A 55379-nucleotide genomic window follows, 5' to 3' on the forward strand; every position below is an offset into this window, starting at 1 on the left:
GGGCTTGATCGGGTGGATGCAGTAAGGATGTTCCCAAGGATGGGTGAAACTAGAACTAGGGGGCATAATCTTAGAATAAGGGGCTGCTTTTTCAAAACTGAGATGAGGAGAAACTTCTTCACTCAGAGGGTAGTAGGTCTGTGGAATTTGCTGCCCCAGGAAGCTGTGGAAGCTACATCATTAAATAAATTTAAAACAGAAATAGACAGTTTCCTAGAAGTAAAGGGAATTAGGGGTTACGGGGAGCGGGCAGGAAATTGGACATGAAGCTGAGTTCGGATCGGTCAAGGCCCTGTGGGTGACGGAGCGGGCCCAGGGGCTGAGTGGCCGGGTCCTGCTCCTACTTCTTGTGTTCTTTAGATTTGAGGTTAGGATCAGATCAGCCATGATCTTATTGAATGGCGGAGCAGGCTCGAGGGGCCGATTGGCCTACTCCTGCTCCTATTTCTTATGTTCTTATGTTCTCTCAAGTACTCACCCCACTAGAATCTATGGACGCCATTCTGCCGATCGTGCCTGTGCCGGCTTTTTGAAAGAACTATCCAATTAGTCCTACTCTCTCACAAAGACAAAAACCTCGGGCGCTCCTGTGTAAGGGTGTTCTGAGACGAGGGTATGTCAAGAGGAAGGCAGTTCAGTTTTAATCTACTATGCTGCCTGTTTTTCCTTCACGCAGCTGATCCAAAGCACTTGCTGAGAGTTGGCATCGATGCAGTGGCAGAATGTTGTAACATTTATTTGTTTATATCTGATTTGGTACTTACACTCCCAACTTTAGTTTCAAGGCAACCTAGAAAACCGTTCTGCGGCGATGCTCAAGTTGCTTGAGTGTATTTAGCATTCCTGCACTGCCAGCAAGGAGAGAGGTGCTGTTGAAATAACCTTGGTGAGTTGGTGCAATATATCCTGTAGATCGTACACATTGCAGGTACAGTGTAAATATAATTATAGCAGAAAGCCATACAGTAAAATATTGACAGGGTGAGTGGAGCTAGCAAGCTAGGAGAAGTGCTACTAGAAAGAATAGGGAATAAAAATGTTGTTTTTCAAATAGTTGCTATAAATATCTATTCCATCCTATTTTAGCCGGTCAAGTTTGTACAGACTCAGTAATTCAGCACTCTCAGTCCCTCAGAGAGCTGCACTGCAATGCTCAGATCTGCTGGAGATGCTGAGGGGCCCTTTCTAAACCCATAATGAATGTAAGGAGTCGTACAACACCAGGTTATAGTCCAACAGCTTTCGGAGCTTTCCTCCTAAACTCACCTGACGAAGGAGGAAAGCTCCGAAAGCTTGTGATTTCAAATAAAGCTGTTGGACTATAACCTGGTGTTGTACGACTCCTTACATTTGTCCACCCCAGTCCATCACCGGCATCTCCACATCATAATGAATGACATTACCGTCAGTGGAAGTGAGAGAACCGACAGTTATTTGTTGACAATCAAATTAAAGGAGCATTTTTAAGGCAGGGCACTGATTAAAATGTTACTTAGAAAACAACTGGCTACAATTTGTTGTGACCTGTGAACCACTTTATGGGAATCACAAACTGTGATAAAGTTTCAATATACTGAACCCCTTTATAACAAACTGTGATAAAGTTTCAATATACTGAACCCCTTTATGACAAACTGTGATAAAGTTTCAATATACTGAACCCCCTTATAACAAACTGATAAAGTTTCAATATACTGAACCCCCTTATAACAAACTGTGATAAAGTTTCAATATACTGAACCCCCTTATAACAAACTGTGATAAAGTTTCAATATACTGAACCCCCTTATAACAAACTGTGATAAAGTTTCAATATACTGGACCCCCTTATAACAAACTGTGATAAAGTTTCAATATACTGGACCCCCTTATAACAAACTGTGATAAAGTTTCAATATACTGGACCCCCTTATAACAAACTGTGATAAAGTTTCAATATACTGGACCCCCTTATAACAAACTGTGATAAAGTTTCAATGTACTGAACTCCTTAATAACAAATTGTGATCAAGCTTAATTATAATACCTTTATAACTATCAGATTTGTTTTCTCGTACACTTATATATTTTGTCAGGATCAGCATCACTGGCCATACCCATTAACGGACCTTATGTGACCTTTGACTCAGAGTGCACCCTTTCCTGCCCAATCTCTGAGGCAACAATAGTGAGATCCAAGGATTATAACAGAGAACCCTTACTCTGTGCACCAGCTAATGAAATGGATCATTTTCCTCCGCATGGTTCTCCTACCTTTGAAAAGTAAACTAAATAAACACCCTATCAGACCAACATTCAGACGCTAACCCAACAGAATGGTTGTTTACATAAAACATGTAAATGATCAGTATACAGTACAACATAATTAACAATGCATCTACAGGTGAGGTGCCTGAAGATTGGAGGGTAGCAAATGTTGTGCCTTTGTTTAAGAAGGGCGGCAGGGAAAAGCCTGGGAACTACAGACCGGTGAGCCTGACATCTGTAGTGGGTAAGTTGTTAGAGGGTATTCTGAGAGACAGGATCTACGGGCATTTGGAGAGGCAGGGACTGATTAGGAACAGTCAGCATGGTTTTGTGAGTGGAAAATCATGTCTCACAAATTTGATTGAGTTTTTTGAAGGGGTAACCAAGAAGATAGATGAGGGCTGTGCAGTAGACGTGGTCTACATGGACTTTAGCAAAGCCTTTGACAAGGTACCGCATGGTAGGTTGTTACATAAGGTTAAATCTCACGGGATCCAAGGTGAGGTAGCCAATTGGATACAAAATTGGATTGACGGCAGAAGACAGAGGGTGGTTGTAGAGGGTTGTTTTTCAAACTGGAGGCCTGTGACCAGCGGTGTGCCTCAGGGATCGGTGCTGGGTCCGCTGTTATTTGTTATTTATATTAATGATTTGGATGAGAATTTAGGAGGCATGGTTAGTAGGTTTGCAGATGACACCAAGATTGGTGGCATTGTGGACAGTGAAGAAGGTTATCTAGGATTGCAACGGGATCTTGATAAATTGGGCCAGTGGGCCGATGAATGGCAGATGGAGTTTAATTTAGATAAATGTGAGGTGATGCATTTTGGTAGATCAAATCGGGCCAGGACCTACTCCGTTAATGGTCGGGCGTTGGGGAGAGTTATAGAACAAAGAGATCTAGGAGTACAGGTTCATAGCTCCTTGAAAGTGGAGTCACAGGTGGATAGGGTGGTGAAGAAGGCATTCAGCATGCTTGGTTTCATTGGTCAGAACATTGAATACAGGAGTTGGGATGTCTTGTTGAAGTTGTACAAGACATTAGTTAGGCCACACTTGGAATACTGTGTACAGTTCTGGTCACCCTATTATAGAAAGGATATTATTAAACTAGAAAGAGTGCAGAAAAGATTTACTAGGATGCTACCAGGACTTGATGGTTTGACTTATAGGGAGAGGTTGGATAGACTGAGACTTTTTTCCCTGGAGAGTAGGAGGTTTAGGGGTGATCTTATAGAAGTCTATAAAATAATGAGGGGCATAGATAAGGTAGATAGTCAAAATCTTTTCCCAAAGGTAGGGGAGTCTATAACGAGGGGGCATAGATTTAAGGTGAGAGGGGAGAGATACAAAAGGGTCCAGAGGGGCAATTTTTTCACTCAAAGGGTGGTGAGTGTCTGGAATGAGCTGCCAGAGGCAGTAGTAGAGGCGGGTACAATTTTGTCTTTTAAAAAACATTTGGACAGTTACATGGGTAAGATGGGTATAGAGGGATATGGGCCAAGTGCAGGCAACTGGGACTAGCTTAGTGGTATAAACTGGGCGACATGGACATGTTGGGCCGAAGGGCCTGTTTCCATGTTGTAAACTTCTATGATTCTATAAGGTACAGGTTTATTAACTAGCTTAAACCTTGCAGTTTGCTAGTGTTCCGCCATTGGTAAGCTTCTTGCTAGAACTCCCCTATCAATTAGGACTTTGGCTTGTCGGGTTATCGGGAGCAGAGTGGGAAGAATCCCAGTCACTCTAGGTTTCATTAATCAGCATGGTTGTCTGGTCAATCATTAACAGTGTCCCAGAATACTGCATACCTGCTGAGTGCAGGTATTGGATTATTGAGTCTACCACAGAGGGTTGTAATGTTTCTGAGCTGCCATTACCAGGAGTATCATCTTGGTGCCACCTTAGCCTATCCCTTCCCCATGGAGATTAGGCACTAGTAAGTTGTCGGACAACTAATGAGATTTACCAGAATGATACCAAGGGTGAGGGGCTTCAATTATGTGGAGAGACTGGAGAAGCTGGGGTTTTTCTCCTTAGAGCAGAGAAGTTAGGGGAGATTTAATCGAGGTGTTCAAAATTATGAAAAGTTTTGATAGAGTAAATAGGGAGAAACTGTTTCCAGTGGCAGGAGGGTCGGTAACCAGAGGACACAGATTTAAGGTAATTGAAAAAAGAGCTAGAGGAGAGATGAGGAGAATTTTTTTTTACGCTTTGAGTTGTTATGATCTGGAATGCGCTGCCTGAAAGGGCGGTGGAAGCAGATTCAATAACTTTCAAAAGGGAATTGGATAAATACTTGCAAAGGAAAACTTTGCAGGGCTATGGGGAAAGAGCAGGGGAGTGGGATTAATTGGATAGCTCTTTCAAAGAACCAGCAAAGGAACGATGGGCCGAATGGCCTCCTTCTGTGCTGTATCATTCTATAAAAAAATCTAATATCAGTGTAAGAGGTGTTAAACCCTACTACCGATATGATTTAAATAGCACTTGTTTACTGCAAAAAAAAGGGAACAATATATTTTGACTGACTCATTCAATTAAGGCTCAATAACTGTCTTAATTGCCTTTTATTGAGTGGCCCTATTCAATTACAGTTGTGCTTAATATCACAGGTAAACTGTGCAGTTGTGGCAATTACCACAAGTCTTGGATTACAGCCAGCAGTAACATGGCAGAATCAGCAAGAACTGTGCTGGAACATAACTAGGCACAGGATGATCGAGCAGCAAATGTCCTCGGTGTGAGGTTGCTCTGGTGTGTACATCAATCAGTGCACAGGAGCTCCAATGCCCCGCATTAATAAAAGTGATCAATCAATTTTACTTCGGCAATCAATCACTAACAAAACTGTTATCGTGATCGCACGATTAGAATTAAATCCTGTGCGTATTTGCCAATAAATGGCGAGTAAGTGGATTAATAGTCCTAGACCTCTCGTATTGCTCATGGGCAGTCAGCTGATAACTGGGCGAGGTGGAGGTGGAGTGGAACCGGAGTGGTGGTGTGGGAGTGGGAGTAGAGGGGTGGAGTGGAGTGGGATTGGAGTAGGAGTGGAGTGGATTTGGAGTGGTGGAGTGGGATTGGAGTAGGAGTGGAGTGGAGTAGGAGTGGAGTGGATTTGGAGTGGTGGAGTGGGATTGGAGGGATGGAGTGGGATTAGAGTAGGAGTGGAGTGGATTTGGAGTAGGAGTGGAGTGGGATTGGAGGAGTGGAGTGGGATTGGAGGGGTGGAGTGGGATTGGAGTAGGAGTGGAGTGGATTTGGAGTAGGAGTGGAGTGGGATTGGAGGAGTGGAGTGGGATTGGAGTAGGAGTGGAGTGGATTTGGAGTGGTGGAGTGGGATTGGAGTAGGAGTGGAGTGGATTTGGAGCAGGAGTGGAGTGGGATTGGAGGAGTGGAGTGGGATTGGAGGGGTGGAGTGGGATTGGAGGGGTGGAGTAGATTTGGTGGGGTGGAGTGAGATTGGAGGGGTGGTGTGGATTTGGAGTGGTGGAGTGGGATTGGAGGGATGGAGTGAGATTTGAGTGGTGGACTGGAATTTGAGGGGTGAAGTGGGATTGGAGGGGTGGAGTGGATTTGGAGGGGTGGAGTGGGATTGGAGGGGTGGAGTGGGATTGAAGGGGTGGTGTGGATTTGGAGGCGTGGTGTGGGAGTGGAGTAGTGGATTAGGAGTGGCATGGATATGGAATGGTGGAGTGGGAGTGGAGTGGTGGGGTGGGATGGAGTGGGATTGGAGGGGTGGAGTGGATTTGAAGGGGTGAAGTGGGAGTGGAGGGGTGGGGTGGGATTGGAGTGGTGGAGTGGGAGTGGAGAGATGGGGTGGGATTGGAGGGGTGGAGTGGAGGGGTGGGGTGGGGTGGGATTGGAGGGGTGGAGTGGATTTGAAGGGGTGAAGTGGGAGTGGAGGGGTGGTGTGGGATTGGAGGGGTGGAGTGGGATTGGAGGCGTGGTGTGGGAGTGGAGGGGTGAAGTGGGAGTGGAGGGGTGGTGTGGGATTGGAGGGGTGGAGTGAGATTGGAGGGGTGGAGTGGGATTGGAGGCGTGGTGTGGGAGTGGAGTAGTGGATTAGGAGTGGCATGGATATGGAATGGTGGGGTGGGATGGAGTGGGATTGGAGGGGTGGAGTGGAGGGGTGGGGTGGGGTGGGATTGGAGGGGTGGAGTGGATTTGAAGGGGTGAAGTGGGAGTGGAGGGGTGGTGTGGGATTGGAGGGGTGGAGTGGGATTGGAGGGGTGGGGTGGGAGTGGAGGGGTGAAGTGGGAGTGGAGGGGTGGTGTGGGATTGGAGGGGTGGAGTGAGATTGGAGGGGTGGGGTGGGAGTGGAGGGGTGAAGTGGGAGTGGAGGGGTGGTGTGGGATTGGAGTGGTGGAGTGGGAGTGGAGAGATGGGGTGGGATTGGAGGGGTGGAGTGGAGGGGTGGGATGGGGTGGGTTTGGAGGGGTGGAGTGGGATTGGAGGGGTGGTGTGGATTTGGAGTGGTGGAGTGGGATTGGAGGGGTGGGGTGGTGTGGATTTGGAGTGGGGGTGTGGGATTAGAGGGATGGTGTGGGATTGGAGGGGTGGAGTGGGAGTGGAGGGATGGGGTGGGATTGGAGGGGTGGAGTGGGAATGGAGGGGTGGAGTGGGAGTGGAGGGATGGGGTGGGATTGGAGGGGTGGAGTGGAGGGGTGGGGTGGGGTGGGTTTGGAGTGGGGGTGTGGGATTGGAGGGATGGTGTGGGATTGGAGGGGTGGAGTGGGAGTGGAGGGGTGGGGTGGTGTGGATTTGGAGTGGGGGTGGAGTGGGAGAATGGGCCATCTCACCTGCCACTTTATCATGCCCCAGTTGCTGGGCATCTCAGCTGGATAAGCCCTATCTGCATAACAGCAGTCCATATGGTGCCTCCACTGTGGTTGAAGCCCACCATCATTGCTCTTTGTAACTGAGCAGTTAGTCCGTCAGATCTGGCAGTGGGAGACCCGTGTAAGTGGGTGCCCAGGGACTCGATGGTGCCAGTCACAGGGTTTGTGAGAGGAAGTTGTTCTGCACTTGTTCACTTTACGCTCTCTGCAGAAAGGCCATGAAGATGCCACTTGCTCCACGATGATCTGCACTTCCATAAATCCCTCACAAAGCAATGAGGGAATTATCTCCTGCACATTTTCCACCAGCTGCTGCAGGGTGGTCCTGCCTATGAGGTTGTTATAACGGCCAACTGCTCCTGCATTAACTGCCATCTAAGGCCGGCCCAGATGTGCTCCCGATCCCTTGCCCATACAGCAGATATATGGGGCTCGATATTAGGAGGCGGCGGGTTCTCAGCGGGGGGCCGACTGGGCGCGTGGGTAACGCGCCCGGTGAAATCAGTGTGCTCCACATGCAATCGCAGGCTAATTGAAGCCACTTACCTGTGCTTCCTGGTTTCGCGCTGGAAAGCTGCGCGGCAGGCGGACTGCGCATGCACAGTAAGGTCTGTCAGCTGGAGGAACCCTATTTAAAGGGGCAGTCCACCAAGGCTCCTCCTGCAGCAAACGACCAATGCTGAACCATGGAGCAGGCCAGAGGGAAGGATGCCCCAAGATTTTCAGACTCCTCACTCCAAGTTCTGCTCGATGGGGTGAGGAGGAGGAGGAAAATCCTTTTCCCATCCGATGGGAGGAAGTGCCCTCCCTCCGCCACAAAGAAGGCCTGGCTGGAGGTGGCCGAGGAGGTCACCAGCAGCGACAATGTGCCACGAACCTGGGTCCAGTGCAGGAAGAGATTTAATGACCTAACCAGGTCAGCCAAAGTGAGTACACTTACGCATTCTCCCACACTCCGTCTTCCACATCACCTCCACCACCACACAACCCCTTCTGCACTGCCACCACAACGCTCTCGCATCACTCCTCACATCCACTCAACAATCATCCTCACCTTGCCTGCACGTACTCACCGCCCCTGTCCCCATTCGAACACTACCACACAACCCAATCCTCATACAATCTCATGACTATGTTGCACACGCACCCTCCCATGCATCTCCCTCACGCTCAACCCCACCCACACCAATGCATGCAGCGGTTCACCATGCAACCATCACTCAATCACGCCTCTGTGTTTTGCCTTGATAGGAGAAGAGATGCCAGAACGCCCGGGAGAGGGCACGGACCGGAGGGGGCCCACCACACCAGGTGGTCCGAACGGATGCAGGGCAGCAGGTACTGGACATCAGCCGGACGCTGGAGTGCCCGTCCGTGGCGGACACCGAGACTGGGATTGCACAAGCGGCCGGTAACAGAAATCTAACACTCAGCACTCATGATAGCGAATGATCTTAGCATCGCTTGGCATCTGCAGCACCTCAACATCTGTCCACATGCCTAATATTGCTTTCTGTTCTCTTGCAGGCCCATCTGCGAGCGCCGTGACCGAGGAGGGCGATTCCTCAGAGGACCTGCCGGTCTCTGAGGGTCCATCGTCACATCTGAGCCATCCATCCACCAGCGCAGATACATACACCATGGTGGGTCCCCATCCTCACTTAGTTGGGCTTGCACATGGTGAGTCATCATGCACGTGTGAGCACGAGCAGACCCTGGTGGCTGGGGCAGCCGCGGAGGGTCCGCGTCGGTGGGAGCACTCTTCTCCAGGCTCTGCTCAGCTGGACCCAGGTGCTGAATCCTGGGGGCGAGCCATGAAAAGGAGAGTCATCGAGGGGCAGCAGCACATTGCCGAGGTACTGGAACAGTTGCCACGTGCACTCTCCATAATCGGGCAGCGGATGGAGGAGTCCAACTCCTGCATGAGGAGAATGGTGGCACAGGTACAGGAGGGTATCTCCGAGATAGTGTCGCAGGGACGTGAGGGCATCTCTGAGATAGTGTCGCGGGTCGGTGCGGGAATGTCTGCGATGGAGGGAAGGCTAGCCTCCCTCGAGCGTCAAGCACAGCTCAACAATGAATCCATTCAGGCCCTGATAACGGCCATTCGGATTTAGGGTGAGCAACATTCTGCAGCCTTGAACAGGCTGACAGATACTTTACAGGTGGCCTTCCAAGGCCTCACACAAGTGCTCCAAACTGCCGTCCAGCAGGGTGGAAGGAGTGACGTGGGCCTGGGCCAGGAGAGGGATGATGGTGAAAGGGGACATGGAAGTGGGGACATCACTCAAAGCGCTCCCACATCTCACCCGTTGCCCCCCTCTCAACCAGTACCCGCAATGCTGCCCCCTCTCCAGGTAGTCGAGTCTGCCCCTGCACAGGTGCAGGTGGAGCAGTCTTTGGGGGGGCCCTCATGGGCACCGAAACCCAGAGGGCGTCGGCCCAAAGCATCTCATCGGTCAGGGCATGAACAAGAGCAACCTGCCACTACCTCTGCTGAAGCCACAGGGGTAGCACCACGTAGGGGTTCCCGTAAACATAAGGCGAAGGTTTTGTGAGCACAAAGGGTGTATGACGATTTGTCATGTTTTTTATTTATATTTGTTTTCTTTCACTTGCACGATAAATATTATTATTATCATCACTACTGCCATGTCTTGCCCATTCTTGACTGGCTTGTGGAATAGGTCCCTTTCATGGGGTTCACCATGAACACGCACACTTGATGCCACCCATTGTGTCACTGCAGAGTGGGTGTAGGTGTATTTTCAGGGCTCTTTTGTGCAGACGACTGAGAGACGTCGGCGATGTCCCCGGTGGCACCCTGGAAGGATGCGGAGGAGAAGTTGTTGAGGGCAGTGGTGACTTTGACAGCGACGGGTAAGAAGATGGTGCTCGGGCCAGCCGGGAGCAGCTCCGCATGAAGGAGGCTGCAGATGTCCACGACTACATGTCGAGTGACTCTGAGCCTCCGTGTGCACTGCTGCTCAGAGAGGTCCAGGAAGCTGAGCCTCGGTCTGTGGACCCTGTGGCGAGGGTAGTGCCCTCTGCGAAGCATCTCTCTCTGCGGTTGCTCTCCCTCCTGCTGTGCAGATGGTTGTGGGGCTCCTACAGGGTAATGAAGAGAACTAAAGGGCTCATACTTTAATGGCGAGCAGCAGCTCTTTAAGAGCTGCTGGCCCTCCCAGTTTTGCCACAGCCAGCCAAAGCAGGTCTGGCCCCTTGCATACCTATTCCATGTACAGGGAGCAAGTGGAAATTAGCGGGAGGGGTTTTCCTCTCAAAATTTGCCCAAGGCCAGCCCTCCCTGCTGTGTGCGGGTCCACCTACACCAAGGGCCAGAATGGCAAGGTTGGGGCTGTGTAATTTTGGGTAAATGTGTTAGTTTGGCACACTTGAGAGCACTCTTGCCTCTGAATCAGAAGGTTGGGGGTTTAAACCCTATTCTAGGACTTGCTCTCCTTTGGATGAGATGTTAAGTGCCTTGGGACATTTTACTAAGTTGAAAGCAAGAGCTCCCTAGATGTCTAAAGGTGTAGAGGTTAAAATGAAACGTAAAAAGACGGCTTATGATGAACGTAAGGTTTATAATACAGTAGAGAACCAGGCTGAATACAGATAGTACAGAGGAGATCTAAAAATGGGAATAAGAGGGGCAAAGAGGGAATATGGGAATAGATTAGCAGCTAAAATCAAAGGGAAACCAAAATTCTTTTATAAATATATAAATAGTAAAAGGGTAATCAAGGGAAGGGTGGGACCGATTAGGGACAAAAAGGGAGATCTTCTTGTGGGGGCAGAGGGTATGGCTGAGGCACGAAATGAATACTTCGCATCGGTCTTCACTAGGGAAGAGGATGCTGCCATTGGTGTAAAGGAGGAAGTAGTAGCGATATTGGACAGGATAAAAGTAGATAAACAGAAGGTACTTAAAAGATTGGCAGTACTCAAAGGAGAAAAGTCACCCGGTCCGGATGGGAGCATCCTAGGTTACTGAGGGAAGTAAGGTTGGAGATTGCGGAGGCTCTGGCCACAATCTTCCAAACCTCCTTAGATATGGGGATGGTGCCAGAGGACTTGGGGATTGCAAATGTTACACCCCTGTTCAAAAAAGGGGAGAGGGATAAACCCAGCAATTACAGGCCAGTCAGCCTAACGTCAGTGATGGGGAAACTTTTAAAGACAAAAATAAGGGATAAAATTAATCGGCACCTGGAAAAGAATGGGCTAATAAATGAAAGTCAGCGTGGATTTGTTAAAGGAAAATCATTTTTGACTAACTTGATTGAGTTCTTTGATGAAGTAACGGAGAGGGCTGATGAGTGTAATACGGTTGATGTTGTGTATATGGACTTTCAAAAGGCATTTGATAAAGTGCCACTTAATAGACTTGTTTGCAAAATTGAAGCCCACAGGATTAAAGGGACAGTGGCAGCATGGATACAACATTGGCTAAGGGACAGAAAGCAGAGAGTAGTGGTGAACGGTTGTTTTTCAGACTGGAGGGAAGTATACAGTGGTGTTCCCCAGGGGACAGTATTAGGACCACTGCACTTTTTGATATATATTAATGACCTGGACTTGGGTATAATTTCAAAGTTTGCAGATGACACAAAACTCACAAATGTGTTAAACAGTTTGGAGGATAGTAACAGACTTCAGGAGGACAGAGACAGACTGGTGAAATGGGCAGACACAGGGCAGATGAAATTTAGCACAGTTTGGGAAACGCTGGACTAATTGGACAGCTCTTTCAAAGAGCCGCCAAAGGCACGATGGGCCGAATGGCCTCGTCCTATGCTGTACCTGCTATGACACTATGATAAATGCAAGTTTTTGCTGATGTTAAAGTGAGGCCCTTACTGCTCGTTGAGGGATGTTAAAAGAACACAGAGTCTCCTGTTTTGACCAACATTCCTCCCTCAAGCACCACCATATTTCTCTCATTGCTGCTTGTGGGATCTTGCTATGACTACGGCATTTGCACACACACTAGTGACCGCACTCCAAAGGCAATTTGCTGTATATAAAGTACAGGTTCGGAATTTCATGGGACTTTCCGGCAAAAAGGTAGCGTTGCCCCCCTTTTCTTTTTGGAGGAAACTCGCCTGTAAATGAGTTATGCCAGGTTAACACCGATACATCGGTAAGCACGAGTTTCCTCGATCGTTTGAGTCGCTTCCGAGGTAAATTTGCCGAAACCCTCAGCCGCTCATTTACATCGTCCCGCCCTCATGCAAAGGACAAGCTCACACAAATTTCCTGCATTTACACCAGTAATGTGCTGGCGTAGATTTACACCCAGCCATTTATGTATAGCACGGCCTGAAGTCATCTGGTATCGGCATGACCGAGATTTCTGGAGTTTGATCACAATTTTCTTCCAGTTTTTCTTTCTGAAATCCACGCTATAATTAACCAAAGTGAAGCCAGCCTCAGAGCACCAGAAATGCTTTGTGCCCCCGTCCCCTCCCCATTACATTGAGAAGGATTAAGCAGCTGGAATGGGCTTCCCAATGGGGAGTCCCCTGTCCTGCTTATTAACAAATTCACATCGTTCACCTGACGAAGGAGGAAGCCTCCGAAAGCTTGTGGAATTTAAAATAAAATTGCTGGACTATAACTTGGTGTTGTAAAATTGTTTACAATTAATAACAAAAGAGGAAGAGGAGCAGCAGAGGCAAGAGGCTCTGAGAGCGAGGGGCCGTGGGCAGCAGACCCTAGCCCACTTGCGATTTACCCCTTTCGGTGGGGCTGTGTTTGTGTTAATTTTACGGCGGCTTTTACCTTCCGACGTGAGCTAACGAGCTGCGCAGGAAATTTCGGTGTAAGTTCCCATCGGGCAAGATCGGCGCAGCAACCATCGTAAATTTCGGAGTTAACGCGATCCCAGAAATTCCGGTGTTTGAGAGATGAAATGCAGTTTAGTTCAGGTTGGTTGTCAGAGGTTATGTGATTTTCAGCAGAATCGGGTTTCTGAATCCACGCTAGTTGCTGTGAAATTCAGGAGTGCAGTGACGATTCAAGTTCTTGTTTAATGATGAGAAAAGGGTTGAAAATGTATGTGATAAACTAGGGGATACTGGTAAAAGTAACAGATTGCTGAATCATTCATGCACCTTGACTGCATGCTAAACACTTCCCACTCAATGCAGCACAGAGTGTTTACATTGCAGTTTGTCACAACGTAAATTAATGGGTTTATAGTGCGGCTCCCAGTGTTCCTCAGTTATAATACACAAGCACTGACATTTCGGATTTGTAATAAATATAACAAGACTGGAAATGCTGGAAATACACAGCAGGTCCATTCGAATCTGTGAAGAGACCAGTTAACCCTTTGTGGTCCTGCCGAAGGGTTCACACCCCAAACACAGGAACAGGAGGAGGCCATTCAACCACTCGAGCCTGTTCTGCCATTCAATTAGATCCTGGCTAATCTGTATCTTAACTCCATCTACCCATCTTAGTTCTGTAACCCTTAATACCCTTGCCCAACAAAAACCTATCAATCTCAGCTTTGAAATTTTCAATTGTCCCCGAACATTTTGAGGGGGAGAGTTCCAGATTTCCACTCCCCTTTGTGTGAAGAAGTGCTTCCTGACATCACCCCTGAACAGCCTAGCTCTAATTTTAAGGTTATGCCTCCTTTTTCTGGACTCCCCCCATCAGAGGAAATAGTTTCTCTCTATCTACTCTATCAAATCCTTTAATCATCTTAAATACCTCGATTAGATCACCCCTTAATTTTTTTTTTATTCGTTCATGGGATGTGGGTGTTGCTGGCGAGGCCGGCATTTATTGCCCATCCCTAATTGCCCTTGAGAAGGTGGTGGTGAGCCGCCTTCTTGAACCGCTGCAGTCCGTGTGGTGAAGGTTCTCCCACAGTGCTGTTAGGAAGGGAGTTCCAGGATTTTGACCCAGCGACGATGAAGGAACGGCGATATATTTCCAAGTCGGGATGGTGTGTGACTTGGAGGGGAATGTGCAGGTGGTGTTGTTCCCATGTACCTGCTGCTCTTGTCCTTCTAGGTCATAGAGGTCGCGGGTTTGGGAGGTGCTGTCGAAGAAGCCTTGGCGAGTTGCTGCAGTGCATCCTGTGGATGGTACACACTGCAGCCACGGTGCGCCGGTGGTGAAGGGAGTGAATGTTTAGGGTGGTGGATGGGGTGCCAATCAAGCGGGCTGCTTTGTCCTGGATGGTGTCGAGCTTTTTGAGTGTTGTTGGAGCTGCACTCATCCAGGCAAGTGGAGAGTATTCCATCACACTCCTGACTTGTGCCTTGTAGATGGTGGAAAGGCTTTGGGGAGTCAGGAGGTGAGTCACTCGCCGCAGAATACCCAGCCTCTGACCTGCTCTCGTAGCCACAGTATTTATATGGCTGGTCTAGTGTTTCTGATCAATGGTGACCCCCAGGATGTTGATGGTGGGGGATTCGGCGATGGTAATGCCGAATTTTCTATACTCAAGGGAATACAGGCCTAGTCTATGCAACCTGTCCTTATAATCAGCACAGGCACAATAGGCCAAATCAATGCTTTTATGAAACTGGGGAGATCTCTGGAAGAAAATCTGTTTGACAAAACTCCTAGTCTGTCAAGGAGCATGGAACACACTTATCCGTGCACTGACCCTCACTCCCACCCTCTCCACCGAATCCTCCAGTTCCCCAACATGGACAAAGAATATAGAACACATCTGATATCAGACTACCAAGGGAAACAAAACAACACGAAACAACTCTGGACCAGGCACAACCACCAAGGAATAACTCATGCCCAATCCATCAACATTGCCTGGGATCAGAGTCCTTCGATCCCACTGGACTGCACCAACTGTCTCATCACCATCGCTTTTACAGGATTACCACTATCACTGGATTAATCACTGGATTATTACTATTGCAGGATTACCACCAACATTGCCCAGTCTATGCAACCAATCCTCATAACTTAACCATTAAAACTTAACCTCTCTTTTCTCTTTCAGATGCTGACAGATTTGTTGTGTATTTCCAACATTTTCTTACGTTTATTTCGGATTCCCAGTGGGTTTTTTCTTTGCCTGTTGTGTAAAATACATACGGCTCACCGATGCTCAGTTTGGGTTCCGCCAGGACCACTCGGCTCAGACCTCATTACAGCCTTGATCCATACATGGACAAAAGAGCTGAATTCCAGAAGTGAGGTGAGAGTGACTGCCCTTGACATCAAGGCAGCATTTGACCGAGTGTGGCACCAAGAAGCCCTAGTAAAATTGAAGTCCATGGGAGTGAGGGGGAAAACTCTCCAGTGGCTGGAGTCATACCTAGCACAAAGGAAGATGGTAGTGGTTGTTGGAGTCCAATCATCTCAGCCCCAGGACATTGTTGCAGGAGTTCCTCAGGGCAATGTCCTAGGCCCAACCATCTTCAGATGCTTCATCCATGACCTTCCCTCCATCATAAGGTCAGAAATGGGGATGTTCACTGATGATTGCACAGTGTTCAGTTCCATTCGCAACCCCTCAGATAATGAAGCAGTCCGTGCCCTCATGCAGCAAGACCTGGACAACATCCAGGCTTGGGCTCATAAGTGGCAAGTAACATTCGCGCCAGATAAGTGCCAGACAATGACCATCTCCGACAAGAGAAAGTCTAACCACCTCCCCCTGACATTCAACAGCATTACCATCGCCAATTCCCCCACAATCAACATCCTGGAGGTCACCATTGACCAGAAACTTAACTGGACCAGCCACATAAATACTGTGGCTACAAGAGCAGGTCAGAGGCTGGGTATTCTGCAGCGAGTGACTCACCTCCTGACTCCCCAAAGCCTTTCCACCATCTACAAGGCACAAGTCAGGAGTGTGATGGAATACTCTCCACTTGCCTGGATGAGTGCAGCTCCAACAACACTCAAGAAGTTCGACACCATCCAGGACAAAGCAGCCCGCTTGATTGGCACCCCATCCACCACCCTAAACATTCACTCCCTTCACCACCGACGCACAGTGGCTGCAGTGTGTACCATCTACAGGATGCACTGCAGCAACTCGCCAAGGCTTCTTCAACAGCACCTCCCAAACCCACGACCTCTACCACCTAGAAGGACAAGAGCAGCAGGCACATGGGAACAACACCACCTGCACGTTCCCCTCCAAGTCACACACCATCCCGACTTGGAAATATATCGCCGTTCCTTCATCGTCGCTGGATCAAAATCCTGGAACTCCCTTCCTAACAGCACTGTGGGAGAACCTTCACCACACGGACTGCAGCGGTTCAAGAAGGCGGCTCACCACTACCTTCTCAAGGGCAATTAGGGATGGACAATAAATGCTGGCCTCGCCAGCGACGCCCACATCCCATGAACGAATTTTTAAAAATATTGGCACGACAAGTGTAATTTCAATAACGAATGTGAAGTGAAATACTGTTTTTTAAAAAATTCTCATCCTTGTTTTCAAATCCCTCCATGGCCTCGCCCCTCCCTATCTCTGTAACCTCCTCCAGCCCTACAATCCTCCGAGATCTCTGCGCTCCTCCAATTCTGACCTCTTGCACGTTCCCAGTTTTCATTGCCCCACCATTGGCGGCCGTGCCTTCAGCTGTCTAGGCCGTAAGCTCTGGAATTCCCTCCCTAAACCTTTCTATCTGTCTCCCCTACTTTAGGACATTCCTTAAAACCTACCTCTTTGACCAAGCTTTTGGTCACCTGTCCAAATGTCTCCTTCTTTGTCTCGGTGACAATTTTTGTCTGATTACGCTCCTGTGGAAGCATTTTGGGATATTTTACTTCATTAAAAGTTCTATATAAATGCAAGTTGTTGTTGATGTAAAAATGTCCTTTTTCTTTAAACACAAAGAATATTCTCCTCGAATCATAGAATCATGCTGCACAGAAAGAGGCCATTCGGCCCATCATGTCTTTGAAATGGTATCCAATTAGTCCCATTCCCCTGCTCTTTCTCCGTCGCCCTGCAAATTTTTCCTTTTCACGTATTTATCCAATTTCCTTTTGAAAGTTATTATTGAATCTGCTTCCACCGCCCTTTCAGGCAGCGCATTCCAGATCATAACAACTCGCTGTGCAAAAAGATTTCTCCTTATCTTCTCCCTGTTTTTTTTGCCAATTATCTTAACTCTGTGTCCTCTGGTTACCGACCCTCCTGCCAATGGAAACAGTTTCACCCCATCTACTCTATAAAAACCCCTCATAATTTTGAACACCTCAGTTAAATCTCCCCTTAATCTTCTCTGCTCCTGACGATAAAATGACCTCAGTTGCTGATAACTAACCAATCTTGCTGCATCCAATTTAGGACTTCTCCCACAAAAGGGCGCAGCGAGGTTGATTCTGGAAGGGCAAATCGAAAGTAGGTGGCACTGGCTTTGACAGTCACATTGGAAGGGGTCAGAGGCTGAATGGAGACCACAGTCTGTGGACCGCAGAGCGAGAGGGTGACTGACAGCTGTCAAGATAATTGTGGTGAGGAACAAAACACTGAAAACGCAGGAATAATATGGGCAGATATTTAATTTATTAGGAAAGAGCAGTCCGATATAAGAGTTTGGTACAAGCTTGTATAAATTCAGATGAAGCTAGCAGCAAAAACTGATTGATAGATGCATAAACAGCAGATGATCTGAATGATAAATGCCAGCAGGCAACCCTGACAATTATTATAGTATTTTGTGCCTAGCCAAAAGACCAACACTTTCACTTAATGCTTACTAATAAGAAATCTTTATGTTTCATTTCATATACCAAATTTTCCATTTTTAGAATCTCCCTGTCACCCAATGTCATGTGAATGTTGCTCTATGCTGTTCCACGTAAATCAAATCCCCGTTACTGCCTTAATCCAACTGTAATACCTCGACACTCTTGTGTAAAAGCCGTATCTTCCAGAAACTGCACAGCCATCTCCCCAGCTAACGATACCTGTTAAGAACCAAGTGTTCTTGTATCTAGTGACGTGGGGGCCTCCACTGTCGCCTTGGCAGGCGTCTTTACTTCCATCCGAATGTCCGGCGCAGAACATATTTCCTGTCACGCTGAACCTGCTGGAGTCTTTGCACCTACTTCGCTCAATGTACGGGATATCGATTCTCTGCAGGAGCGCCGAGGTGCTCCCCAGATGGAGCAGCGCTCCCCAGCCGCTAACTGTCCCGTAATTTTGAGTCATCAGTACTTTTTCGGCAAAGCGCTTCTCAGGGAGACAGATTGGGATGACAAAGTCATTGAACTCGATTGGTATTTGCAGCTGAATTAGGGCTATGTCGTGATCGTACCTGCTTTTATTGCTATTGTACTTCGGATATAGTACCACCTTCTCCACTTTGTGATATTTTTCTGTGTGTTCAACTTTTGTAACATCATGCTCACCTGCCGTAAAATAAAAAGAGCTGTGTTAAAAAGGGCAAATGTACAAGGAGCCAAGATATTGGAAAAAAGGAAGAACTTGCATTTCTATAGCACCTTTCATTACCTCAGGATGTCCCAAAGTGCTTCACAGCCAATTAAGAAGTGTAGGCACTGTTGTAATGTAGGAAATGTGGCAGCCAATTTGCGCACAGCAAAATCCCACAAACAGCAATGAGATAAATGACCAGATAATCTGTTTTTATTGATGTTAGTTGAAGGACCCCCGGGGAGAACTCCACTGCTCTTCTTCAAAATAGTGGCCATGGGATCTTTTACGTCCACCTGAGAGGGCAGACGGGGCCTCGGTTTAACGTCTCATCCGAAGGACGGCACCTCCGACAGTGCAGCACTCCCTCAGTACTGCACTGGGAGTGTCAGCCTTGAACTTGTACTCAAGCCTCAGGAGTGGAGTTTGAACCCACGACCTTCTGACTCAGAGATGCCATATAAATGCAAGTTCTTTCTTCCTTAGAAAGGGATCATTGGCCGTCACGAGGGACAATTGGAAGCAGGACTGGAACTCGTTATTCTGTGATTTTTTTGGGGAGTTTTGAGCCTTAAAGGCTTCGTTAACTTCACCTGCTTGCTGCTTTAAATTTCTCCAACACTGAAATAAGCTACTCCATGGACCTCACCACCTTTCCAACCCTCCCCTTTAACGCACTATAATCAATGTTTGCTCAGCTGGATTTCTCGCCCTCCCTAACGGCGAGCTACCTATTAAAGGCTGCACGGTTAGCACCGGCAGCTAAGGAGGCCCAACCACGGAAATCGTTCCCGGGCCTCTCACCCCACCCGATGTACACTCCACAACAAAATAGACCCCCTTGATAACCCAACGACACCTATAACATTATAAACACAGGCATTGAGTGCAAAAGCAAGGAAGTCATGCTGAACCTTTATAAAACACTGGTTAGGCCCCAGCTGGAGTATTGTGTCCAATTCTGGGCACCACACTTTAGGAAGGATGTCAAGGTTTTGGAGAGGGTGCAGAGGAGATTTACTAGAATGGTTCCAGGGATGAGGGACTTCAGTTACATGGAGAGATTGGAGAAGCTGGGATTGTTCTCCTTAGAACAGAGAAGGTTAAGGGGAGATTTGATTGAGGTGTTCAAAATCATGAACGGTTTTGATAGAGTAAATAAGGAGAAACTGTTTCCAGTGGCAGAAGGATCGGTAACCAGAGGAGACAGATTTAAGGTCATTGGCAAAAGAACCAGGGGTGAGATGGGGAAATATATTTTTGCACAGCGAGTTGTTATGATCTGGAATGCGCTGCCTGAAAGGGCGGTGGAAGCAGATTCAATAATAACTTTCAAAAGGGAATTGGATAAATACTTGAAGGGGAAAAATTTACAGGGCAATGGGGAAAGAGCAGGGGAATGAGACTAATTGGATAGCTCTTTCAAAGAGCTGGCACAGTCATGATGGGCTGAATGGCCTCCTTCTGTGCCAAATCATTCTATGATTCTAAAGGAACGAGGTACCACAATCAGTAATACTTACCAACAACAACTCTAAAGTTGACAGGGGAAATAAAACAATGAGCTGCTGTGATCACCCACTTTTCATTCAGGATTGTCCCACCACAGAACCCTTCATTCTTGATATCGTCCAGTAGCAAAGCCTTTGACAAAAAGCAGAGATACATCGACAGATCACAAGCTGGACACCGTTTAATATGCACGTTTGTAAATAATGACAGGTAGTAGTTTACGCAATGAAACCCTCAGCCTTCCTGTTCAGTCCCTCCACTGGTAGATTGTCTAATACTGACCCAGCCACTCGTGATTTGCCCACTATTCGCGATGGCAGGGATAATGGGGTAGCTCTATTACTGTACTCGACTAAATAACAAGGACGTTCCTTCTGTGTAGCGAACTTTTACCCGGTTGTTTCCGGCTCCCCTCTGACCCGCAGCTTTATTCAGACTACAGTCAGTGCTCGGTACAAACTGTAACCACCCCCCCCCCCACACCTCTTAGAGTGGATTAGAAGGCCTTAAGTACACAAAAGGTAACTGAACATTAACGAGGTGCTACTGACTTATATTTGTTCTTGCGTTCGGTGCACCTTAACCAGGTGTGAACTAGCGAGCGAGCACAGCCGTTTCTGACCAAAATAAACGGAGCGTTTAAGACGCTACAACCGGCAACTTTGAAATTGACGTTAGTGCCAATGGTCAAGGGTTAGCGCTTTTCGGCCAATGTGAGCGACTGCCCGTTTTAAACGTGGGCATTTTTAAATGGTGGGGACTGTATATTATCGAAGCTCCTGGGGAGTGGTGGGTGAATTCATGGCCTCATGGGACAGGAGAACGCACATCATTTTCCATATAGTGAGGGCGGTTTTGAGCAGAGGTGAGGCATTTTGACACAGGTAGGGAGTAATAACTCAAGAGTAGGTCGACTTGCTTGGCTTCCATTGCATCATGGTAGGTACAGCGGGAGAGGAGGCCATTCAGCCCATCGTGCCTGTGCCGGCTCTTTGAAAGAGCTATCCAATTAGTCCCACTCCCCTGCTCTTTCCCCATAGCCCTGTAAGTTTTTTCCCTTCAATATTTAGCCAATTCCCTTTTGAAAGTTATTATTGAATCTGCTTCCACCGCCCTTTCAGGCAGTGCATTCATTAGAACTTGCTGCGTAAAAAAATGTTTCCTCATCTCGCCTCTGGCCCTTTTGTCGATCACCTTAAATCTGTGTCCTCTGGTTACCGACCCTTCCGTCACTGGAAACAGTTTCTCCTTATTAACTCTGTCAAAACCGTTCATGATTTTGAACACCTCTATCAAATCTCCCCTTAACCTTCTCTGTTCTAAGGAGAACAATCCCAACTTCTCCGGTCTCTCTACATAACCAAAGTCCCTCATCCCTGGCACCATCCCAGAAATCTCTGCATCCTCTCCAAGGCCTTGACGTCCTTCCTAAAGAGTGGTGCCCAGAACTGAAATAATGAGCAATAGGCTCAAGACTGGGATTGGCAGAGGCTTTTAAACAAGCTCCTTGCGCAACCTCTAGGCCAGAGAATAGGGGGCCTAAAGAGGGTGCAAAAAACTCACCACATTTCGAAGAGAAAAAGAATGTAATAGTTTGATTTGTATTGATCTGCCATTAACATCCTGCATTCTAAGTTGATAGCGAGCAACCTTGTCCATCCTTGTCACATGCTTGAAAAAAATTAACCCCCTCGACATATTCTTAAAATTACAGCTAGGTCATTTAGGAGCGAAATCAGGAAGCATTTTTTCACACAAAGGGTAGTGGAAATCTGGACTTTGTTCCCTCAAAAGGCTGTGGATGCTGAGGGGTCAATTGAAATTTTCAAGACTGAGATGGATAGATTTTTGTTGGGTAAGGGTATCGAGGGATATGGAGCTAAGGCGGGTAAAGGGAGTTGAGGTACAGATCAGCCATGATCTAATTATGGGGCTTGAGCACAGTACTGTCGGAGGTGCCGTCTTTCGGATGAGACGTTAAACCGAGGCCCCGTCTGCCCTCTCCGATGGATGTGAAAGATCCCGCGGCCACTATTGGAAGAAGAGCAGGGGAGTTCTCCCCGGTGTCCTGGGCCAATATTCATCCCTCAGACAACATCACTAAAACAGGTTATCACATTGCTGTTTGTGGGATCTTGCTGTGTGCAAAATTGGCTGCCGCATTTCCTACATTGCAACAGTGACTGCACTTCAAAAGATCTTAATTGTCTGTAAAATGCTTTAGGACGTCCTGAGGTTGTGAAAGGTGCTATATAAATGTAAGTCTTTCTTTAAAATATGAAGACCATACCTGCCAGGGACATTGCCCCTTCCTGCATACTTCGCCACCTACTATTTTGGTATTATCGGCTGCTACTACTTGGATCATGGTGTAGTTATAGGTTCCCGTGGTGTTACTGGTATTGGAAGCAGCTGTCCCGTTGGTCCTATTAGAAGTCTCTGTAACATTATACAGATCCGAGGTGACAGCAAGAGTCCTGCCGATCTGGGAATCCGTATTTGAATCAGTATCAAGTGATCGCACTGCATTGATATCTGCGATTCTTCCACACGAGTGCTTCGCTGCCAAAAAAATGAAAGAAATTAAAAAACATATGATGTCCTTCTTTTACTATATGCCAGTGCATGCCCTTCTTTCTCTATATGCCAATGCATGTTCTACTTTCTGTGTATGCCAACGCATGCCCTCTGCTTTTCTTCTAGCTCTGGCCTCTTTTGCATTCCCTGCTCACTCCTCTCCACCTGTGACACGGTCACAGAGCCTTCGGATATCCTGATTCCACATTCTGGAATTCCCTGCCCCGCACAATCTCTCTCCCCCCCCTTCAAAAACCCCCTCAAGACTTGTTCGTTTGACCACGTCTTTGGACATCTCCACTAACTCTTCCACCACTGCTTGGTCTTTAATTTTACCTCTGTGAAGTCAATTGAGACATTTTACTGCATTAAGTGTGTTATGTAGATGCAAGTAGGTGTGCACAGAAATGCTGCCTATAGTAAAACGCTAACATATTATTTTACAATGGTTTTACATTGTGTTTCTCCAAGTACACAACTACTGTAAATATATATTGTGCTGTTGCTGGTATTCACTTGTTCTATTGCTGTTTAATGAACTTGTTTGCAGTTAAAGCCTAAGACATCGTCTCGTGTACTGTTATTTTGTTGTCTATCAAGAACAGGTTGAATCCTATGAAGTCATGGGATAGAAGCAGTAGCTCAAGATAATCAGGAAAACTCTTTTTCTGATTATCTTGAGCTACTAATTCTATCCCATTTCCTGCTTGCATATTGTTCCCAAAGCTCTCCACCGCTGGGGGTTTTCCTCGCCTCATGTCTGGGTCTGTTGTAGACTCATTGATGGAGATTGATTGCTCTGATTAGTCAACAATTCCATTATCGTTGTATCATGTGATTACAGGATGGTAGAAGGTGAACTAGATGGACCTTGGTCTTTGTTCGTCCATGTTCCTAAATTTCTTCCAGATTCGGGGCAAGTGGAAACACTTTGTAGTGTAAGGGGAAACACTCACCAACATGAGTAGTTTAAATCATAAAAGTATAAAAAGGATCAAAGGTGCCAAAAATGTAACATATAAGAAGTGATGCTAAACTTTACAAATCACTGGTTAAACCTCAGCTAGAATATTGTGCCCAATTCTGGACACCACACTTCAGGAAGGATGTCAAGGTTTTGGAGAGGGTGGAGAGGAGATTTTGCAGAATTCTACGATATAATGCACGTGTATTATTCTACCGCTAAGGTGGAATTCTGTTGACCCTGACCTATCCCTTTAATTCCACAAAGTTTAATTGATATAAATAGGCACAAGCCCGATGCCAATCAGAGTTTAATTGCTGTTGGTAAAAGAAGTTTAAAGATTGGATGGCGCTTGTATATTTCAAGCTCTGGGTCAGAAGAAACCAGCATGAAATAATAACTTAGGCAGCAGCTTGTGAATTTCCAGCAGCAGCATGAAACAATTGTCTTTTTATCCTATTTATTTTTAATGCTTCGATGTGGAGATGTTGGGGAGGGCATTAAACAAGAAATTAGAGACTCATGCAAGAAGGGTACAACGATAATCATGGGTGACTTTAATTTACATATAGATTGGTCAAACCAAATTAGCAATAATACTGTGGGGGAGGAATTCCTGGAGTGTGTACGTGATGGATTTCTAGACCAATACATTGAGGAACCAACTAGAGAACAGGCGATCCGAGACTGGGGATTGTGCAATGAGAAAGGATTAATTAACAATCTTGTTGTGCGGGGTCCCTTAGGGAAGAGCGACCATAACATGATAGAATTCCTCATTAAGATGGAGAGTGACGTAGTAGAATCCGAAACTAGGGTCCTGAATCTAAATAAAGGAAATTACGAAAGTATGAGGTGCGAGTTGGCTATGATAGATTGGGGAACTTTACTAAAAGGGATGACGGTGGACAGGCAATGGCTAATATTTAAAGAACGTGTGCAGGAATTACAACAATTATTCATTCCTGCCTGGTGCAAAAATAAAACAGGAAAGGTGGCTCAACGTGGCTTACAAAATTAGGGATAGTATTAGATCCAACGAGGAGACATATAAAATTGCCAGATAAAGCGGCAAGCCTGAGGATTGGGAGCAGTTCAGAATTCAACAAAGGAGGACAAAGAGATTGATTAAGAGGGAAAAATAGAGTATGAGAGTAAACTAGCAGGGAACATAAAAACTGACTGTAAAATCTTCAATAAATATGTCAAGAGAAAAAGATTAGTGAAGACAAATGTTGGTCCCTTACAGTCAGAAACAGGGGAAATTATAATGGGGAACAAAGAAATGGCAGAACAATTAAACACATACTTTGGTTCTGTCTTCACAAAGGAGGACACAAACAACCTCCCAGAAATGTTAGGGAACCAAGGGTCTAGTGAAAGGGAGGAACTGAAGGAAATCAGTATTAGTAAAAAAGTAGTGCTGGGGAAATTAATGGGGCTAAAGGCTGACAAATCCCCAGGGCCTGATAATCTACATCCCAGAGTACTAAAGGAAGTGGCCCTGGAAATAGTGGATGCATTGGTGGTCATCTTCCAAAATTCTATGGACTCTGGAACAGTTCCTACAGATTGGAGGGTGGCAAATGTAACCCCACTATTTAAAAAAGGAGGGAGAGAAAAAACAGGGAATTACAGACCAGTTAGCCTAACATAAGTAGTGGGGAAAATCTTAGAGTCTATTATAAAAGATGTGATAACAGAACACTTGGAAGGCATTAACGGGATTGGATAAAGTCAGCATGGGTTTATGAAAGGGAAATCTACTGGAGTTTTTTGAGGATGTAACTAGTAGAATAGATAGGGGAGAACCAGTGGATGTGGTGTATTTGGATTTTCAGAAAGCTTTTGATAAGGTCCCACACAAGAGGTTAGTGTGCAAAATTAAAGCATATGGGATGGGGGGAATATACTGGCATGGATTGAGAATTGGTTGACAGACAGGAAACAGAGAGTAGGAATAAACGGGTCTTTTTCCGGGTGGCAGGCAGTGACTAGTGGGGTACCGCAGGGATCAGTGCTTGGGCCCCAGCTATTCACAATATATATCAATGATTTGGATGAGGGAACTGAAGGTAACATTTCCAAGTTTGCAGACGACACAAAGCTGGGGTGGAATGTGAGCTGTGAGGAGGATGCAAAGAGGCTCCAATGTGATTTAGACAAGTTGGGTGAGAGGGCAAGAACATGGCAGATGCAGTATAACGTGGATAAATGTGAGGTTATCCACTTTGGTTGTAAAAACAGAAAGGCAGATTATTATCTGAATGGTGATAGATTGGGAAAAGGGGAGGTGCAACGAGACCTGGGTGTCCTTGTACACCAGTCGCTGAAAGCGAGCATTCAGGTGCAGCAAGCAGTTAGGAAGGCGAATGGTATGTTGGCCTTCATTGCAAGAGGATTTGAGTACAGGAGCAGGGGTGTCTTACTGCAGTTATACAGGGCCTTGGTGAGACCACATCTGGAGTATTGTGTGCAGTTTTGATCTCCTTATCTGAGGAAGGATGTACTTGCCATGGAGGGAGTGCAACAAAGGTTTACCAGACTGATTCCTGGGATGGCAGGACTGATGTATGAGAAGAGATTGGGTCGACTAGGCCTATATTCACTAGAGTTTAGAAGAATGAGAGGTGATCTCATCGAAACATATAAAATTCTAACAGGACTAGACAGACTAGATGCAGGGAGGATGTTCCCGATGGCTGGGGAGTCCAGAACCAGGGGTCACAGTCTCAGGATACGGGGTATGCCATTTAGAACTGAGATGAGGAGAAATTTCTTCACTCGGAGGGTGATGAACCTGTGGAATTCTCTACCACAGAAGGCAGTGGAGGCCAAGTCATTAGATGTGTTCAAGAAGGAGATAGATATATTTCTTAATGCTAAAGGGATCAAGGGATATGGGGAAAAAATGGGAACAGGGTACTGAGTTAGACGATCAGCCTACTCTTGCTCCTATTTTCTATGATTCTATGATTCTATGTGTGATGTCTGAAATGTGACAGATGCTCTCACAACTTTTACCTGTGTTGGTTTTGTTTTTTTTAACATTTTAAAACTTTTATTATTTTGGGCTGAATTCTATTATTGGGATTTTGTTTGAGAATGGGAATCTGGTAATGTTAATTTAAACTGAAACTGCATCGTTCTGGTCTCCATATTATAAAAAAGGATATAGAGGCACTGGAGAAGGTGCAAAAAAAGATTCACAAGGATGATACCAGAACTGAGAGGTTAAACTTATTAACAAAGGCTGAACAGGCTGGGACTCTTTTCTCTAGAAAAGAGAAGACTGAGGGGTGACCTGAGAGAGGTCTTTAAAATTATAAAAGAGTTTGATGGGGTAGACATAGAGATGTTTCCACTTGTGGGGGTGATCAAAACTAAGGGCCATAAATATAAGATAGTCACTAATAAATCCATTAGGGAATTCAGGAGAAACCTCTTTACCCAGGAGTAGTTGAGGTGAATAGTACAGATGCATTTAAGGGGAAGCTGGATAAACACAAGAGGGAGAAAGGAATAGAAGGATATGCTGATAGGGTGAGATGAAGTAGGGAGGGAGGAGGCTCGTGTGGAACATAAACGCCGGCATAGACCTGTAGGGCCGAATGGCCTGTTTCTCTGCTGTAGCCTCGATGTAAGTCTATGCAGAAGGATGTGATATAGTAGATTTTCCTGAAAAGTGTAACATAGCAAAACATCACGACCGTTACCTGCAGGATTACAGGAATGCTGATCAGCGTCGAGTTTGTAGGTGGGAGCACACACACACCTCACTGCACTTGTTGGGTCAGATTTGCAGAAATGATGACATTTTCCATTATCCAAACTGCACATTTTCAATGGTTCTGTAGGAGCATGAAATTATTAAGCAATTAACAGCCACTATAGAACATCTTAACATGTTAATAGTTTAGGATGTCACTTTTCAAAAATAATCATTTTTACATTTCCAATATAAAAACATTTGAGCATTTTACTGGAAATGAGGCCCAAACAGCAAGGGGCCGTAGTGGACTAGTAATCCAGAGAATAAATTCCACCACACAGTTTGAGAATTTTAAATTCAGTTAAAAAAAATCTGGGAAATAAAAAGCTGATATCAGTAAAAGTGACCATGAAGCTGTCGGATTGTCGTAAAAACCCAACTGGTTCACTAACGTCCTTACCCGGCCTGGGCCTATATGTGACTCCAGTCCCCACAACAACTTGGTTGACTCTTAACTGCCCTCTGATGTGGCCCAGTAAGCCCCTCAATTGTATCAAATCTGCTACCATCAGCAGTTCAAGAAGAAGGCGGCCCATCATCTTCTCAAGAGTAACTAGGGGATAGGCTATAAATGCCGGCCTTGCCAGCGACGCCCACATCCCGAGAATGAATTAAAAATAAAATTTGGTAAAATTATCAATTGGATTGCTCCCCCACATTCCAGCTCAGAGCCAATGTATAGTTGAGTTGAGGTGCAGATCAGCCATGATCTAATTGAATGGCAGAACAGGCTCGAGGGGCTGAATGGCCTACTCCTGTTTCTAATGTTCTTCAAAATTCTTAAGGCAGTTATTTTTTAATTCGCCGAACCCATCTGTCAATCTTTCGGGCCTCCCCCTCGTTCCCAAGGACGCTGATTCCTCACTGCGATCACCATCCTGCACTTTGCCCGAGAGGCTCTTCTCTCATGTGTGACCCTTGAGTGTCAGCAGAATACACAAACATGAGGGAGCATCACGCTATGCCCAATAAACACTCAAGTTGGTGTGGTAATGTGAAGGCTACTTTTATTTCAGACTCTCTGGAACATCATTTCTGGATATAACTTCAGTATAAGAGGAGACCCTGGAGTGTGATCACTACAATCTGCTTACTCCCATCAGGGGGCCCTCTGATGTTCAATTAAGAATATGCAAGTACATGGCGCATCACAGAAGAACCCAATCAAGTCCTCAAATCACATCCACACATGTTCTTCTAGTGGAAGTCGCTGAAATCATTTAAGAAATAGTTAGATCCCCTCACTGATTTTCAACCTCCCTAAGCCCAGGGATACGGCAAACCATTGTAAAACCTGCACCGCCATCACCAACCTGCTGAGGTGAGCTACAGACCAAGGGACCTCATTGGACTACATGGCTCAGTTACTCATTAATTAAACTCACTGGGCCATCAGGAACGCCCAAAGAGAAGAATCAAAAAAAACAAAATAAAGTAGAGATGATTATTTCGGGCATCGAAATGTGTTTGATGCCTGTCTGCGATGAAGCAGAAGAAAGCTCCTCATTTTAATTCCTCAAATAGTAAAATAATGACTTAAACATTTACTTAAAAAATCAATCGAGCATTAAGTTCAACTAAGCTCAATTTAAGCTGCAGCCCTGATGGCTTCAGCTGTATCTTGCGGTTGACATGCTCAAAACTCGATCAGTCATTAGTGAGCTTTGAGTATTTCAATAAGGCTGTCAGAATCTCCACCACATAATTAGATTAATGGGGGTAAGTTTCTGAGTACACGTTTGCATGGGAACCTCATCTACTCACCATGTGCCAGCCATGATCTCAATGGGTAGCTCTCTCATCCTTAAGTCAGAAGGTCATAGAATCAAGTCCCACTCCAGAGACTTGAGCACAAAATGCTAGGCTGACACTCCCAGTGCAGTACTGAGGGAGCGCTGCACTGTCGGAGGGTCAGTACTGAGGGAGCGCTGCACTGTCGGAGGGTCAGTACTGAGGGACCGCTGCACTGTCGGAGGGTCAGTACTGAGGGAGCGCTGCACTGGCGGAGGGTCAGTACTGAGGGAGCGCTGCACTGTCGGAGGGTCAGTACTGAGGGAGCGCTGCACTGTCGGAGGGTCAGTACTGAGGGAGCGCTGCACTGGCGGAGGGTCAGTACTGAGGGAGCGCTGCACTGTCGGAGGGTCAGTACTGAGGGAGCGCTGCACTGTCGGAGGGTCAGTACTGAGGGAGCGCTGCACTGTCGGAGGGTCAGTACTGAGGGAGCGCTGCACTGTCGGAGGGTCAGTACTGAGGGAGCGCTGCACTGTCGGAGGGTCAGTACTGAGGGAGTGCTGCACTGTCGGACGGTCAGTACTGAGGGAGTGCTGCACTGTCGGAGGGTCAGTACTGAGGGAGTGCTGCACTGTCGGAGGGTCAGTACTGAGGGAGTGCTGCACTGTTGGAGGGTCAGTACTGAGGGAGTGCTGCACTGTCGGAGGGTCAGTACTGAGGGAGCGCTGCACTGTCGGACGGTCAGTACTGAGGGAGTGCTGCACTGTCGGAGGGTCAGTACTGAGGGAGTGCTGCACTGTCGGACGGTCAGTACTGAGGGAGTGCTGCACTGTCGGAGGGTCAGTACTGAGGGAGTGCTGCACTGTTGGAGGGTCAGTACTGAGGGAGTGCTGCACTGTCGGACGGTCAGTACTGAGGGAGTGCTGCACTGTCGGAGGGTCAGTACTGAGGGAGCGCTGCACTGTCGGAGGGTCAGTACTGAGGGAGTGCTGCACTGTCGGAGGGTCAGTACTGAGGGAGTGCTGCACTGTCGGAGGTAATGTCTACAGAAGGCCCTCTCAGCCCTCTCAGGTAGATGTAGAAGATCCCACTGCACCATTTTGAAGAAGAGCAGGGGAGTTCTCCCCGGTGTCCTGGCCAATATTTACCCTTCAAGCAACATCACTAAAAACAGATTATCTGGTCATTTGTCTAATTGCTGTGGGATCTTGCTGTGTGCAAATTGGCTGCTGCGTTTCTTACATTAAAACAGCGACTACACTTCAAAAGTACTTCACTGGCTGTAAAGAACTTTGGGATGTCCTGAGGTTATGAAAGATGTTATATAAATGCAAGTTCTTTCTTTCTCTAGCAGTGCATATCGGGAAAGGTTGGGCTGTGTCCACTCGGGAAATTATCCTCCTTGTTTTCTTACCTATTTCACAGTTTTTCCCTTGAAATCCTGGTCGGCACCAACAGGAGTACGAGCCAATCCCATCCTTACATTCACCTTCATTTAAACAAGGATTAGACTTGCACTGGTCTCCATCTGCAAATTAATCATCTGAACTTTTATAAAAGATGTAAACCAATCCAGGTCTCCAGCTACGAGAATTAACATAGAATCACAGTATCATAGAATGGTTACAGCACAGAAGGAGGCCATTCAGCCCAGCAAACCCGTGCTGCCTCTTTGTAAGAGCAATCCAGTTACCCCAATCCCCCTCTCTTTCCCCGTAGCTCTGCAAATTTTTTCCCTTCAGGTATTTACCAATTCCTTTTTGAAAGCCACGATTGAATCTGCTTCCACCACCCTTTCAGGCAACGCATTCCAGATCATAATCACTCGCTGCGTAAAAGTTTTTTTCCTCATGCCGTCTTTGGTTCTTTTGTCCATCACCTTAAACCTGTGTCCTTTGGTCCTCGACCCTCCCGCCAATGGGAACAGTTTCTCTTTATTTATTTTATCTAAACCCTTCATGATTTTGAACACTTCTTTCAAATCTCCTCTTAGCCTTCCCTGCCCTAAGGAGAACAACCCCAGCTTCTCCAGTCTATTCATGTAACTGAAGTCCCTCATCCCTGGAAACATTCTAGTAAATCTTTTCTGCACCCTCTCTAAGGTCTTCACACCCTCCCTAAAGTGCGTTGCCCAGAATCTCCTCTTTAAATGCCGCCCATTGATCGATTACAGTTCTGCCTACCAATCTTTGATTCCAATTTACTTGGGCCAGATCTGTTCTCAACCCACTGAAGTTGGCCCTCCTCCAATTAAGTATTTTTACTCCAGATTGCTCCTTGTCCTTTTCCATAACTAATCTAAACCTTATGATACTATGATCGCTGTTCCCTAAATGTTCTCCCACTGACACTTGCTCCACTTGACCCACCTCATTCCCCAGAACCAGATCCAGCAATGCCTCCTTCCTCATTGGGCCGGAAACATACTGATCAAAAAAATTCTCCTGAACACACTTCATAAATTCAACCCCCTCTCTGCCCTTTACACTATTACTATCCCAGTCCATATTAGGGTAGTTGAAGTCCCCCATTATCACTACTCTATGGTTCTTGCACCTCTCTGTAATTTTCCTGCAAATTTGCTCCTCTGTATCCTTCCCACTAGTTGGTGGTCTATAGAATACACCCAGTAGTGTAATGGCACCTCTATTGTTTCTTAACTCTAACCAAATAGATTCTATCTTTGACCCCCTCCAGGACATCCTCTCTCTCCAGCACTGCGATATTCTCCTTAATCAATACTGCCACCCCCCAACCCCCCACCTCCTTTCTTTCCTTCCCTATGTTTCCTGAACACCTTGTCTCGGAGGTCTCAGTCTAGAGGAAACGTCAGAGGTGGGACTTAGGATCGAAAGGAGTGAGACAGATTACAAAAACCCATTTAAAACACAAGGAGCCATGTTCATTTTGAACAGTGAGATACGTCAGAACATCTTTAAACCACAGATAGTGACTTCACTGTAAATGACTGAGATTTGACAGAGTCTACACCTTGAGTATTATGTCCAGTTCTGGTCACCATGACACAAGACTGATTCCTAGTATCAGAGAACGGAGTTAGAAGAGGGGAACTGGAGGAATTTGGGCATTTCAGTCATGAAAGGAGGCATCAGATGGGAGATAGGAAATGATGCAGGAAATGTAGATTCAGATGTTTACTTCAAACTAAACCTTGAGATTAGGACAAAGGGACATCGGTTCAAACCAGTAAAAGGCAAATTTAGAACTAATGCCTCTTGCAGCTCAGGAAACATTTATAGTTTCCACACCTGAATTCTTACTGAGATTGATAGAATCTTGTTAACCAAAGGCATTAAAGGATATGGGGCTAAGGCAGGTATATAGAGTTAGGTCACAGATCAGCCATGATCTCATTGAATGGCGGAACAGGCTCGAGGGGCTGAATGGAGTATTCCTGTTCCTATGCTCCTACATCCCAGGTTCCTATGTTCTTCTGTATCTCTAAGTGGGGGATTGGTATAGTCATACAAATGGTGGCAAATTTAATGTCAGTCCAAACTTGCTTCAATTGAGACACTTCACCGTTGGAGAGGGTTAAAGGCGGGGGAGATGAGTATTTTAATCTCACCCCACACAAAAACCCAGAAGCTTCCTGAGAAAACTGGATTAGATATTTGCAATTACAACAGTGGCAGCACTTCGAAATCACTCCATTGGCTGCAAAGCACGTTGGGACATCCTGAGATCATGAAAGGCGCTATATAAATGCAAGTCTTTATTTCTTTTGGACTCTCTCTCTGATATTTTCCATTGTGTGTTAGTTTACAGGTTCATTAAATCTAACGCACAGAGGAAAATATTGGCGCTTACATTGGTTAACAGTGGAAGAGAGTATTGTCCTCCACATAATATATTAGGGAAACTCAAAGTGCTCACCGCTTTGAAAGAAATTCAATCTTAAATGTCTGTCAATTTTATTTGTTAATGTTATTAAATGTTACAATGCTGTGTGAATGTGCAATTTTTTACAATGCATTGCTCAGAAGAGGAGAAAATATCCAGTTGCTGAAGTTAAAACTTTTTCTGCCGTATGTTTCAAGTGAACACTTTAGTTCATCGAAGTTTAACATTAAAATGTTATTATAAATCTCTTACCCACATATCTATTCCAAAATTCATCCTGGAAAAAAAGAACAAAATTACTATGCAGAATATATCTTTCAAATTTAGAAATAAATCAGATACCGTATTACATACTTTACTGATCTCCATATATTCTCTCATCGTTCCCAAGGATAGTTTGCAATGATTTATCATCCTTAACAAGGCCAAATATGCTTCACAAAGAGGGACCAGCCACTCAGCAGGAGTTTTCGAGGAGGGTTATTGGAGGTGATTGAAGGCACAGTGGGAGAGATGGTTTGACAAGCCTTCTGAGAGTGGGGAGAGATGTGACAATGAGGAGGGGCTTTGGAGAGAGTCTCAGAGTGCACGGAAGCGATGACTGAAGGGGAGCGGAGGAAGAGCAGGGGGAGGAAGGCATGGGTTGGAATTGCAGAGGTTTCAAACTGGGTTACCTGCCTGGAGAAAGGAGGTTGGGGCAAATCCATAGAGGGGCTTAGACAAGAATGAGGATCTTGAAATCAATACGCTACCGATTCCCAACAGTCCCTTTAGCCTTGTAGTCAGCTGTAGCTCAGTGAGTAGCACTTGGACCTATTTAGCTATGAAGGTTTGTGAGTTCAAGCCCCACTCCAGAAACTTAAGCACAAAATCTAGGCTGAGGGAGTGCTGCATTGTCGGTAGGTGCTGTCTTATGGATGAGATGTTAAAACGAGGCCCCGTCTTCTGCTCTCTCAAGTGGACGTAAAAGATCTCATGGCATTATTTGAAGAAGGGCAGGGGAGTTCTCCCTGGTGTCCTGGCTAATATTTATCTCTCAACCAACATCGCTAAAACAGATTAACTGGTAATTTATTTCATTACTGTTTGTGGGATCTTGCTGTGCGTAAATTGGCTGCTGAGTTTCCTACATTACAACAGTGACTATGCTTCAAAAATACTTAATTGGCTGTGAAGCTCCTTGGGACGTCCTGAGGTTGTGAAAGGTCTTGTATAAATGCGAGTCTTTCTTTCTTTCTCCATACCAATACTTTCTTTCATTATAAATAAATATGAGTAGCCCTGTATTACCAGACCAAATTTATCCAACAATATTCAGCACATTGTATTCACTCTGCATCATTAGTCACTGTTTATTTATGTTACTCTCAATTCTACATTTTAAAAAAAACTTACTGTTCTTTCTTTGTTTTCAAATATTTCTCGTGCTTCTTCCAAGGAGCACCGTTCTTCAAAGCATTCCCTTTCCATATTACCTGGCTTGAGCTCTTCAAAAACATTATTGGCTCGTTTCTGTCTTTGTAAAATGTTGTTTGCTTTGTCGCTTTGGAGAAAAACTGAAATGAAATGAAGACATAATTGGATATTACCTCTCTTATAAGTCTCTGTGAGGATACCAAACTCCTGCTCACCTTTCTGACCGTTACATATGCCAGCTTGGTTAAATGAGAGCTCTCTTGCCTTTAAGTCCATGAATGCAGGATTAATGAATTTATCCTTCAAGTCAAAGAAGACTTCCATCAAAGAGTACAGAAGGCATGGAAATAAAATTAACCAGTGTAAAGAGAGACTTTGGAAGGATTATTTTTTTTCTCCTACGTAATCAATGTAGAATTAGCTTCCAACTAAAGCAGATAATGTTGTGTCAATCAAACAGCTTTATTATCTGGTTGTAAATTACAATGATGATTATAGTGGTAAGTACAGATAGCGATGGCCTCGTGCTATGTGCCACCTGATGGTTCCTGAGCTACTGGGAAGTAATCAGGCCGAGGAAGACAACCGTTTATAATGTAGGATGGAAAGTTAGGGAGGTATCCCAGGGTTCTGCTTGATTTATCTGTAAGGGTCAGTTGAGTTACTTGGCAGAATCTTTCTGCAGGAGTTCATTTAGGTGGGGGAGAGTCTATAATACAGCAGATTAGAGATGATCTGAATGGTCTATTCTCACTCCATATTTTTTTGATGACACATTAATTGAGCTGATTGGTAGGACAGCCATCAAACACCAGTCGTATTGCTCATTTCGCAGCAATACAACTGAATCCATTATCAGTTTCTTAACATGACTTTGTCCAAACCAACATTGACAACCACCAGGTACCAATATTTATCAACAACTTGGACAGACACCTCTTGAATCTTCCAGCCAATAGTGTTAATTTCCCCTCTTGAGATGTGCAAAGTCATAATAATGCACTTGGTGCAACCACAGCCATATACCGCCGGCTAGCCCATTGCTCAAGATGGTAGCTGGAGCCCAATAGGTCTCAGCTGAATCCAGCACTGACACAAGATCATCTGTGAAAAGGAGAACCACAGGTCTTTCAAAAATGTCCAGAACAGGCACTCTGAGACAATTCTTGTGATGACATCAAAACATCATTGAGGAAGCCATTGAATAGGATGGTGACACTGGACAACAGATAGTGACACTGGATTACAGATAGTGACACTGGATTACAGATAGTGACACTGGATTACAGATGGTGACACTGGACAACAGATAGTGACACTGGACAACAGATAGTGATACTGGATTACAGATAGTGACACTGGATTACAGATGGTGACACTGGACAACAGATAGTGACACTGGACAACAGATAGTGACACTGGATTACAGATAGTGACACTGGATTACAGATAGTGACACTGGACAACAGATAGTGATACTGGATTACAGATAGTGACACTGGATTACAGATAGTGACACTGGACAACAGATAGTGACACTGGACAACAGATAGTGACAGACACTGGATTACAGATAGTGACACTGGACAACAGATAGTGACACTGGACAACAGATAGTGACACTGGATTACAGATAGTGACACTGGATTACAGATAGTGACAGTGGACAACAGATAGTGACACTGGATTACAGATAGTGACACTGGACAACAGATAGTGACACTGGATTACAGATGGTGACACTGGACAACAGATAGTGACACTGGATTACAAATGGTGACACTGGGCTACAGATAGTGACACTGGATTACAGATGGTGACACTGGGCTACAGATAGTGACACTGGGCGACAGGTGGTGACACTGGATTACAGATGGTGACACTGGGCTACAGGTGGTGACAGTGGATTACAGATGGTGACACTGGGCTACAGATGGTGACACTGGGCTACAGATAGTGACACTGGATTACAGATGGTGACACTGGGTTACAGATAGTGACACTGGGCGACAGGTGGTGACACTGGATTACAGATGGTGACACTGGGCAACAGGTGGTGAGACTGGATTACAGAAGGTGACACTGGGCTACAGGTGGTGACAGTGGACAACAGATGGTGACACTGGACAACTCTGTCTCACTGTTGGCTGGATCATGTATCATGGGTCAGATCACTGTAACTCCTAAGGTAACGGATCAGATCAAAGCTCTGCAGACCTGTCACATCCAGTCGTGAACGGTGGTGGGCAATTAAACAACTAACGGGAGGAGGAGGTTCTGTAAACATCCCCATCCTCAATGATGGCAGAGCCCAAGACATGAGTGCAAAAGACAAGACTAAAGCGTTTACAACCATCTACAGCCAGAAGTGCCGAGTGGATGATCCATCTCGGCCTCCTCCCGAGATCCCCACCATCACAGAAGCCAGTCTTCAGCCAATTCGATTCACCCCACATGATATCGATAAATGGCTGAGTGCACTGGATACAGCAAAGGCTATGGGCCCCAACAATATCCCGCTGTAATGCTGAAGGCTTGTGCTCCAGAACTAGCCGCGCCTCTAGCCAAGCTGTTCCAATACAGCTACAACACTGGCATCTACCCGACAATGTGGAAAATTGCCCAGGTATGTCCTGTCCACAAAAAGCAGGACAAATCCAATCCGGCCAATTACCGCCCCATCAGTCTACTCTCAATCATCAGCAAAGTGATGGAAGGTGTCGTCGACAGTGCTATCAAGTGGCACTTACTCACCAATAACCTGCTCACCGATGCTCAGTTTGGGTTCCGCCAGGACCACTTGGCTCCAGACCTCATTACAGCCTTGGTCCAAACATGGACAAAAGAGCTGAATTCCAGAGGTGAGGTGAGAATGACTGCCCTTGACATCAAGGCAGCATTTGACCGAGTGTGGCACCATAGAGCCTGAGTAAAATTGAAGTCAATGGGAATCAGGGGGAAAACGCTCCAGTGGCTGGAATCATTCCTAGCACAAAGGAAGATGGTAGTGGTTGTTGGAAGCCAATCATCTCAGCCCCAGGACATTGCTGCAGGAGTTCCTCAGGGCAGTGTCCTAGGCCCAACCATCTTCAGCTGCTTCACCAATGACCTTCCCTCCATCATAAGGGCAGAAATGGGGATGTTCGTTTATGATTGCACAGTGTTCAGTTCCATTCGCAACCCCTCAGATAATGAAGCAGTCCGAGCCCGCAAGCAGAAGACCTGGACAACATCAGGCTTGGGCTGATAAATGGCAAGTAACATTCGTGCCAGACAAGTGCCAGGCAATGACCATCTCCAACAATAGTGAGTCCAACGACCTCCCCTTGACATTCAACGGCATTACTATCGCCGAATCCCCCACCATCAACATCCTGGGGGTCACCATTGACCAGAAACTTAACTGGACCAGCCATATAAATACTGTGGCTACAAGAGCAGGTCAGAGGCTGGGTATTCAGCGGTAAGCGACTCACCTCCTGACTCCCCAAAACCTTTCCACCATCGACAAGGCACAAGTCAGGAGTGTGATGGAATACTCTCCACTTGCCTGGGTGAGTGCAGCTCCAACAACACTCAAGAAGCTCAACACCATCCAGGACAAAGCAGCCCGCTTGATTGGCACCCCACCCACAACCCTAAACATTCACTCCCTTCACCACCGGTGCACCGTGGCTGCAGTGTGTACCATCCACAGGATGCACTGCAGCAACTCGCCAAGGCTTCTTCGACAGCACCTCCCAAACCCGCGACCTCTACCACCTAGAAGGACAAGGGCAGCAGGCACATGGAAACAACACCACCTGCACGTTCCCCTCCAAGTCACACACCATCCCGACTTGGAAATATATCGCCGTTCCTTCATCGTCGCTGGGTCAAAATCCTGGAACACCCTACCTAACAGCACTGTGGGAGAACCTTCGCCACACGGACTGCAGAGGTTTAAGGCGGAGGCTCACCACCACCTTCTCAAGGGGCAATTAGGGATGGGCAATAAATGCTGGCCATGCCAGCCATGCCCACATCCCATGAACGAATAAAAAAAAACAGTGGTTCATGAAAACTCAAACAGTGGTCTCCATGCCGGCCAATTACCGCCCCATCAGTCTACTCTCAATCATCAGCAAAGTGATGGAAGGTGTCGTCGACAGTGCTATCAAGCGGCACTTACTCACCAATAACCAGCTCACTGATGCTCAGTTTGGGTTCCGCCAGGACCACTCAGCTCCAGACCTCATTACAGCCTTGGTCCAAACATGGACAAAAGAGCTGAATTCCAGAGGTGAGGTGAGAGTGACTGCCCTTGACATCAAGGCAGCATTTGACCGAGTGTGGCACCAAGGAGCCTTAGTAAAATTGAAGTCAATGGGAATCAGGGGGAAAACTCTCCAGTGGCTGGAGTCATACCTAGCACAAAGGAATATGGTAGTGGTTGTTGGAGGCCAATCATCTCAGCCCCAGGACATTGCTGCAGGAGTTCCTCAGGGCAGTGTCCTAGGCCCAACCATCTTCAGATGCTTCATCAATGACCTTCCCTCCATCATAAGGTCAGAAATGGGGATGTTCGCTGATGATTGCACAGCGTTCAGTTCCATTTGCAACCCCTCAAATAATGAAGCAGACTGAGCCCGCATGCAGCAAGACCTGGACAACATCCAGGCTTGGGCTCATAAGTGGCAAGTAACATTCACGCCAGACAAGTGCCAGGCAATGACCATCTTCAACAAGAGAGAGTCTAACCACCTCCCCTTGACATTCAACGGCATTACCATCGCCGAATCCCCCACCATCAACATCCTGGGGGGTCACCATTGACCAGAAACTTAACTGGACCAGCCATATAAATACTGTGGCTACGAGAGCAGGTCAGAGGCTGGGTATTCTGCGGCGAGTGACTCACCTCCTGACTCCCCAAAGCCTTTCCACCATCAACAAGGCACAAGTCAGGAGTGTGATGGAATACTCTCCACTTGCTTGGATGAGTGCAGCTCCAACAACACTCAAGAAGCTCGACATCATCCAAGATAAAGCAGCCCGCTTGATTGGCACCCCATCCACCACCCTAAACATTCACTCCCTTCACCACCGGCGCACTGTGGCTGCAGTGTGTACCATCCACAGGATGCACTGCAGCAACTCGCCAAGGCTTCTTCGACAGCACTTCCCAAACCCGCGACCTCTACCACCTAGAAGGACAAGAGCAGCAGGCACATGGGAACAACACCACCTGCACGTTCCCCTCCAAGTCACACACCATCCCAACTTGGAAATATATCGCCATTCCTTCATCGTCGCTGGGTCAAAATCCTGGAACTCCCTTCCTAACAGCACTGTGGGAGAACCGTCACCACACGGACTGCAGCGGTTCAAGAAGGCGGCTCACCACCACCTTCTCAAGGGCAATTAGGGATGGGCAATAAATGCCGGCCTCGCCAGCGACGCCCACATCCTGTGAACAAATAAAAAAAAATGCAGACTTCCTATAAACCATCAAGATAGGGCATGAGTTCAGGATTTCTTTCGGTGGGCTGAGGAGAGCAACGACTTATAGAGAGGTTTCCCCCACAGCCACCTCCTCCACATACACCGGTAGTGATGGAGAGAACAGTGGTATTGACTGTCCAAATGCGCAGTGCCCTCTCTTGGGATGGCTGACTATGAATAAAAACCAATATCTCAGTTGAGATTTCTTATGGTTGACTAATCCTTTGGTGGTATTGAATGTTTGTTGAACTATCTGCCTGGCTAGTGATGCAAACATGGACTAGGATATAGTTAGTGTAGTGGTTATGTTACTGGACTAGTGATCCAGCGGCTTGGACTAATAATCCAGAGAATGTGAGTTCAAATTCAGTTTGAGAATTTGAATTCAGTTTAAAAACATCTGGAAATGAAAAGCTGGTGCCAGTAAAAGTGACCGTGAAGCTGTCGGATTGTCGCTTAAAAACCCAACTGGTTCACTAATGTCTCTTTGGGGAAGGAAAACTGGCGTCCTTACCCGGTCTGGGCCTATATGTGACTCCAGTCTCCGCACCAACTGCCCTCTGAAATGGCCTAGCAAACCACTCAGTTGTATCAAACCTGCTCCTTGGGACGGGCAATAAATGCTGGCCCTGCCAGGGACACTCACATTCCCAAGAATTCCCACATACTGAGTTCCAATCCGCAGGCAGTACATTCTATAAAAGCACTGAGTTCAGGGCCTCTCTCTCACTGGAGCATCAGTGTGTTCTGTTGTGGCTAATTGTCAGGGGGGAGATCAGTTGGGGAAAATAGTTGAAGAAAAGTTTGATAGAGTGCCCTCGGACTTGCGACAACTTGAAAGAAAGATCGTTTCTTTTTAATCTAACAAGTTCTGAAGCTTGTAGTTTTTATATTAAATTTTACTTTCTTGAGATGAGTTAACATGAAAACTACTTACCTTCACAGTGACTGCACTTGATGAGTCCCAGAAGACTGGCAATCAAAAACAAGCAGATTTTTGCCATTGTCCTCGGTTGAAACTAGAAATTTAATGCATAAACTAAATGGAAGGAAGCAAATCAGGAGTTCAATGATTAGCCAAAAAGTCCATGTTTTATTTACAATACAGTTTACTCAGAGTCCTGGCTCAAATCCATATCTCTGACAGCTGTGTCTGAATTTAACATCTGCAATGTAAAATGTCAGAAAACAACCTGAGAAATCAGGATTTTACACGTTAATAATATTCACACAATTTGAAACTGCTCCATGCATAGTTTTTTTAGGAAGGTTTTGAATTATAGATGAAATAATTTTTTTTATAAGCAATCTGTTTATAAAGCTTATCACGTATTTGACAAATCAATGCAAGCTGGCCAGTTTTATCCTAACCTTTATTAACCAAAATGTAAACACAGAGACATGATTTGGTCTTCACCTTGATTCTTTGCTACAAATGAAGTATTTTAAGCCGATAACCAATTGCTCTTAGATGAAATACATCATTTATAAATTAATTCCATAAATTTATTAGAGCTGTTCAAAATTATGAAGGGTTTCGATAGAGGAAATAGGGAGAAACTGTTTCCAGTGGCAGGAGGGTCGGTAACCAGAGGACACAGATTTAAAATATTTGGCAAAAGAACCAGAGGGGAGATGAGGAGAATTTTTTTTACGCAGTGAGTTGTTATGATCTGGAATGCGCTGCCTGAAAGGGCGGTGGAAGCAGATTCAATAATAACTTTCAAAAGGGAATTGGATAAATACTTGAAAAGGAAAAATTTGCTGGGCTATGGGGAAGGAGCAGGGGAGTGGGACTAATTGGATAACTCTTTCAGAGAGCTGACACAGGCACGATGAGTGGAATGGCCTCCTTCTGTGCTGTATCATTCTATGATTTCATAGTATTCGAACCTGCCCGACAAACTTTTTTCTGGTATTCATTGGCATGTAGTATCTGGAAGCTAATGATTACTTTCGCAGAAATGCAATGGTTTTGCAATATTTACTGGCGTTTACTGGTCATTGAGACGTGTTCCAATTCTGTTCAATGTTGGCAACACTTGCTGATATCCATAGCCCAAATAAATGGCAAATGACTGTTCTCCTGCAGGTGGGAGCGAGCTGGTTCTTGTTGACTGATTTGCTTTCAATTAAACTGACCCTCTGCATCCTAGATACAGCTGAAACCAACATCCGATTTCTTAATACCTAAAGCAACTCCTGACCATGTTTTCACTCTCCTCTCCAACTTAACTATCCTGCCTTAACTACTCTTTAGGTTATTTAGGCCGTTAAATACTGAGCTAGGCCATTCAGGGGTGATGTCAGGAAGCACTTCTTCACACTGGTGGAAATCTGAAATTCTCTCCCCCCCCCAAAAGCTGTTGAGGCTGGGGGTCAATTGAAAATTTAAAAACTGAGATTGATAGATTTTTGTTGGGTGAGGGTATTAAGGGTTACGGAACCAAGGCGGGTAAATGGAGTTAAGATACAGATCAGCCATCGTCAAATTGAATGGCGGAACGGGCTTGAGGGGCTGAATGGCCTCTTGTTCCTTTGTAACTATCATGAGCAACTGGGCTGTGGGAAGTTGGAGTTTCGGCTCTTCCCTTAGGGAACAGGAAGGGGAAGTGAGATCTATGAGGCAAAACTTAGAAGGTTCTTAAAGAGAAAGAGAAAAAGAAAGAGGGGCAGAAGGCAAAGTGCTGTTGCAATTGTTAACTTGTTGACCGGAGGTCACCGGTTACGGTTACTGGCTTAGCACAAAGAGGAGAAGAGTCAATTCTCTCTTAACACTCAATTCGCTTTATTCACGCCGTTAGATCATATACATATAGCTTATACGTCTGGTTAGATATAGACATGCAGTTTGCACCAGGTTATACAGTTTTATACCCAAACTAGGATCTAAACGCACACCCACTAGGTTTCTCTGACACTCCCTGAGTGGTCACAGAATATAAAGGCTAATACCCGAAAAGGAGAGCTGACGCTGGCCAGGCGTTCCGTTCTCTCTCTCTCTTTCGACGTCGTCTCTACGTCCCTGACGTAGGTTCTTCCACTTCCGCGATGGTTGGTCTCCGGAGTCTTCGCTCTGGCTCCACACCTCAGATTCTTCATTCTTATTCCAAATCTTATCTCTTCAAGCTGTGCTGTCTCTCTCCCGTTGGTTTAGGCTTGCTCGCCTAGCCCGTGTCTTCTCCTCATTGGCTCTGTCCCAAGGTATCATTACCTTATTACTCCTTTCCTAAATAAGGACTTGTGTCTTATCACATCTCCTTTGTCCTTCACAAAACTTAGCTAATTCAAACCGGTTCCAGCCAGCTCAGGCCAGCGACTGAACTCAGGTTACTTCAGTTCAAAAGTTGCTCTTGCCTGTGTGTCAGCAGCTGGGAATCTCAGGTTACTGCAGTCCCTGGCCAACAGTGCTATTGTTACCAATTGTTAATAAACACAACCTGTTTTACATACATAGCTCTGTTCGGGGATTTGTCTGTGGGATGATGAGGATCTTGTTATCTGATGCTTACATGTGCCTTCACATTTACTAAAGTTTCATTTACTTTTATACATTGGCGTTATTAAATGCTTCATTTATTGCAACCTGGAAGATCCTTTTGCGAATGGCGGAAAATATAAAGGTTTGGCACAATGCAACACAAAGTTCAGCTCATCTGTACCCAAAGTATCTGCGATGTCTTCAATTAGTTGTACCCAAAGGTCACCCTGCAGCAGAACCAGAGTCACTGGCCATACCAGGGCGCCTGTAACAATATAAACACATTTAATGGGATCACAGAAATGAAAGTCGAGAGTATGAAATATTAATGTTAGAGTAGGTCAGTCTGTAATGACTCTCTATGTTACGAGGCACAATATTAGCAGTTTCATGCACTACCCTTCACCTTGACGGCTTTCATCTATATCTTGCCTGAGGGAAATTCATCAAGTCTGAAGGCTGCTTTGGGCTCCATGTGAAATTTATTTCCAGCGATTTTATTTTAGATGTGCAACTACAGCAAAAACAAAAAATCTGCCCTGCCCAAATGATCTGAAAACTGGGATGCTTTGAAGAGGGAACTAAGAAAGGTAACAGTGCATTACCTTGAATATTGGGAGGCAAATAATTAACACCTCTGCATGAAACTCCCTTGTCGAACTGAGCAAGGACCCACAAACAACAACTTGATCTTGACCAAATAATCTGTTTTAGTGATGTTGGTTGAGGGATAAATATTGGCCAGGACACCGGGGAGAATTCCCCTGCTCTTCTTTGAAAAAGTGTCATGGGATCTTTTATGTCCACCTGAGAGGGCAGACGGGGCCTCGGTTTAACCTCTCGTCTGAAAGACGGCACCTCTGACAGTGCAGCACTCCCTCAGAATTGCACTGGGAGTATCAGCCTAGGTCTTGTACTCAAGTCTCTGGAGTGGGACTGCAGAATACAAGGATCTTGAAAATAGGGACACAAAGAACTCACAAGAATCGGGATGAAGGAATTGTGGGATGAAAAAACGAAAGGATCTGAAAACATCCTCAGTTGAATCAGTCCTATTTTTGGGTAAGCGTTATGATCTACATTAATCGTTTCTTTTATTGCGATTGTATTTACATAGACAGTCAAGCCAAATGTGTTAGTGTGCGTGTCCTAACCATTCAATAGCTGAGTGAAGGACATTGCGTGAGTTCAATAGGGAGCCAGGAGGCCCTTCCCGATGGGTGCAACCTGCAAGTATGTGGGCTACATCTTCCAACATGGTGGCAAAGAGAGGGGGCAGTCACAATGGCCCCAGATCTGATCAATGAGATAAGTCTGATAGAGAAGGTGGATAGGGTAGAGGGAGTAACTATTTCCTCTGGTGGGGGGAGTCCAGAACAAGGGGTCATAACCTTAAAATTAGAGCTAGGCCGTTCAGGGGTGATGTCAGGAAGCACTTCTTCACACAAAGGGGAGTGGAAATCTGGAACTCTCTCCCCTAAAAAGCTGTTGAGGCTGGGGGGTCAATTGGAAATGTTAAAACTGAGATTGATTGATTTTTTTTGGGCAATGGGTTATGGAACCAAGGCGGGTAGATGGTGTTAAGATACAGATCAGCCATGATCTAATTGAATGGCGGAACAGGCTCGAGGGGCTGAATACTCCTGATCCTATGTTCCGGTGATTTTATGTTCTCTCTGTTCCTTGGTCTGCAGTTCACAAGGGAAAAGTAGCTTTATTTTTCAGGGCATAACTCAGTCCGATACTGAACTTTTAATGACTTTGTCGTACTGAGATCAGCATTATGACCGAGACGGTTACTGATTCCTAATCATTGTGATGGCCGGCAGCCAGAAACCCATCTATTGAAACACATTATCTGATCAGCTCCTTTCCAGTAGGCTGGTTTTCGACAAATGGCGAAATTTTCTGTCAATGACATTGTATTTTAATTTTTCCAATCTTTCTTGGGTTTAAAAGCACTCCATCACCTCCAAGTAACATTCCCCTTTAAGCTGCTCAGTGAAAATACGAATACACTTTAGCGCTGAATGATTTGTAACTCAGTGACTTTTAAAGGTTTTGCACAATAGAGGATTACAGGTGTCACAGAGCGTGCGACGCTAAGGAAGCAGAAAGTAGGATACACGTTTGGGAATAAGTTAGCTAAGATAGAAGCCCATGGAATCGAGGGAAAGGTACGGACTTGGTTAGGAAGTTGGCTGAGCGAAAGGCGACAGAGAGTAGGGATAATAGGTAGGTACTCACATTGGCAGGATGTGACTAGTGGAGTCCCGCAGGGGCCTCAATTATTCACAATATTTATTAACGACTTAGATGAAGGCATAGAAAGTCTCATATCTAAGTTTGCCGATGACACAAAGATTGGTGGCATTGTAAGCAGTTTAGATGAAAACGTAAAATTACAAAGCGATATTGATAGATTAGGTGAATGGGCAAAACTGTGGCAGATGGAATTCAATGTAGACAAATGTGAGGTCATCCACTTTGGATCAAAAAGGATAGAACTGGGTACTTTCTAAAGGTAAAAAGTTAAAAACAGTGGATGTCCAAAGGGACTTAGGGGTTCAGGTACATAGATCATTGAAGTGTCATGAACAGGTGCAGAAAATAATCAGTAAGGCTAATGGAATGTTGGCCTTTATATCTAGAGGACTAGAGTACAAGGGGGCAGAAGTTATGCTGCAGCTATACAAAACCCTGGTTAGACCGCACCTGGAGTACTGTGAGCAGTTCTGGGCACCGCACCTTTGGAAGGACATATTGGCCTTGGAGGGAGTGCAGCGTAGGTTTACTAGAATGATACCCGGACTTCAAGGATTAAGTTACGAGGAGAGATTACACAAATTGGGGTTGTATTCTCTGGAGTTTCGAAGGTTAAGGGGTGATCTGATCGAAGTTTATAAGATATTAAGGGGAACAGATAGGGTGGCTAGAGAGAAACTATTTCCGCTGGTTGGGGATTCTGGGAGTAGGGGGCACAGTCTAAAAATTAGAGCCAGATCTTTCAGGAGCGAGATTAGAAAACATTTCTACACACAAAGGGTGGTAGAAGTTTGGAACTCTCTTCCGCAAACGGCAATTGATACTAGCTCAATTGCTAAATTTAAATGTGAGATGGATAGCTTTTTGGCAACCAAAGGTATTAAGGGACATGGGCCAAAGGCAGGTATATGGAGTTAGATCACAGATCAGCCATGATCTTATCAAATGGCGGAGCAGGCACGAGGGGCTGAATGGCCTACACCTGTTCCTATGTTCCTATATTCCTAAGTTAGGTTTCATAGAATCATACAGCACAGAAGGAGCCCATCATGCCTGTGCCAGCTCTTTAAAAGAGTTATCCAATCAGTCCTGCTCCCTGGCCCTTTCCCCATAGCCATGCAAATATCTCCTTTTCAAGTATTTATCCAACTCCCTGTTGAAAGTTACTATAGAATCTGCTTCCACCGCCCTTTGCAGGCAGTGCATTCCAGGCCAGTCGGTAATCCAGGTTACCGACCGTCCTGCCAATGGAAACAGTTTCTCCTTATTTACTCTATCAAAACCCCTTATAAGTTTGAACACCTCTATTAAATCTCCCCTTAACCTTCTCTGCTCGAAGGAAAACAACCCCAGCTTCTCCAGTCTCTCCATATAAACTGAAATCCCTCGTCCCTGGTACCATTCTAGTAAATCTCCTCTGCACCCTCTCCAAGGCCTTGACATCCTTCCCAAAGTGCGGTGCCCAGAATTGGACACAATACTCCAGCTGAGGCCTAACCAGTGTTTTATAAAGATTCAGCATAACTTCCTTGCTTTTGCACTCAGTGCCTCAGTTTATAAATAAAGTCAAGGATCCCTTATGTTTTATTAACAGACTTCTCAACATGTCCTGCCACCTTCAAAGGTTTGTGCACGATTTGATCCAAGCTGTAAATCTTGAAATATCAATCCCGGAGAACAAGATCAGAATTTAAGAAGAATAAAATCGGGTTTAAATTGAAACCTAAAGGATTAAGGATACTTTGATCAATCTCAATGAAATGGTGCATTCACAGGCGTGGAATTATATTGGTTATCCCAGTGCCAATCCAGTTGAGCTGCACTTTGAAGGTTTCACAGTTTTAGAAGCTTCAATTAGCCATAATCTCATGACAACATCCAGGGGGAGAGAAGGAGGGGAGGGGGAATGGAGTCAGGAGGGGAAAAGAGGAGGGAGAAAGGAGAGGAGGGGAGAGGAGAGGAAGGGGAGAGGGTTGGGGGGAAGGGATGAGAGGAAGAGATGGGGGTCATTATTTACCTAATCATGGGGATTCTTGTGGGTGATTTTGCCTCAGCAGTGAAGGTTTTATAATTCATCGGGAGAAGATAGGGGTGGGACGGGTTGGTCTTTGGTGGGAGTGTGTAAAGGTCGTACGGCTTCTTTTCATTCAGAAGGGAGGGGTTCTGCTGGTTGATGTTGCCTTAGGAGGGATTGCCATTGTGCAAATTGTGCCTCAGTACTGTGGTTTGTTTTGTTTCTTTCATTAAGCAGGGGCGGGGGGTGGGGTCCAGTGGGTATTGTTCAGTCCGCTGTGGGACGGGGAGAGGTTGTGTGCAAAGACTATCAGTCTTCAGCAGCTGATGGTCAACATCTTCTTCATTCCGTGTCCTATTTCTTGCTGGCTTCCTCATCCTGTCAGACTTCCTATTTTGGTTACTCGGTTGTGGCTCACGGTTTGTCCAGTCTCTGCATGGCCGCAGGAGAATCTTCTTCATGAGATAAGCTTTCTTTATATTTACAATCTGGTACTCTCTCCCCCAAAGGGCTGTGAATGCTGAGACAATTGGAGCTTTCAAAACTGAGATCGATAGATTATCAAGGAATATGGAGCCAAGGTGGGTAAATGGAGTTAGCACAGGTCAGTCATGATGTAATTGGATGGCGAAAGAGGTTCGAGGGGCTGAATGGCCTACTGATTTGTGTATGTTTTATGAAGCTTTTGATTATAAAGATGAGTTAATTACGGGTCTTGTCACTTAACGTTATGTCACGTAACTTTATGCTCACAGTGCCACCTACGGGTTCAATACCTTTGGACCAGGCACCGTTCTTAATAAACCAGCAACTTCTATAACCACAGGCCCTCTCTTTCTCAGCTGCCTCAACCCAGCCTTTAGCTCCAGTTCTGGATCTCTCCTTCTGCCCCTTCACTCTGCTAACTCTGCACGCTTCAACACAGCTCTTATGATTTCCTTCATGGGCCATTTTCGGCCTCTCTGCCATTCGGGCCTCTCCACCTATTTGGCCGTTGGTCCTTCTGCGCTGTGTGTCCACACTGAGCCGTCAATGTCAGGGGTTATTCCACAGTCTCCACTCCGATGGGAGCAATGCATCGAGAGATACTTTGGGAACCAAAAAAAAAGCTACTTTCACCAGCACAATATTTATTTGAAATATATTTATTGATGCATTTGAAATATTTCTTGAATCAACACAGGAGTCACAATCTTTGCATATTATATTCTTTAAAGCACATTGCAAATGGAGGTGGTGATCATAATGTTTCAACACTACCTACAGTAAGTGGCTAAACAATTGAGATCTGAATGATAGTTTCTAAACGTGGCACGACAATGGGTGCCCCAGGGGCCCGTTGATGCTGGACATCTCTCCTGGCCTCAAAGCTGAAACTATCATTATTGTGTACTTTCACTGCACTAAAAAAATGAACAGAACTCCCAGCGACATGAAAGAAAGAAAAGAACTTGCATTTATGTAGCACCTTTCACATCCCAAAGCTCCTTACGGAGAATTAAGTACTTTTGAAATGTGGGCACTGTTGTAATGTTGGAAACACAGCAGCCAATTTGCGCACAGCAAGATCCCAAAAACAGCAAAGAGATAAATGACCCAGATAACCTGTTTTTTTTTAAGTGAATATTGGTAAAGGGATAAGCATTGGCCAGGACTCTGGGGAGAACTCTCGTGTTGTTCTTCAAAATAGTGCCGAGGGATTTTTTACGTCCACCTGAGAGAGCAAACAAAGCCTTGGTTTAACGTCTCATCCAAAAGACAGCACCTATTACAGTGAAGACTTCCTCAGTACTGACCATCCGAAATTGTAGCACTCCCTCAGTACTGACCCTCCGACAGTGCAGCATTCCCTCAGTACTGACCCTTTGACAGTGCAGCACTCCCTCAGTACTGACCCTCTGTCAGTGCAGCACTCCCTCAGTGCTGACCCTCTGACAGTGCAGCACTCCCTCAGTACTGACCCTCCGACAGTGTAGCGCTCCCTCAGTACTGACCCTCTGACAGTGCAGCACTCCCTCAGTACTGACCCTCCGACAGTGCAGCGCTCCCTCAGTACTGACCCTCCGACAGTGCAGCACTCCCTCAGTACTGACCCTCCGACAGTGCAGCACTCCCTCAGTACTGGCCCTCCAACAGTGCAATGCTCCATCAGTACTGACCCTCCGACATTGTAGGGCTCCCTCAGTACTGACCCTCTGACAGTGCAGCACTCCCTCAGTACTGGCCCTCCAACAGTGCAGCGCTCCCTCAGTACTGCCCCTCTGACAGTGCAGCACTCCCTCAGTACTGCCCCTTCTACAGTGCAGCAATCCTTCAGTACTGACCCTCTGACAGTGCAGCACTCCCTCAGTACTGACCCTCCAACAGTGCAATGCTCCATTAGTACTGACCCTCCGACAGTGTAGCGCTCCCTCAGTATTGACCCTCTGACAGTGCAGCACTCCCTCAGTACTGACCCTCCGACAGTGCAGCACTCCCTCAGTACTGACCCTCCGACAGTGCACACTCCCTCAACACTGCGAGTCCCATGTACCCGTGCCTCTCGCTACCTCAATTGCAGCAAGGCAGCCCATCAATATGACCCGGCCTCCTCTCAGTGGCCAGCTCCAGTCCATCCAGATTTTTGGCACTTTTGCTTTTGAATTGAAATGAAAGCCAGCAACAGCACATACTTTAAACAGTACCAGCAACAAAATGAAAACAAATAGCACGGGCACAGAATGAAAGGTGTCCCATATGTTACACTCACATTTCCCGTAAAAGCGAGTTCACATTATGTCTGCCAGTCCCATTGGCACTGGTGGGTAAGAATTTAAGGGCGAATAAGGAAGCCAATATGAGCTGCCAAGCCCATTCCTCCCACAAACCATGCACAATCCACTCCGTTGTGGACCCTACACAACTCTTTAAGATGGCACTAAACTTGCAATCTTAGCAGTAACTTTAATTTTGTCTCTGAACCTCTAGTTATAAGGGCTGATTTCCCAATATCTGGCCGGCAGGACTGACTCCCTGATCGTAGAGCACTCAGAATATCGGCCCCATGGTCTTACTTTATTTATAAACTGTATCAGCTGTGCTTCAGTTGGTAATACTCTCGCCTTTGAGTCAGAAGGTTGCGGGTTCAATTCTCACTCCAGAGACTTGAGCACAAATCCCAGGCTCACACTCCAGTGCCGTACCAAGGGAGTGCTGCACTGTTGGAGGTGTCGTCTCTCGGATGAGACTTTAAACCGAGGCTCCGTCTGCCCTCTCAGGTGGATGTAAAAGATCGTATGGCACAATTTTGAAGAAGAGCAGCGTCCTGGCCAATATTTATCCCTGCACCAACATCACTAAAACAGGTGATCTGGTCATTTATCTCATTGCTGTTCGTGGGAGCTTGCTGTGCGCAAATTGGCTGCCACGTTTTCTACATTACAAAAGTACTTAATTGGCTGTGAAGCGCTTTGTAACGTCCTGAGGTAGTGGAAGGCGCGATAGAAACGGAAGTCTTTCTTTCTCTTCCTTTTAAGAGACATCGTAGCCTGATTCTCTAGCTGGTGCTCCCTGCAGGCACGGCTCCCAGCTGGGAGCACAGGATCAAGGCCATCACCCCAATTGCCTTTTATTTTAATGGTTTCAAACACGGCGGTTGCAAAGTGTGCTCCAGCTGAGCAGGACCCTGCTTAGATTATCTGGCTGGAACTTCAATTGCCTGGTCCAGGAGTGGACTGGGAATAGATGCAATCACTAACACATAGAATCATAGAATGATACAGCACAGGAGGAGGCTATTCGGACAATCGTGCCTGTGCTGGCTCTTTGAAAGAGCAATTCAATTAATCCCACTCCCCCTGCTCTTTCCCCATAACCCTGCAAATTTTTCCACTTCAAGTATTTATCCAATTCCCGTTTGAAAGTTATTATTGAATCTGCTTCCACCGCCCTTTCAGGCAGAGCATTCCAGATCATAACAACTCGCTGCATAAATTTTTTTTCCTCTTGTCACCTCTGGTTCTTTTGCCAATTACCTTAAATCTGTGGCTCTGGTTACTGACCCTTCTGCCACTAGAAACAGTTTCTCCTTATTTACTCTGTCAAAAATGTTCATGATTTTGAACACCTCTATCAAATCTCCCCTCAACCTTTTCTGCTCTAAGGAGAACAACCCCAGCTTCTCCAGTCTTTCCCTATAACTAAAGTCTTTTATCCTTGGTACTAGTCTAGTAAATCTCCTCTGCACTCTCTCCAAGGCCTTGACATCCTTCCTAAAGTGTGGTGCCCAGAATTTGACACACTACCAGCTGGGGTCTAACCAGTGTTTTATGAAGGTTTAGCATAACTTTCTTGCTTTTGTACTCTACGCCTCTATTTATAAGAACATAAGAAATAGGAGCAAGGGTAGGCCAGACGGCCCCTCGAGCCTGCTCCGCCATTCAATCAGATCATGGCTGATCTTCGGCCTCAACTCCACTTTCCCGCCCGATCCCTATATCCTTTGATTCCCCTAGAGTCCAAAAATCTATCAATCTCAGCCTTGAACATACTCAATGACTCAGCATCCATACCCCACTGGGGTAGAGAATTCCAAAGATTCACAACCATCTGAGTGAAGAAATTCCTTTTCATCTCAGTCTTAAATGGTTGATCCCTTGTCCTGAGACTATGCCCCCTAGTTCTAGACTCTCCAACCAGGGGAAACAACCTCTTAGCATATAAAGCCAAGGATCCCATCTGCCTTTTTAACAGCCTTGTCAACTTGTCCTGCCATCTTCAAAGACTTGTGTATGTACACCCCCAGGTCTCTCTGTTCCTGCATCTCCTTTAAAATTGAACCATTTAGTTTATATTGCCTCTCCTCATTCTTCCTACCAAAATGTATCACTTCACACGTCTCTGCGTTAAATTTCATCTGCCATGTGTCCGTCCATTTCCTCCTGAAGTCTGTTACTATCCACATGCAGATCTCTTCTCTTGCAGTTAAAATGCAACTATTGAGTGAGCATAGAGGGAAGGATTTCCATTCTCTAAACATTTAATGTCAGGAAATTGCCCAGCGGTTCATATTTGTTGTCAAACTGACCACTTCCAGGGAATCGGTCTGATATTTGACACCAGACACCCTCAATAGGTCACCATAATCAGCAGGGCTAGTTACAGGACATTATCCTCACCTCATCTGGTTGATTAATGATATTCAAGTACAAGTTTAAAAACAAAACTTGTAAAAGCAAAAAGCTGCAACATTTCTGCCACGATTCTGCACACATTCAGTAGAGACCTTTAGATATCCAAATTTCACAAATAGTAGCCCACGCAAGACGGTGAAACTTGGTACTTTCTGGATTTAAAGGGGTGGATTTTACAAATTCACAAGGTTGAGAACAGATCTGGCCTGGGTGTATTGGAATCAAAGATTGGCAGGCAAAATTGTAATTGAACAGTGGGTGGCCTTTAAAGAGGAGATGGTTCGGGTACAGTCTAGGCACATTCCCACGAGGGAGAAAGGTAGGGCAACTAAAGCCAGAGCTCCCTGGATGACAAAAGAGATACTAAGATGAAACGGAAAAAAGGGGCGTATGACAGATGTCAGGTTGATAACACAAGTGAGAACCAGGCAGAATATAGAAAGTTCAGAGGGGAAGTGAAAAAGGAAATAAGAGGGACAAAGAGAGAGTATGAGAATAGACTGGTGGCCAACATCAAAGGGAATCCAAAAGTCTTCTATAGGCATGTAAACAGTAAACGGGGAGTAAGAGGAGGGGTGGGGCCGATTAGGGACCATAAAGGAGATCTACTCATGAAGGCAGAGGGTATGGCTGAGGTACTAAATGAGCACTTTGCATCTGTCTTTACCGAGGAAGAAGTTGCTGGCAGAGTCTCAGTAAAGGAAGATATAGTTAAGATATTGGATGGGCTAAAAATTGATAGTAATAGAAAGGCTAACTGTACTTAAAGTAAATAAGTCACCCGGTCCGGATGGGTTGCATCCTAGGTTGCTGAGGGAAGTAAGGGTGGAAATTGCGGAGGTGCTGGCCATAATCTTCCAAACATCCATGGATACGGAGGTGGTGCCAGAGGACTAGAGAATTGCAAACTTTACCCCCTTGTTCAAAAAAGGGTGTAAGGATAAACCCAGCAACTATAGGTCAGTCAGTTTAACCTCAGTGGTGGGGAAACTTTTAGAAACGATAATCCAGGACAGAATTAAGTCACTTGGATGAACGTGGATTGATTAGGGAAAGCCAGCATGGATTTGTTAATTAACCTGATAAGAGTTTTTTGATGATGTAACAGAGAAGGTAGATGAGGGCAATGCGATTGATGTGGTGTATCTGGACTTTCAAAAGGCATTTGATAAAGTGCCGCATGGTAGGCTTATCATCAAGATTGCAGCCCATGGAACGAAGGGGGCAGTAGCAACATGGATACAGAATTGGCTAAGTGACAGGAAACAGAGAGTAGTGGTGAATGGCTGTTTTTTGGACTGGAGGGAGGTGTACAGTGGTGTTCCCCCAGGGTTGGTGCTGGGACCACTGCTTTTCTTGATATATATTAATGAGTTGGACTTGGGTGTACAGGGTACAATTTTAAAATTTGCAGATGACACAAAACTTGGAAGGGTAGTAAACAGTGAGGAGGATAGTGAAAGACTTCAAGAGGACATAGACAGGCTGGTGGAATGGGCGGACATGTGGCAGATGAAATTTAACGCAGAAAAATGCAAAGTGATACATTTCAGTAGGAAGAATGAGGAGAGGCAATATAAACTAGAGGGCACAATTCTAACAAAATGCTATAGAAAGAGCTAAGCGATTCCACAACCAACGGATCAGATCAAAGCTCTGCAGTCCTGCCTCGCCCAGTCATGAATGGTGGTGGACAATTAAACAACTAATGGGAGGAGGAGGCTCTGTAAACATCCCCATCCTCAATTATGGCAGAGTCCAGCACGTGAGTGTAAAAGACAACCCAGAAGTGCCGAGTGGAAAATTGCCCAGGTATATCCCGTCCACAAAAAGCAGGACAAATAAATCCGGCCAATTACTGCCCCATCAGTCTACTCTCAATCACCAGCAGAGTGATGGAAGGTGTCATTGACAGTGCTATCAAGCAGTATTTACTCACCAATAACCTGCTCACCAATGCTCAGTTTGGGTTCCGCCAGGACCACTTGGCTCCAGACCTCATTACAGCCTTAGTCCAAACATGGACAAAAGAGCTGAATTCCAGAGGTGAGGTGAGGTGAGAGTGACTGCCCTTGACATCAAGGCAACATTTGACCGAGTGTGGCTCCAAGGAGCCCTTGTAAAATTGAAGTCAATGGGAATCAGGGGGAAAACTCTCCAGTGGCTGGAGTCATACCTAGCACAAAGGAAGATGGTAGTTGTTGTTGGAGGCCAATCATCTCAGCCATAGGACATTGCCACAGGAATTCCTCAGGGCAGTGTCCTAGGCCCAACCATCTTCAGCTGCTTCATCAATGACCTTCCCTCCATCATAAGGTCAGAAATTGGGATATTCGCTGATGATTGCACAGTGTTCAGTTCCATTCGCAACCCCTCAAATAATGAAGCAGTCCGTGCCCGCATGCAGCAAGACCTGGACAACATCCCGGCTTGGGCTGATCAGTGGCAAGTAACATTTGCGCCAGACAAGTGCCAGGCAATGACCATCTCCAACAAGAGAGGCTAACCACCTCCCCTTGACATTCAACGGCATTACCATCGCCGAATCCCCCACCATCAACATCCTTGGGGGTCACCACTGACCAGAAACTTAACTGGACCAGCCACATAAACACTGTAGCTTCAAGAGGTCAGAGGCT

The 55379-nt window shown here is 45.9% G+C and overlaps 1 protein-coding gene across 1 annotated transcript; it reads right to left on the reverse strand.

Moving 5' to 3' along the window:
• Positions 1–17597: 17597 nt before the first annotated feature.
• LOC137332777 (coagulation factor IX-like) lies at positions 17598–40818 on the reverse strand. The gene is made up of 8 exons (XM_067996713.1): positions 40747–40818; positions 34305–34465; positions 33162–33186; positions 30460–30573; positions 27259–27393; positions 22292–22563; positions 20013–20133; positions 17598–18464 (listed from the first exon to the last, which is right to left on the reverse strand). Exons 1-8 carry the CDS (start codon positions 40811–40813, stop codon positions 17917–17919), a joined length of 1443 nt encoding a protein of 480 aa, XP_067852814.1. The 5' UTR covers positions 40814–40818; the 3' UTR covers positions 17598–17916.
• Positions 40819–55379: the final 14561 nt, after the last annotated feature.

The sequence above is a fragment of the Heptranchias perlo genome, chromosome 15, assembly GCF_035084215.1.
Source record: "Heptranchias perlo isolate sHepPer1 chromosome 15, sHepPer1.hap1, whole genome shotgun sequence".
NCBI lineage: Eukaryota > Metazoa > Chordata > Chondrichthyes > Hexanchiformes > Hexanchidae > Heptranchias > Heptranchias perlo.

Bases quoted from the DNA above. Each gene is read 5' to 3' on its own strand.
- LOC137332777 (XM_067996713.1), bottom strand. From the start codon at position 40,813: ATGGCAAAAATCTGCTTGTTTTTGATTGCCAGTCTTCTGGGACTCATC. The intron at 20,134-22,291 runs GTATGGTCTTCA...TTTTTGTCAAAG, and splicing joins AGGGGCAATGTCCCTGGCAG to GCTTTGCTACTGGACGATAT. The intron at 18,465-20,012 runs GTAAGTATTACT...ATTTTACGGCAG, and splicing joins CAACTTTAGAGTTGTTGTTG to GTGAGCATGATGTTACAAAA.